Raw genomic sequence first — 61,029 nt, forward strand, 5'->3', positions numbered from 1 at the left:
TAAGGGGTTTTTGGGACAGTTTTGGGTTTTTTTGGATAATTTTTTGGGAGCTTTTGGTGTTTTCCTTGAGGACCTTTTTAAGATTTTTTGGACTCATTTCCATTTTTTTTTAATTTAATTTTTTTTCTGATGAACTTTTTAATGGGGATTTCAGGCAAGGCTTTCCCAGGGATTTCAGGAGGGGATTTTTGGGCAGTTTTGAGGTGTTTTTGAGGAGTTTTTGGTGTTTTCCTCGAGGACCTTTTTAAGATTTTTTGGACTCATTTCCATTTTTTTTTGTGCACATTTTGAATTTTTTTTGTTTTTTGTGAAGTTTTTCATGGGGATTTCAGGCAAGGCTTTCCCAGGGATTTCAGGAGGGGATTTTTGGGCAGTTTTGAGGTTTTTTTGGGGAGTTTTTGGTGTTTTCCTCAAGGACCTTTTTAAGATTTTTTGGACTCATTTCCATTTTTTTTTAATTTAATTTTTTTTTGATGAAGTTTTTCATGGGGATTTCAGGCAAGGCTTTCCCAGGGATTTCAGGAGGGGATTTTTGGGCAGTTTTCAGGTTTTTTTGAGGAGTTTTTGATGTTTTTCTCGAGGACCTTTTTAAGATTTTTTTGACTCATTTCCATTTTTTTTAATTTAATTTTTTTTCTGATGAACTTTTTAATGGGGATTTCAGGCAAGACTTTCCCAGGGATTTCAGGAGGGGATTTTTGGGCAGTTTTGAGGTTTTTTTACATAATTTTTTGGGGAGTTTTTGATGTTTTCCTCAAGGATCTTTTGAAGGTTTTTTGGACTCATTTCCATTTTATTTGGGGACATTTTATTTATTTTTGTGAACCTTTCTATGGGGATTTCAGGCAAGGCTTTCCCAGGGATTTCAGGAGGGGATTTTTGGGGAGTTTTGAGGTGTTTTTGGATAATTTTTGGGGAGTTTTTGATGTTTTCCTCAAGGACCTTTTTAAGATTTTTGGGACCCATTTCCATTTTTTTTTGTGCACATTTTAAATTTAATTTTTTTTTGGTGAAGTTTTTCATGGGGATTTCAGGCAAGACTTTCCCAGGGATTTCAGGATGGGATTTTTGGGCAGTTTTGAGGTTTTTTTGAGGAGCTTTTGATGTTTTCTTCAAGGACCTTTTTAAGATTTTTTGGACTCATTTCCATTTTTTTTTTAAATTTAATTTTTTTCTGATGAACTTTTTAATGGGGATTTCTGGCAAGACTTTCCCAGGGATTTCAGGAGGGGATTTTTGGGCAGTTTTGAGGTGTTTTTGGGGAGGTTTTGATGTTTTCCTCCAAGATCTTTTGAAGATTTTTTGGGACCCATTTCCATGTTTTTTGGTGCACATTTTGAATTTTTTTTGTTTTTTGTGAAGTTTTTCATGGGGATTTCAGGCAAGGCTTTCCCAGGGATTTCAGGAGGGGATTTTTGGGCAGTTTTGAGGTTTTTTTGCAGAATTTTTTTGGGAGCTTTTGATGTTTTCCTCAAGGATCTTTGGACCCATTTCCATTTTTTTGGGTGCACATTTTGAATTTTATATTTTTTTTGATGAACCTTTTAATGGGGATTTTTGGGCAGATTTTTCCAGGGATTTCAGGAGGGGATTTTTGGGGAGTTTTGAGGTTTTTTTGGGGAGTTTTTGATGTTTTTCTCAAGGACCTTTTGAAGATTTTTTGGACTCATTTCCATTTTTTTTTAATTTAATTTTTTTTCTGATGAACTTTTTCATGGGGATTTCGGGCAAGGCTTTCCCAGGGATTTCAGGATGGGATTTTTGGGCAGTTTTGAGGTGTTTTTGGATAATTTTTGGGGAGCTTTTGGTGTTTTCCTTAAGGACCTTTTGAAGATTTTTTGAACCCATTTCCATTTTTTTTGGTGCACATTTTGAATTTTTTTTGTTTTTTGGTGAAGTTTTTCATGGGGATTTCAGGCAAGGCTTTCCCAGGGATTTCAGGAGGGGATTTTTGGGGAGTTTTGAGGTGTTTTTGGATAATTTTTGGGGAGCTTTTTTAGTGTTTTCCTCAAGGATCTTTTAAAGATTTTTTTTTACTCATTTCCCTTTTTTTTGGTGCACATTTTGATTTTTTTTTGTTTTTTATGAAGTTTTTCATGGGGATTTTGGGCAGATTTTCCCAGGGATTTCTGGAGGGGATTTTTGGGCAGTTTTGAGGTTTTTTTGAGGAGTTTTTGATGTTTTCCTTGAGGACCTTTTGAAGATTTTTTGAACCCATTTCCATTTTTTTCATGCACATTTTGAGATTTTTTTTTTTTTTGGTGAAGTTTTTCATGGGGATTTCAGGCAAGACTTTCCCAGGGATTTCAGGATGGGATTTTTGGGCAGTTTTGAGGTTTTTTTACAGAATTTTTTGGGGAGCTTTTGATGTTTTCCTCGAAGATCTTTTGAAGATTTTTTGAACCCATTTCCATTTTTTTTGGTGCACATTTTGAATTTTTTTTGTTTTTTATGAAGTTTTTCATGGGGATTTCAGGCAAGACTTTCCCAGGGATTTCTGGACAGGATTTTTGGGCAGTTTTCAGGTTTTTTTGAGGAGTTTTTGATGTTTTTCTCAAGGACCTTTTGAAGATTTTTTGGACTCATTTCCATTTTTATTTTTGGTGCACATTTTGAATTTTTTTTTGTTTTTTGTGAAGTTTTTCATGGGGATTTTCAGGCAAGGCTTTCCCAGGGATTTCAGGATGGGATTTTTGGGCAGTTTTGAGGTTTTTTTTGAGGAGTTTTTGATGTTTTCCTTGAGGACCTTTTGAAGATTTTTTGAACCCATTTCCATTTTTTTTAATGCACATTTTGAGATTTTTTTTTTTTGGTGAAGTTTTTCATGGGGATTTCAGGCAAGGCTTTCCCAGGGATTTCAGGAGGGGATTTTTGGGCAGTTTTGAGGTGTTTTTGAGGAGGTTTTGATGTTTTCCTCCAAGATCTTTTGAAGATTTTTTGGACTCATTTCCATTTTTTTTAATTTATTTTTTTTTCTGATGAACCTTTTATGGGGATTTCAGGCAAGACTTTCCCAGGGATTTCTGGATGGGATTTTTGGGGAGTTTTGAGGTTTTTTTGAGGAGTTTTTGATGTTTTTCTCGAGGACCTTTTTAAGATTTTTTGAACCCATTTCCATTTTTTTTGGTGCACATTTTGAATTTTTTTTGTTTTTTGTGAAGTTTTTAATGGGGATTTCAGGCAAGACTTTCCCAGGGATTTCAGGATGGGATTTTTGGGCAGTTTTGAGGTTTTTTACAGAATTTTTTGGGGAGTTTTTGATGTTTTCCTCGAAGATCTTTTGAAGATTTTTTGAACCCATTTCCATTTTTTTTCATGCACATTTTGAGATTTTTTTTTTTTTGGTGAAGTTTTTCATGGGGATTTCAGGCAAGACTTTCCCAGGGATTTCAGGAGGGGATTTTTGGGCAGTTTTGAGGTTTTTTTTGGCATTTCTCCCTCCCCAGCCATGCGTTTCAAGCTGCTCAAGCACACGAGGCTCAACGTGGTGGCGTTTCTCAACGAGCTGCCCAAGACCCAGCACGACGTCAACTCCTTCGTGGTGGACATCTGTGCCCAGACGGTGAGAGGAGACCCCTGGGGCCTCTGGAAAAGCTGGAATTCCCTCTGGAATTCCCTCTGGAATTCCCTGGGAGCCCCTCCTCACCCCCCCTCTATTCCAGAACACGCTGCTCTGCTTCACGTCCACGGCATTTTTAAGGAAGGTGAGTTCCCACTTGGATTTTTGCTTTTTTTTCTCGTTTTTTTTCCTTTTTTTAATTCCTTTTTTCCTCTTTTTTTCTTTTTCTCCTCTTTTTTATTCCTTTCTTCCTCTTCTTTTTCTCGATTTTTTTCCCTTATTTTTCCCCCTTTTTTCTTCCTTTTTTCTCTTTTTTATTCTTTTTTCCTCTTTTTATTCCTTTCTTCCCTCCTTTTTTTCCTCCTTTTTTTCCTTATTTTTCCCCTTTTTCCTCTTTTTATTTTTTTTTCTTTTTTATTCCTTTCTTCCCTCCTTTTTTCCTCCTTTTTTTCCTTATTTTTCCCCCTTTTTTCTTCCTTTTTTCCTCTTTTTCTTCTTTTTTTCCTCTTTTTTATTCCATTCTTCCTCCTTTTTCTTCCTTTTTCCTCTTTTATCCCTTATTTTCCCCCTTTTTTCTTCCTTTTTCCTCTTTTTTTATTCTTTTTTCCTCTTTTTTATTCCTTTCTCCCTCCTTTTTCCTCCTTTTTTTCCCTTATTTTTACCCCTTTTTCTTCCTTTTTCCTCTTTTTTTATTCTTTTTTCCTCTTTTTATTCCTTTCTTCACTCCTTTTATTCCTCCTTTTTTTCCTATTTTTTCCCTTTTTTTCTTCATTTTTTCCTCTTTTTTATTCTTTTTTTTCCTCTTTTTATTCCTTTCTTCACTCCTTTTTTCCTCCTTTTTTCCTTATTTTTCCCCCTTTTTTCCTCTTTTTCTTCTTTGTTTTCCTCTTTTTTATTCCTTTCTTCCTCTTCTTTTCTCCTTTTTTTCCCTTATTTTACCCCTTTTTTCTTCCTTTTTTCCTCTTTTTTATTCTTTTTTCCTCTTTTTTATTCCTTTCTTCACTCCTTTTTTGCTCCTTTTTTCCTTATTTTCTCCCTTTTTCTTCCTTTTTCCTCTTTTTTTATTCTTTTTTCCTCATTTTTATTCCTTTCTTCTCTTCTTTTTCTCCTTTTTTTCCTTATTTTACCCCTTTTTTCTTCCTTTTTTCCTCTTTTCCTCTTCTTTTCTCCTTTTTTTTCCCTTATTTTTACCCCTTTTTTCTTCCTTTTTTCCTCTTTTTTATTCTTTTTTCCTCTTTTCTATTCCTTTCTTCACTCCTTTTTTCCTCCTTTTTTTCCTTATTTTTCCCCCTTTTTTCTCCTTTTTTCCTCTTTTTTTCTTCTTTTTTTTCCTCTTTTTTATTCTTTTCTTCGTCTTCTTTTCTCCTTTTTTCCCCTTATTTTTCCTCTTTTTTCTTCCTTTTTTCCTCTTTTTTTATTCTTTTTCCTCTTTTCTATTCCTTTCTTCCCTCCTTTTTTTCTCCTTTTTTTCCTTATTTTTCCCCCTTTTTTCCTCTTTTATTTTTTTTCTTTTTTATTCCTTTCTTCCCTCCTTTTTTCCTCCTTTTTTTTCCTTATTTTCCCCCTTTTTCTTCCTTTTTTCCTCTTTTTTATTCTTTTTTCCTCTTTTTTATTCCATTCTTCCTCCTTTTTTCTTCCTTTTTCCTCTTTTTATCCCTTATTTTTCCCCCTTTTTCTTCCTTTTTTCCTCTTTATTCTTTTTTTCATCTTTTATTCCTTCCCTCCTTTTTTTCCTCCTTTTTTTTTCCTTATTTTTCTCCCTTTTTTCTTCCTTTTTTCCTCTTTTTATTCTTTTTTTCCTCTTTTTTATTCCATTCTTCCTCCTTTTTTTTCCTCCTTTTTTCCTCTTTTTTTATCCCTTATTTTTCCCCCTTTTTTCTTCCTTTTTTCCTCTTTTTTCATTCTTTTTTTTCCTCTTTTTATTCCTTTCTTCCTCTTCTTTTTCTCCTTTTTTTTTCCCTTATTTTTCCCCTTTTTTCTTCCTTTTTTTCTTTTTTTTTTTTTTTTCTCTTTTTTTTCTTTTTCCCTCTTTTTTTCTCTTTTGTCCTTTTTTCTCCTTTTTTCTTCCTTTCCTTTTTCCTTTTTTCCTCTTTTTTCTTCTTTTTTTTCCTATTCTTTCTTCTCTTCTTTTTCTCCTTTTTTTCCTTATTTTTCCCCCTTTTTTCTTCCTTTTTTCCTCTTTTTTTATTTTTTTTTCCTCTTTTCTATTCCTTTTTTCCCTCCTTTTTTTTCTCCTTTTTTTCCTTATTTTTTCCCTTTTTTCTTTCTTTTTCCTCTTTTTTTATTCTTTTTTTTATCTTTTTTTATTCCATTCTTTCTTTCTTCCCACCTTTTTTCCCTTATTTTTTCCCTATTTTTTCTTCATTTTTTCCTCTTCTTTTCCACTTTTTTTCCTGTTTTTCCTCCTATTTTCCCTCTTTTTTATTCCTTTTTCTTTCTTTCTTTTCCCTTTTTCCTTTTTCCTTTCTTTTCCCCTCTTTTTCCCTCTTTCCTTCTCTTCTTTATTCCCTTTTTCCTCTTCTTTATTAATTTTTTGCTTTTTTTCCCTCTTCTCCTCTTTTTTCCTCACCCCCTTTTCCCTTCCTTGTTTTTGTCCTCCCATTTTCTCTCCTTTCCCTTTCTTTTCCCACTTTTCCCTCCTCCTTTTTCCCCCATTTTTCCCCAATTTTTCCCTTTTTTTCTCCCCCATTTTCCCACTTTTCCCTCCCCCTTTTCCCCCACATTTTCCTGATTCTCTCTCCCTTTTCTCCCTCCTTTTTCCCCCTTTTTTCCTCCCATTTTCTCCCCCCTTTTCCCCCGTTTTCTCCCCATTTTCCCCCCACATTTTCCTGATTCTCTCTCCCTTTTCTCCCTCCTTTTTCCCCCTTTTTTCCCTTTTTCTTCCCCATTTTCTCCCCCTTTTCCGCCACATTTTCCTGATTCTCCCCCCTTTTTCTCCAATTTTTCCTTTTTTTCTCCCCATTTTTCCCCTTTTTTCCCTTTTTTCTTCCCCTTTTCCCCCTATTTTCCCCCACATTTTCCTGATTCTCCCCATTTTCTCCCCCTTTTTTTCCTTTTTTCTTCCCCTTTTTCTCCCCCTTTTCCCCCACATTGTCCTGATTCTCCCCCCACTTTTCCCCCTTTTTTTCCCCCATTCCCCCCCTTTTTCTCCAATCCTCCCCTTTTTTTCTCCCCATTTTTCCCCTTTTTCTTCCCCTTTTCCCCCCCATTTTCCCCCCACATTTTCCTGATTCTCTCCCCTTTTCCCCCCCTTTTTCTCCAATTTTTCCCTTTTTTTTCTCCCCCCTTTTCCCCCTTTTTTCTCCCCATTTTTCCCCCACATTTTCCTGATTCTTCCCCCCCTTTTTCCCCCCTTTTTCCCCCCCCCTTTCTTTCCTTTTTTCTCCCCCTTTTCCCCCCACATTTTCCCCATTTTCCCCCCACTTTTCCTCTCTGTTTTCCCCCCCTTTCCCCCATTTTTCCCCCCTTTTTCCCTCCTTTTTCCCCCCCTTTTTCCCCTTTTTTTTCCACCCCTTTTTCCCTCATTTTTGCCCCCATTTTCCTCATTTTTCCCCCCTTTTTTCCCCCTTTTCTCCCCACTTTTCCCCCTTTTTCTCCCCATTTTCCCCCCACATTTTCCTGATTCTCCCCTCACTTCCCCGACCTTTTTTCTCCCTTTTCTCCCCCTTTTTCTCCCCCCTTTTTTTCCTTTTTTCTCCCACTTTTCCTCTCTATTTTCCCCCCTTTCACCCATTTTTCCCCCCTTTTTCCCTCCTTTTTGCCCCCATTTCTCCTCATTTTTTCCCCCCTTTTTCCTCCCCTTTTTCCCCTTTTTTCCCCCCTTTTTCCCTCCTTTTTGCCCCCATTTCTCCTCATTTTTTCCCCCTTTTTCCCCCTTTTTCCTCCCCTTTTTCCCCTTTTTTTCCCCCCTTTTTCCCTCCTTTTTGCCCCCATTTTTCCTCATTTTTTCCCCCCTTTTTCCCCCTTTTTTCCCCCTTTTTCCCCCTTTTTTTCCCCATTCCCACCCCTCACTCCTGCCCTGCTCTGCCCTCAGTGGACGGCAAATCCCGGGATTCCGTTCGCGCTTTCACGCGGATGTTCATCGCGGTGCCGGCCGGGAACAGCGGGTGAGCGTCTTCTTCCTCCTCTGCCTTCACCCAAAATCCCCATTCTTCACCCAAAATCCCCATTCTTCACCCAAAATCCCCATTCTCACCCAAAATCCCCATTCTTTCCCCAAAAATCCCAATTTGTTTCCTCCAAATCCTCTTTTTTTTCCCCCATAAATCTCAATTTTCTCCCCCCAAACCCCATTTATCCCCCCAAATCCCAATTTTTCCCCCATAAATCTCAATTTTCTGCCCCCAACCCCATTTCCCCTCTCCCAAACCCCATTTCTCTCCTCCCAAACCCCATTTCTCCCCCCCAAATCCCAATTTTTCCCCCATAAATCCCAATTTCCCCCCTCCCAAACCCCATTTCCCCCCATAAATCCCAATTTCCCCCGTTTTTCCCCATTTCCCCCCCATAAATCTCAATTTTCCCCCCATAAATCTCAATTTTCCCCCATAAATCTCAATTTTCCCCTCATAAATCCCAATTTCCCCATTTTTCCCCATTTCCCCTCTCCCAAACCCCATTTCCCCCATAAATCTCAATTTTCCCCCCATAAATCCCAATTTTCCCCCCGTTTTTCCAATTTTCCCCTCGTTTTTCCCCATTTTCCCCCCATAAATCCCATTTTCCCCCCATTTTTCCCCATTTTCCCCCCATTAATCCCATTTTCCCCCCAATAAATCCCATTTTCCCCCCGTTTTTCCCCATTTTCCCCCCATAAATCTCAATTTTCCATTTTTTCACCATTTTCCCCCCATAAATCCCAATTTCCCCCCCATAAATCCCAATTTCCCCCCGTTTTTCCCCATTTCCCCTCTCCCAAACCCCATTTCTCCCCCATAAATCCCAATTTCCCCCCCATAAATCCCATTTTTCCCCATTTTCCCCCCATAAATCCAAATTTCCCCCCATTTTTCCCAATTTTCCCCCCGTTTTTCCCCGTTTCCCCCCGTTTTTCCCCGTTTCCCCCCGTTTTTCCCCATTTTCCCCCCGTTTTTCCCCATTTCCCCCCGTTTTTCCCCATTTTCCCCCCCATAAATCCCATTTTCCCCCCATTTTTCCCCATTTCCCCCCCATAAATCCCATTTTCCCCCCGTTTTTCCCCATTTTCCCCCCGTTTTTCCCCCGTTTTTCCCCGTTTTCCCCTCCCAGGCTGTGCATCGTCAATGATGAGCTGTTTGTGCGCGGGGCCAGCCCCGAGGAGCTGCGCAAAGCCTTCGCTCTGCCGGCGCCCACGCCCTCCTCCAGCCCCGTGCCCACGCTGACGGCCGAGCAGCAGGAGATGCTGGCGGCCTTCGCCATGCAGTCGGGCATGAACCTCGAGTGGTCCCAGAAGTGAGTCACAAATCCCTGAAATTCACCCCAAAAAAGCAAAAAAATCGACCCAAAAATGTCCCCAAAAAAGCAAAAAAATTGTCCCAGAAAATCAAAATATTCACTCCAAAAACCTCCCCAAAAAAGGAAAATAATTGCCCCAAAAAGTCCCCAAAAAATGAAAATAATCACCCCAGAAAATCAAAATATTCACTCCAAAAACCTCCCTAGAAATTCAGAATAATCGCCCCAAAAAAGACCAAATTATCCCCAAAATGCCCCGGGAGCAGCAGGAGATGCTGGCGGCCTTCGCCTGCAGTCGGGCATGAACCTCGAGTGGTCCCAGAAGTGAGTCACAAATCCCTGGAATTTGCCCCAAAAAAGCAAAAAAATCACCCCCAAAACCCCCCCAGAAAACCAAAATTATTGCTGCAAAAAAGAAAAAAAATTGCCCCAAAAACCTCCCCAAAAAAGGAAAAAATTCGCCCCAAAAAGTCCCCAAAAAACCAAAATAATCACCCCAGAAAAGCAAAATATTCACTCCAAAAACCTCCCCAGAAAACCAAAATAATCGCTCCAGAAAAAGAAAAAAATTGCCCCAAAAAAGCAAAAAAATCGCTCCAAAAAGTCCCCAAAAAACCAAAATAATCACCCCAGAAAACCAAAATATTCACTCCAAAAACCTCCCCAGAAATCCAGAATAATCACCCCAAAAAAGAAAAAAAAATCACCCTGAAAACCTCCCCAAAAAAGGAAAATAATTGCTCCAAAATGTCCCCCAAAAAATCAAAATAATCACCCCAGAAAATCAAAATATTCACTCCAAAAACCTCCCCAAAAAAGGAAAATAATTGCCCCAAAAAGTCCCCAAAAAACCAAAATAATCACCCCAGAAAATCAAAATATTCACTCCAAAAACCTCCCAAGAAATCCAGAATAATCGCCCCAAAAAAGAGCAAATTATCCCCAAAATGCCCCGGGAGCAGCAGGAGATGCTGGCGGCCTTCGCCTGCAGTCGGGCATGAACCTCGAGTGGTCCCAGAAGTGAGTCACAAATCCCTGAAATTTGCCCCAAAAAAGGAAAAAATCACCCCAAAAAAGCAAAAAAATTGCCCCAAAAACGTCCGCAAAAAAGCAAAAAAATAGCTCCAAAAAAGAAAAAAATTGCCCCAAAAATGTCCCCAAAATAGTGAAATATTTGCTCCAAAAAAGCAAAATAATCGCCCCAAAAAGTCCCCAAAAAAATCAAAATAATCGCTCTAAAAAAGCAAAATAATCACCCCAAAAACCTCCCCAAAAAAGCAAAATAATCACCCCAAAATATCCCCAAAAAGCAAAAAAAATCACCCCAAAACTCCCACAAAAAAGCAAAAAAAAAATCACCCTAAAAAAGTAAAATATTTGCTCCAAAAACCTCCCCAAAAAAATCAAAATAATCGCTCTAAAAAAGCAAAAAAAATTGCCCCAAAAACCTCCCCAAAAAAGGAAAATAATTGCACCAAAAAGTCCCCAAAAAGCAAAAAAATCACCCCAAAATCCCCCTGAAAATCCCAAAAAATCCCCCTGAAAATCCCAAAAAATCCTCCTGAAAATCCCAAAAAATCCCCCAAAAATCCAAAAAAATCCTCCTGAAAATCCAAAAAAAATCCCAAAAAATCCCCCTGAAAATCCCAAAAAATCCTCCTGAAAATCCCAAAAAATCCTCCTGAAAATCCCAAAAAATCCTCTTGAAAATCCCAAAAAATCCCCCTGAAAATCCCAAAAAATCCTCTTGAAAATCCCAAAAAATCCCACAAAAATCCCAAAAAATCCCCCTGAAAATCCCAAAAAATCCTCCTGAAAATCCCAAAAAATCCCCCTGAAAATCCCAAAAAATCCTCCTGAAAATCCCAAAAAATCCCCCTGAAAATCCAAAAAAATCCTCTTGAAAATCCAAAAAAAATCCCCAAAAAATCCCACAAAAATTCCCAAAAATCCCCCTGAAAATCCCAAAAAATCCTCTTGAAAATCCAAAAAAATCCCCCTGAAAATCCCAAAAAATCCTCTTGAAAATCCCAAAAAATCCCCCTGAAAATCCCAAAAAATCCCCCTGAAAATCCCAAAAAATCCTCCTGAAAATCCCAAAAAATCCTCCTGAAAATCCCAAAAAATCCCCCTGAAAATCCCAAAAAATCCTCTTGAAAATCCCAAAAAATCCCCCTGAAAATCCCAAAAAATCCCCCTGAAAATCCAAAAAAAATCCCAAAAAAATCCCACAAAAATCCCCAAAAATCCCCCTGAAAATCCCAAAAAATCCCCCTGAAAATCCCAAAAAATCCTCCTGAAAATCCCAAAAAATCCTCTTGAAAATCCAAAAAAATCCCACAAAAATCCCCAAAAATCCCCCAAAAATCTCTCAAAAATCCCCATAAAAATTAATTTAAAAAATCCCAAAAATTCCCAAAAATTCCCCAAAATTCCCAAATTTCCTCTGACCCTTTCGTGTTCCTCAGGTGCCTCCAGGACAACGACTGGGATTACGGCCAGGCCGGCCAGGTTTTCACCCAGCTCAAGGTTTGCTTTTCCCACTTTTCCCATTTTTTCCCAGTTATTCCCCTTTTTTCCCATTTTTTTCCCATTTTTTCCCATTTCCCCCCATTTTTTTATCCGCTTTTTCCCAATTTTTCCCAGTTTTTTTCCATTTTTTTCCCCAATTTTTCTCCCCTTTTTCCCCATTTTCCCCCGTTATTGTCGTTTTATCCCATTTTCCCCATTTTTATCCCATTTATTTCCTATTTTTCCCATTTTCTCCCATTTTTCCCTCTTTTTTCCCATTTTTTCCTATTTTTTCCCATTTTCTCCCATTTTCCCCCATTTTTTCCTGTTTTTACCCATTTTTTTCCCGTTTTCCCCATTATTTCCATTTTTCCCGTTTCCCACCTCTTTTTTCCCAATTTTCCCAATTTTTTTCCAATTCTTTCCCAATTTTTCCCAATTCTTTCCCAAATTTTTCCCAATTCTTTCCCAATTTTTCCTCATTTTTATCCCAATTCTTCCCCAATTTTTCCCAAATTTTCCCAATTTTTCCCAATTCTTTCCCAATTTTTCCCAATTTTTTTCCCAATGTTTTCCCAATTCTTTCCCAATTTTTTCCCAAATATTTTCCAATTCTTCTCCAATTTTTTCCCAAATTTTTCCCAATTCATTCCCAATTTTTTCCCAAATTTTTCCCAATTTTTCCCAGTTTTTTCCCAATTCTTTCCCAATTCTTTCCCAATTTTCTCCCATTTTTTTTCCCAATTCTTTCCCAATTCCTTCCCAAATTTTTCCCAATTATTTCCCAATTCATTCCCAATTTTTTCCCAAATTTTTCCCAATTATTTCCCAATTCATTCCCAATTCTTTCCCAAATTTTTCCCAATTATTTCCCAATTCATTCCCAATTTTTTCCAAAATTTTTCCCAATTCTTTCCCATTTTCTCCCATTTTTTTTCCCAATTCTTTCCCAAATTTTTCCCAATTATTTCCCAATTCTTTCCCAATTTTTCCCAAATTTTCCCAATTCTTACCCAAATTTTTCCCAATATTTTTTCCCAAATTTTTCCCAATTCTTTCCCAATTTTCTCCCATTTTTTTTCCCAATTCTTTCCCAATTCTTTCCCAAATTTTTCCCAATTATTTCCCAATTCATTCCCAATTTTTTCCAAAATTTTTCCCAATTTTTTCCCAATTTTTCCCAATTTTTCCCAATTATTTCCCAATTCATTCCCAATTTTTTCCAAAATTTTTCCCAATTTTTTCCCAATTTTTCCCAATTTTTCCCAATTATTTCCCAATTCATTCCCAATTTTTCCCCAAATTTTTCCCAATTTTTTCCCAAATTTTTCCCAATTCTTCCCCAATTTTTCCCCAATTTTTTCCCAAATTTTTCCCAATTTTTCCCCAAATTTTCCCCAATTTTTTCCCAATTTTTTCCCAATTTTCCCCGATTTCCCCTCCCCCATTCCCTGACCCCCCCTCTCTCTCTTTCCAGCTGGAAGGGAAGATTCCAGAGGTCGCGTTTCTCAAGTGAACGTTGGAGATCCCCGCCCCCTCCCCGGGCCCCTCCCGTGTTCCGTTCCCGCCGCCCCCCGAGTTTTGTAAATAAATCGATCGATTATTGATTATTGATCGCTCCCGCGCCCATTCGGGACGCGGCGCCTTTAAGGGGGGGGGCGCTGAGGGCAGGGCGGGAACGCGCCAGCAACAAACATGGCGGCGGCGGCGACGCGGCAGCGGGAGCTGATTGGCTGAGGCCGATCTGGCGCCGCAGCTGATTGGCTGAGCCGCCACGCGAAAGCCGATTGGCTGCGGCTCCTCTTTGGATTGGCTGACGCGCTGCGTGACCCGGAAGTACCGGAGGCGCTGCCGGTGATGGCGGCGCGGGCGGCGCTGGAGGCCGCGGCCGTGTCGCGGGACGTGGTTCTGTTCCAGCACGACCGCAGCCGCTTCTTCCGCCTCGTGGGGCTCTTCTGCGCGGGGCAGGGGCTCTTCTGGGCCTACCTGGCTCACTTCGCCTTCACGGCGCTGCGCCCCACGCCCGCTCCCGGACCCGGTCCCGACGATCCGCTGCGACCCCGCGACAACAAATGGCGCTACGGGTTCACGGCGTCCTGCCTCACCGTCGGTAGCGGGGGAGCGGGGGCAGGGCTCGGGGGGAGGCTCCGGTGCTGAGCTCGGTGTCCCCGCTCGGGCTCCGGTGCTCGGGGCTCGGTTCCGGTGGTGAGCTCGGTGTCCCCGCAGGGGCTCGGGGCTCGGTTCCGGTGCTGAGCTCGGTGTCCCCGCAGGGGCTCCGGTGCTCGGGGCTCGGTTCCGGTGCTGAGCTCGGTGTCCCCTCAGGGGCTCGGTGCTCGGGGCTCGGTTCCGGTGCTGAGCTCGGTGTCCCCGCAGGCTCGCTGGTGCTGGCGGCGGGCTGGCTGCTGCCGCTGCGCTCCGTTCACCGGGTGACGCTGCTGCGGGGCGGCTCCGCCGTCACCATCGGGACCCCCGGGCCGCTGGGGCTGGGCCGCCGCTCCTTCACGGTGCCGCTCCGGGACGTGTCCGGCCGCGCTCACCGGGCAGAGGTGGCCGCCGCCATCCCCATCAAGGTGCGGGGCCGCCCCTTCTTCTTCCTGCTGGACAAGGCCGGGCAGCTCAGCGACCCCCGGCTCTTCGATCTCACCGTGGGCGCCTTCCGAAAGTTCTAGAACGCTGCGGGACCGGGGGACACCGGGGGGACACCGGGAGACCCCGGGCCGCTCCCTCCGGGGGGATTTGGGGGGGTCTCGGCTTTGTCTCCCCTCAATAAACGCTGAGGAACCCGCGGGGCTCCGGGATCGGCACCTCAGGGACCCCTCCCCAAAGGGGTGAGGGGCGGGAATTGGGGGATCCCCCCCCCCCCCGGGGGTCGCCCCCGCTCCGGGAGGGGGCAGAATTTGGGGTCCCGAGGTTCCCCCCCCGCCCCCCGGGGGAGTTTTGGGGGTCTCGGAGCCGTTTTGGGGGTCTCGGAGCCGTTTTGGGAGTGGGGGAGGGGCGGTTCGGGGGGTCCCCGTTTTCCTCCCCCACCCCGGCTCCGCGGGGGGCGGGGTTATGCAAATGAGTGTACCCAGAGGGGGCGTGGTCAATGCAAATAAAGGAGCGCAATCAGCCAATCACGTTGCGAGGCGGGAAAAAAAAGCGGCGCGCGGATTTATAAGCAAAGCCCGGTTGCTGATTAACATAAAGGGGCGGGGCTATGCAGATTTACCGTGCTGGGGTGCGCGAATTGCACGCCGGGAGAGTTTTCCGGGGGTTTTCGGGGTTCACGGGGGTCGCACCGGGCGGGGCGCGAGCGGGAAATGCGGGAGGGGGCGCGGGGAGAGCCCGGGAACGGCTCGGGGCGGCTGCGGGGGCAGCGCGGGGGTGACCGTGAGGTTCGGGCGGGCCGAGCGGGGCCGGCTGCGGGGCGCGGATTGAGCCCAGCATCGCTTCTCGGCCTTTTGGCTAAGATCAAGTGTAGTATCTGTTCTTATCAGTTTAATATCTGATACGTCCTCGATGAGAGGACTTCATATTAAACGGATTTTTGGGCTCGGGAGTTGGACCCGGAGCTTGCTCCCTCCGCTCCGCGCATCGTCCCGGTATTGCAGTGCCTCCGGGAACGGTGCACCCCGCTCGGGGTCATTTTACTGGTTAAAAACAGATTCAATTTCTTCACTTCGATCGCGATATTCCTGCGTTTCAGTCTTCAGGCCTTCTCTATTGCGATATCCCTGCCCATGGTCCCGGTATTGCAGTGCCTCTGGGAACGGTGCACCCCGCTCGGGGTCATCAAACGGTTAAAAACAGACTCAGGTTCTGCTGCTCTATCGCGATATTCCTGCTCTTCAGTCTTCAACCCTTCTCTATCGCGATATCCCTGTCCATGGTCCCGGTATTGCAGTGCCTCCGGGAACGGTGCACCCCGCTCGGGGTCACCAATGGGTTAAAAACAGACTCAACTTCTGCTGCTCTATCGCGATATCCCCGCTGTGCCTCAGATCCGGACCCCTCTCTATCGCGATATCCCCGCGCATCGTCCCGGTATTGCAGTGCCTCCGGGAACGGTGCACCCCGCTCGGGGTCATCCATCGGTTCAACAAGAGATTTAAAACGCTTTAAAGTTTCAAATCGTTTCGTTTTGTCGTTGTTTTGTGGGTGAAAAGCGCGCGGTTCGTTATCAAAATGGCCCCGCGGGTCTCCGTGAGGCGCCCGGGGCTGGCGGCGCTGGCGCTTCCCTCACGTCCCCTCACAGCGCCGCAAAATGGCGGCGCCTTCCCCGCGCTTCCTTTTGGTGCTTAAATTCCGTCGTTTCGGCGCTTTCTGGGTGAAATCGGAGTTTTATGTGGATAAGGATAAATGGGAATAATGTTTAAAAGAGAGCGTGAGGGATTTGAAAGGTTTTGTTAAGTGAATTTGGGAGGGGAGGTAGGAGCTGCGAAGGGGGCGGGGCTCGCGGGTTTCCTGAGGGAAACGCGGCGCAGTCTCCGCCTCCGAGCTTCTCCCGCGCCCGCGGAAGTTTCAAACTGAACAAATCTTATTTCTTTTTTTTTTTTATATTTTACACATTTTTAACCCTTTTCCCTCTCCCTTCCCACCAGCGAGCCGCGCGCTTCTCCCCCACTTCATCCACCGAAACAAAATGGCGGCGGCGCGGCGGGCGGGAAACCGCGCGCGAGGCGAGCGCCCCCTTCTCCCTCCTCCACCAATCGGAGCGCGGCTTTTCGCCGTCGCTGGGCAGAACAGCGCGCTCGGGACCAATCAGAAAATCGGAGCGGCCGGCGCGGGCCGCGCGCGGGGAGGGCAGGAGGGGAAGAGGCGAAGCCGCCGCCGCCGCCGCCGCCACACTCGCAGCGACCGTTGCGCACGTAGGTGGGGCTGAGGGGGAGAGGGGGGGGGGGGGAAGAGAGAGCGGGAACGGCGCCTGCGCGCGGCGCGCGGGCTCCCCGGCGCGCGTGCGCGGCGCGTGCGCGGTGGCGAGATGAGGGCGGGGTCGGTGTTGGCGCGCAGGCGCGGCGCATGCGCGGGAAGGGCGGCGCGCGGCGCGCGGGGGGGCGCGGCTGAGGGGCGGCGGCGGCGCAGGCGCGGCTGAGGCGGCGGCGGCGGCGGCGGCGGCGGCGGGAGCGGGACGGGCCCGGCGATCGCTCCGCGCTCCGGCCGCCCCCTCCCCGCGCCAGCGGCGGCGGCCCCGCCTCGCGCTCTCGCTCTCTGCGCCCCCTTCTCCCCCCCCAACAACCCCGTCCCCTCTCCGCCCCCTTCCTTCCGCCCCTTCCCTCCCTCAGTCCCCGCCCCGCGGCCTCAGGGCCCGGCCCGGCCTCGCGTTCCGGCCTCGGCGCCGCCGCCTCAGCGCGCCCGCGCTTCCGCTTCCCTTCCCCCCCCCGCCCCGCGGCCCCTTCCCCCCCTCCCCGCACACCGGCCCCGCCATGGACGTGAAGCGGCTGAAGGTGACCGAGCTGCGGGCCGAGCTGGGCCGGCGCGGCCTGGACGCCCGCGGGCTGAAGGTGGAGCTGGCGCAGCGGCTGCAGGAGGCCCTGGACGCCGAGATGTTGGCGGCGGGGCCCGAGGAAGGCGGCGGCGGCGGCGGCGGGGGAGGCCCGGCCGCGGCGGCCTCGAGCTGCGCAGGGGAAGCGGGGCCGGCGGGAGGCCCGGGCGGGCGGCCCCACGGAGGGGACGAGGAGGAGGAGGAGGAGGAGGAAGAGGAGGAGGAGGAAGAGGAGGAGGACGAGGACGAGGAAGCGCTGCTGGCGGATGAGGACGAAGCGGCCGCCGCGGCCCCCGAGGCGGCCCCGGCCCAGCCCGGCCCCCCCGGGGAGGAGGAGGAGGACGAGGAGGAGGAGGCGGCCCCGGCCGAGCCCGCGGCGGCTCCGGAGCCGCTGCAGCCGCCGCAGGAGGAGGGAGCGGCGGCCGCGGCCGAGCCCGAAGCGGCCCCGGCGGGAGGAGGCGGCGGCCCCGGCGGAGTGAACGGGGCCGAGCGGCCGCCGGAGGAGGCGCCCAGCGGGGACGAAGCGGCCGCGGCCGAGGCCAAGGAGGAGGAGGCGCAGGCGGGTGAGAGATGGGGACGGAACCACGGGAGCGAGACCGGAGACTCGGGAAGGGATCCCGGGAACCGGGAAGGGATCTCGGGAAGGGATCCCGGGAACCGGGAGGGGATCTCGGGAAAGGATCCCCGGGAGCGGGAGAGAACCCAAAGCCTCGGGAAGGGAATCCCGGGAACCGGGAGGCGATCTCGGGAAGGGATCCCGGGAGCGGGAGGGGATCTCGGGAAGGGATCCCCGGGAGCGGGAAGGGAATCCCGGGAACCGGGAAGGGATCCCGGGAAGGGATCCCGGGAACCGGGAAGGGATTTCGGGAAAGGATCCCCAAAACGGGGAGGGGATCCCGGGAACCGGGAAGGGATTTCGGGAAAGGATCCCCGAAACCGGGAGGGGATCCCGGGAACCGGGAAGGGATTTCGGGAAAGGATCCTCCGGGATCCGGGAGGGGAAAGGATCTGGGGATCTCGGGAAGGGATCCCCGGGAACCGGGAGGGGATCTCGGGAAAGGATCCCCAGAGCCCCGGGAAGGATTCCAGAGCCTCGGGAAGGGATTCCAGAACCGGGAAAGGATCCCGAAAACCGGGAAGGGCCCCCCAAAACCCCGGGAGAAATTCCAGAGGCTCGGGAAGAGATCCCGGGAGCGGGAATGGATCCCCAAAACCTCAGGAAAGAACCGGGAAAAAAATCCCTCAAATCACGAAAGATTCTCCAAAATCGAGAACCGGGAGGAAAAAAAAAACCTCCGGATTTTCGTGAGGGATCTCAAAAACCGGGAAAGAATTCCCAGATTTTCGCGTGGGATTCCAAAAACCGGGAGAAATAAACTCCAAAATCGGGAAAAGAAACCACTCCCCCCTCAGAAAATTCCCGGTTTTCTCCCCAAAATTCCAATTTTCGCCTCAGGAATTGGGATTAAATCCCATCCCCGGTAGGAAAAATGGGGATTTTGTGAGGGGAAAAAAAAAGCGGGAAAAAAAGCGGAGTTTGGGATATTTGGGAAGCGCGGGCTGAGGGGAAAATCAATGGAATTGTTGGAATTCCCCAATTCCGAGTTGGGTTTTGGGGAAAGAGCCTCGATCTTGAGGGGAAAATCGGGAAAAATTCCAGGTTTTTCAGGAAAAAAATCTGGGATGGGGGAAAAATTCAGGTTTTGGAGGGAAAATTCCTGATTTTTATGGATTTTTTTGAGGGGAAAATTCCCGGTTTTGAGGGGAAAAGTTTGGGATTTGGAGAAATGAGCCAAAGGAAAAGTGTTGGGAAAATCGGGATTTTTTTTTTTTTAAGGAGAAATTTTCGAGTTTGGGGAAAGTTTTGGGATTTGGAGGGGAAAAATTATAATTTTTGAGGGAAATATTGGGATTTTTTTAAGGAAAATGATGGGTTTTGAGGGAAAAATCATCATTTGGAGGGAAAATTCTGATTTTTGAGGGGAAATCCTGGGGTTTGAGGGGAAAACGTTGATATTTGAGGGGAAAATATTAATTATTGAGGGGAAAATATTGATTTTTTGAGGGGGAAATCTTGAATTTGGAGAGGAAAAAATTCTTGGTTTTGAGGGAAAAATCATCATTTGGAGGGAAAATTTGATTTTTGAGGGGAAAATGTTGAATTTGGTGGGAAAATCCTGAATTTTGACGGTGAAAGTTCTTGGTTCTGAGGGAAATATTGGGATTTTTTTAAGGAAAATGATGAGTTTTGAGGGAAAATCCTAAATTTTCAGTGGAAAAATTCTCATTTTTGAGGGAAATATTGGGATTTTTTAAGGAAATTGATGGGTTTTGAGGGAAAAATCATCATTTTGAGGGAAAACTCTGATTTTTGAGGGGAAAATGTTGATTTTGGAGGGAAAATCATGAATTTTGATTGTAAAAATTCTCATTTTTGAGGGAAAATTGGGATTTTTTTAAGGAAAATGATGGGTTTGAGGGAAAATCCTAAATTTTGAGTGGAAAAATTATAATTTTTGAGGGAAATATTGTGATTTTTTAAGGAAAATGATGGGTTTTGAGGGAAAAATCATCATTTTGAGGGAAAATTCTGATTTTTGAGGGAAAATGTTGATTTTGCAGGGAAAATTCTGAATTTTGAGGGGAAATCCTGGGGTTTGAGGGGAAAACGTTGATTCTTGAGGGGAAAATCCTGAATTTTGAGGGGAAAATCCTGAATTTTGAGGGTAAAAAATTCTTGGTTCTGAGGGAAATATTGGGATTTTTTAAGGAAAATTATGGGTTTGAGGGAAAATGCTGATTTTTGAGGGGAAAATCCTGAATTTTCAGAGTAAATTGTTGTTTTTGAGGGAAAAATTGGGATTTTTTTAAGGAAAATGGGTGGTTTTTTGAGGGAAAATCCTGATTTTGGTGGGAAAATCCTGAATTTTGAGTGGAAAAATTCTCATTTTTGAGGGAAATATTGGGATTTTTTTAAGGAAAATGATGGGTTTTGAGGGAAAAATCATCACTTGGAGGGAAAATTCTGAATTTTGAGTGGAAATCCTGGGGTTTGAGGGGAAAATGTTAATTCTTGAGGGGAAAATGCTGATTTTTTGAGGGGAAAATCCTGAATATTGAGTGGAAAAATTATCATTATTGAGGGAATTATTGGGATTTTTTTAAGGAAAATTATGGGTTTTTGAGGGAAAATCCTGAATTTTGAGGGGAAAATGTTAAATTTGGAGGGAAAATCCTGAATTTTGGCAGTAAAAATTATTGGCTCTGAGGGAAATACTGTGATTTTTTAATGAAAATTATTAATTTTGAGGGAAAAAATAATTTTGAGGGAAAATCCTGATTCTTGAGGGGAAAATGTTGATTTTGGAGGGAAAATCCTGAATTTTGATTGCAAAAATTCTCATTTTTGAGGGAAAAATTGGGATTTTTTTAAGGAAAATGATGGGTTTTGAGGGGAAAATGTTTATTTTTGAGGGGAAAACACTGATTTTTGAGGGAAAAAACGAAATTATTCCCATTTTTATCTCAAACTTTGATTTTTATGGGATAAGAGAAGGAAAATCTCCATTGTGGGACAGTGGAAAAAGATAAAAACTTGGATTTTATGGAAAAATTCCCAAATTTTGTTGGGTTTTAGGATTTTTTTGCTCAAAAAAGGGAAAAATTTGGGATTTTTGTGTTTCCTTTGATTTTTTTGGTTGGATTTAAGAATTTTTTCATTTGAATTTCCCAGTTTTTAGCGAATCCAACAAATCTGGAGCCGGAATTTTTCCTTTTCCATGGAAAATCCCTGGGGAATTTTAACTTTTTTTAAAAATTTTAAGTTTTTTGTGGTTTTTTAACCCATTCCCACATTCCAAATGGGAATTTTTCCTTCCCCAGGTTTAATTTTGCCTTTCTAAAACTTGGAAAATCCATTAAAACTCCAAGAATTCCACAGAATATTTCCATTTAACTCATTTTTAAGGAAAAACTTGGATTTTTAACCACTTTTTACCACTATAAATCCAAAAAAAACCATTAAAACTTTAAGATTTCCATGGAATTCTTGGATTTAGTTGATTTTTAAGAAAAAAAATTAAAATTTTGGTCCAAATTCCACCTTCAAAACCTGAAAAAATCCAAGATTTTCACCAAGTGTTTCCCTTTAATTCCATTTTTAAATTAAATAACTCAATTCCAATTTTTTTTTATCCCTCAAAAACCTGGAAAACCCCAAAATTCCCGAGGAATACTCGGATTTAATTTCCTTAAAAGCAAAAAATCCTCATTCTGACCTTTTTAACCCCAAAAAACCATTAAAAATTGACATTTTTATGGAATATCCCCATTTAATTCAACTTTTAACCCAAAAAATCCTCATTTTAACCCCAAAAAAACCATTAAAAATTGACATTTTTATTTAATATCCTCATTTAATTCCAGGTTCAACCCAAAAAATCCTCATTTTAACCCCAAAAAAAACATTAAAAATTGATATTTTTATTTAATGTCCTCATTTAATTCCACTTTTAACCCAAAATTCATTGTTTTAACCCCAAAAAAACCATTAAAAATTGACATTTTTATGGAATAACTCCATTTAATTCAACTTTCAACCCAAAAAAAATTGTTTTTACCTCAAAAAAAACTTTAAAAATTGACATTTTTACAGAATATTCACCTTTTAACCCAAAAAAATCCTCACTTTAACCCCAAAAACCAATTAAAAATTGATGCTTTTATGGAATATCCTCATTTAATTAAACCTTGAACCCAAAAAATCCTAATTTTAACCCCCAAAAAGCCGTTAAAAATTGACGTTTTAACGGAATATTCAATTTTTAGCCCAAAAAATCGTTGTTTTTACCCCAAAAAAACCATTAAAAATTGACATTTTTGTGGAATATCCCCTTTTAATTCAACTTTTAACCCAAAAAATCCTCATTTTATCCCAAAAAACCCATTAAAAATTGACATTTTAATGGAATATTCAACTTTTAACCCAAAAATTCCTCACTTTAACCCCAAAAAACCCATTAAAAATTGACATTTTTGTGGAATATTCAACTTTTAACCCAAAAAATCCTCATTTTAACCCCAAAAAACCCATTAAAAATTGACATTTTAATGGAATATTCAACTTTTAACCCCAAAAAAATCATTGTTTTTACCCCAAAAAAACATTAAAAATTAACATTTTTTTTAACATCCCCATTTAATTCAACTTTCAACCCAAAAAACCCTCATTTTAATCCCAAAAAATCCATTAAAAATTGACATTTTTGTGGAATATTCACCTTCCAACCCAAAAAATTCTCACTTTAACCCCAAAAAACCCCTTAAAAATTGACATTTTTATGGAATATTCAACTTTTAACCCAAAAAATCCTCACTTTAACCCCAAAAAAATTAATTAAAAATTAAAAGTTAATTAAAAATTAACATTTTTTTTAACATCCCCATTTAATTCAACTTTCAACCCATAAAACCCTCATTTTAACCCCAAAAAACCCCTTAAAAATCAACATTTTTCCAGAATCTTCACGTTTTATCCCAAAAAATCCTCGTTTTAACCCCAAAAAACCCCTTAAAAATTGACATTTTTCGGGAATCTTCACCTTTTAACCCCAAAAAAATGGGGATTTGCAGCATTTTCCCGTTTTTCCCTCCCTGCCGGGTTTTTTGGGATAAATTTGGGATTTTTTGGGAATGTTTTGCAGGTGAGGAAGAGGAGGAGAAGGCGAAGGCGGGCGGCGGCGCCGAGGCCGAGCGGCGCGGGGTGAAACGGCTCCGGGACGAGAAAGACGAGCACGGCCGCGCCTACCACGAGTTCCGTGAGGAGGCCTACAACAGCCGGTGGGAATTCCGGGAATTTCTGGGAATTTCTGGGAATTTTGGGAATTTTGGGAATTTTTGGGAATTTTTTTGGATTTTTTCCGGATTTTTTTTGAATTTTTCTGAGTTTTTTTCTGAATTTTTAAAGATTTTTTGGGGGGGGGGTTTAAGATGGTTTTGGAGTAATTCAAAAATGAGGGAATTTCTGAGGATTTGGGAATTTTTTTCTGGAATTTTTGGGGAATTTTTCGGGAATTTTTCGGGAATTTTTGGGAATTTTTTTGGATTTTTTCCGGATTTTTTTCGAATTTTTCTGAGTTTTTTTCTGAATTTTTAAAGATTTTTGGGGGGGGGGGGGGTTTAAGATGGTTTTGGAGTAATTCCAAAATGAGGGAATTTCTGAGGATTTGGGAATTTTTTTCTGGAATTTTTGGGAATTTTTGGGAATTTTTTGGGAATTTTTTTTTTATTTTTTCCGGATTTTTTTCGAATTTTTCTCATTTTTTTTCTGAATTTTTAAAGGTTTTTTTGGGGGGGGGTTTAAGATGTTTTGGGATGGTTTTGGAGTAATTCCAAAATGAGGGAATTTCTGAGGATTTGGGAATTTTTTTCTGGAATTTTTTGGAATTTTTTGGGAATTTTTGGGGAATTTTTCAGGAATTTTTCAGGAATTTTTCAGGAATTTTTTGGGATTTTTTTTGAATTTTTCTGGGTTTTTTTCTGAATTTTTAAAGGGTTTTTTTCTGGTGGTTTTTTTGGGTTTTGGGATGGTTTTGGAGTAATTCCAAAATGAGGGAATTTCTGAGGATTTGGGAATTTTTTCCTGGAATTTTTATGGAATTTTTGGGGAATTTTTGGGATTTTTTTTCGGATTTTTTTTTTAAATTTTTCTGAGTTTTTTTCTGAATTTTTAAAGATTTTTTTGGGGGGGGGGTTTAAGATGGTTTTGGAGTAATTCCAAAATGAGGGAATTTCTGAGGATTTGGGAATTTTTTTCTGGAATTTTTGGGAATTTTTGGGAATTTTTTGGGAATTTTTTTGGATTTTTTCCGGATTTTTTTCGAATTTTTCTGAGTTTTTTTCTGAATTTTTAAAGTTATTTTCTTGGGGTTTTAAGGAGTTTTGGGGTAGTTCTGGAGTAATCCCAAAATCTCTGAGGATTTGGGAATTTTTTACTGGAATTTTTATGGAATTTTTGGGAATTTTTTGGGATTTTTTTGGATTTTTTCCGGATTTTTTTGGAATTTTTCTGAGTTTTTTTTCTGAATTTTTAAAGATTTTTTGGGGGGGGTTTAAAGATGGTTTTGGAGTAATTCCAAAATGAGGGAATTTCTGAGGATTTGGGAATTTTTTTCTGGAATTTTTTAGAATTTTTTGGAATTTTTGGGGAATTTTTGGGGAATTTTTTGGGATTTTTTTGAATTTTTCTGAGTTTTTCTCTGAATTTTTAATGGGTTTTTTTTCTGGTGTTTTTAAGGGGTTTTGGGATCGTTCTGGAGGTTCTGGACAAATCCCAAAATTCTGGAGGACTTGGGAATTTTTTCCTGCAATTTTTATGGAATTTTTTCGGAATTTTTTGGGATTTTTTTCTGGATTTTTTTTGAATTTTTCTGGGTTTTTTTCGGAATTTTTAAAATTTTTTTCTGGTGGTTTTTTTGGGTTTTGGGATGGTTTTGGAATAATTCCCAAAACAAGGAATTCCTAAGGATTTGGGAATTTTTTCCTGGAATTTTTATGGAATTTTTTGGGGAATTTTTTGGGAATTTTTTGGGGAATTTTGGGGGATTTTTCTGAATTTTTCTGTGTTTTTTCTGAATTTTTAAAGATTTTTTTCTGGGGCTTTTAAGGAATTTTGGGATCATTTTGGAGTAATTCCAAAATCATGGAATTCCTAAGGATTTGGAATTTTTCCTGGAATTTTTATGTATTTTTTTTTTAAATTTTTGGGGATTTTTTCGAATTTTTCTGTGTTTTTTTCTGAATTTCTGATGATTTTTTTTCTGGGGGTTTTAAGGAGTTTTAGGATCATTCTGGAGGTTCTGGAGTAATCCCAAAATCCCTGAGGATTTGGGAATTTTTTCCTGGAATTTTTATGGAATTTTTTGGGAATTTTTGGGAATTTTTTGGGATTTTTTCTGGATTTTTTTTGAATTTTTCTGGGTTGTTTTCAGAATTTTTAAAATTTTTTTCTGGTGTTTTTTTTGGGTTTTGGGATGGTTTTGGAATAATTCCCAAAACAAGGAATTCCTAAGGATTTGGGAATTTTTTCCTGGAATTTTTATGGAATTTTTTGGGGATTTTTTCCGGAATTTTTTGGAAAATTTTGGGGATTTTTCAGAATTTTTCTGGATTTTTTTCTGAATTTTTAAAGATTTTTTCTGGGGATTTTAAGGAATTTTGGGATCATTTTGGACAAATTCCAAAATCAGGGAATTCCTGAGGATTTGGGAATTTCCCCTGGAATTTTCTTGGAATTTTTCTGGAATATTTCCTGGCTTTTTTTTTCTCCTGGAATTCTTCTGGAATTTTTCTGGATTTTTTTCCTGGATTTTTAAAGATTTTTCCCAGAGATTTTAAAGGGGTTGGGATCATCCAGAAGCTTCCAGAAAAATCCCAAAAACCAGAGAATTCCCAAGGAATTTGGGAATTTTCCCAGATTTCTTCTGGAATATTTTCTGGATTTTTTTCCAGGATTTTTTCGGGAATTTTTTCCAGGTTTTTTTTTTATTCTTATTTATTTTTCCTGTGGTTTTAAAGGGTTGGAATCATCCAGAAGCTTCCAGAAAAATCCCAAAACCTGAGAATTCCCGAGGAATTCGGGATCATTTTTTTTGGGGGGGAAATCTCTGGGGATTTGGGATTTTTCCTCCCGGAAATTCCGGATTTTTCCCAAATTTTTGGGATTTTTCCCCATCCCGCAGATCCAAATCGCCGCCGCCGCCGGAGGAGGAGCCGCCGGAGGGGGAAGAGGACGAGACCCTCGTCATCCTCGACACCTGTACGGGAATCCCGGGAATTTTGGGAATTCCAGAAGTTTCCAGAGGATTTCAGGAATTTGAGAACATCGCTGGGGGAGGGGGGAGGGGAAATTCCATGGAATTTTTGGGAGAATTTTTGCTGGGATTTTGGGATTTTTGGGATTTTTTTTTCAGGATCATTTTGGGATTTTCTGGGATCATTTTGGGATTTTTGGGGATTTTTCCAGATGATTTTGGGGGGGATTTTTTGGGATCATTTTGGGATTTCTCGGGACGATTTTGGGATTTTTTTGGACGATTTTGAAATTTTTCGGGACTTTTTTTGGATTTTGGGATTTTTTCGGGATAATTTTGGGTTTTTTTCAGACAATTTTGGGGTTTTTTGGGATTTTTCAGAATGATTTTGGGATTTTTGGGATTTTTTTGAGACAACTCTGGAATTTTCCAGGACAAATTTGGGATTTTTCAGGAAGATTTTGGGATTTTTGGGGCGATTTTGGGATGTTTCTGGGATTTTTTTGGGATCATTTCAGGATTTTTGGGGATTTTTGGGGATTTTTCAGGGCAATTTGGGGATTTTGGGATTTTTGGGATGAGCTGGGATTTTTTTCAGGATCATTTTGGGATTTTTGGGGATTTTTCCAGATGATTTTGGGGGGATTTTTTGGGATCATTTTGGGATTTCTCGGGACGATTTTGGGATTTTTTTGGACGATTTTGAAATTTTTCGGGACTTTTTTTGGATTTTGGGATTCCTTTCGGGATAATTTTGGGTTTTTTCGAGACAATTTTGGGATTTTTTGGGATTTTTCAGGGTGATTTTGGGATTTTTTGGAGACAATTCTGGAATTTTCCAGGACAAATTTGGGATTTTTTAGGAAGATTTTGGGATTTTTCAGGAAGATTTTGGGATTTTTGGGGCGATTTTGGGACGTTTCTGGGATTTTTTTGGGATCATTTCAGGATTTTTTGGGATTTTTGGGGATTTTTCAGGGCAATTTGGGGATTTTGGGATTTTTGGGATGAGCTGGGATTTTTTTCAGGATCATTTTGGGATTTTTGGGGCTTTTTCCAGATGATTTTGGGGGGATTTTTTGGGATCATTTTGGGATTTCTCGGGACAATTTTGGGATTTTTTTGGACGATTTTGAAATTTTTCGGGACTTTTTTTGGATTTTGGGATTCTTTTCGGGATAATTTTGGGTTTTTTCGAGACAATTTTGGGATTTTTTGGGATTTTTCAGGATGATTTTGGGATTTTTTTGAGACAATTCTGGAATTTTCCAGGACAAATTTGGGATTTTTCAGGAAGATTTTGGGATTTTTGGGGCGATTTTGGGACGTTTCTGGGATTTTTTTCAGGATCATTTCAGGATTTTCTGGGATTTTTGGGGATTTTTCAGGGCAATTTGGGGATTTTGGGATTTTTGGGATGAGCTGGGATTTTTTCAGGATCATTTTGGGATTTTTGGGGATTTTTCCAGATGATTTTGGGGGGATTTTTTGGGATCATTTTGAGATTTCTCGGGACAATTTTGGGATTTTTTTGGACGATTTTGAAATTTTTCGGGACTTTTTTTGGATTTTGGGATTCTTTTCGGGATAATTTTGGGTTTTTTCGAGACAATTTTGGGATTTTTTTGGATTTTTCAGGATGATTTTGGGATTTTGGGGATTTTTTTGAGACAATTCTGGAATTTTCCAGGACAAATTTGGGATTTTTCAGGAAGATTTTGGGATTTTTCAGGAAGATTTTGGGATTTTTGGGGCGATTTTGGGACGTTTCTGGGATTTTTTTGGGATCATTTCAGGATTTTTTGGGATTTTTGGAGATTTTTCAGGGCAATTTGGGGATTTTGGGATTTTTGGGATGAGCTGGGATTTTTTTCAGGATCATTTTGGGATTTTTGGGGATTTTTCCAGATGATTTTGGGGGAATTTTTTGGGATAATTTTGGGATTTCTCGGGACGATTTAGGGATTTTTTTTGACGATTTTGAAATTTTTCGGGACTTTTTTTGGATTTTGGGATTCTTTTTGGGATAATTTTGGGTTTTTTCGAGACAATTTTGGGATTTTTTGGGATTTTTCAGGATGATTTTGGGATTTTTGGGTTTTTTTTGAGACAATTCTGGAATTTTCCAGGACAAATTTGGGATTTTTCAGGAAGATTTTGGGATTTTTCAGGAAGATTTTGGGATTTTTGGGGCGATTTTGGGACGTTTCTGGGATTTTTTTGGGATCATTTCAGGATTTTTTGGGATTTTTGGGGATTTTTCAGGGCAATTTGGGGATTTTGGGATTTTTGGGATGAGCTGGGATTTTTTTCAGGATCATTTTGGGATTTTTGGGGATTTTTCCAGATGATTTAAGGGGGGATTTTTTGGGATCATTTTGGGATTTCTCGGGACAATTTTGGGATTTTTTTGGACTATTTTGAAATTTTTCAGGACTTTTTTTGGATTTTGGGATTCTTTTCGGGATAATTTTGGGTTTTTTCGAGACAATTTTGGGATTTTTTGGGATTTTTCAGGGTGATTTTGGGATTTTTTTGAGACAGTTCTGGAATTTTCCAGGACAAATTTGGGATTTTTCAGGAAGATTTTGGGATTTTTGGGGGCGATTTTGGGACGTTTCTGGGATTTTTTTGGGATCATTTCAGGATTTTATGGGATTTTTGGGGATTTTTCAGGACAATTTGGGGATTTTGGGATTTTTGGGATGAGCTGGGATTTTTTCAGAATCATTTTGGGATTTTTGGGGCTTTTTCCAGATGATTTTGGGGGGATTTTTTGGGATAAATTTGGGATTTCTCAGGACAATTTTGGGATTTTTTTGGACGATTTTGAAATTTTTCGGGACTTTTTTTGGATTTTGGGATTCCTTTCGGGATAATTTTGGGTTTTTTCAGACAATTTTGGGATTTTTTGGGATTTTTCAGGATGATTTTGGGATTTTTGGGTTTTTTTTGAGACAATTCTGGAATTTTCCAAGACAAATTTGGGATTTTTCAGGAAGATTTTGGGATTTTTCAGGAAGATTTTGGGATTTTGGGGGCGATTTTGGGACGTTTCTGGGATTTTTTTGGGATCATTTCAGGATTTTTTGGGATTTTTGGGGATTTTTCAGGACAATTTGGGGATTTTGGGATTTTTGGGACGATTTTTGGGATGTTTTTGGGACAAATTTGAGATTTTTGGGGATCGTTTTGGGATTTTTGGGATCATTTTGGGATCTGAGCTCTGGGGACCATCGGGGGCATTTGGGCCGCGATTCCCGGTGGAATTTTGGGATAATCCCGGTGGAATTTTGGGATAATCCCAGTGGAATTTTGGGATAATCCCAGTGGAATTTCGGGATAATCCCGGTGGAATTTCGGGATAATCCTGGCGGGATTTTGGGATCAACCCAGTGGGATTTTTGGATTGTTCCAGTGGGATTTCAGGACAATCCTGGCGGAATTTCAGGATTGTCTTGGAGGGATTTTTGGGATAATCCCAGAGGGATTTTGGGATCATCCCGGTGGGATTTCGGGATAATCCTGGCGGGATGTCAGGACAAACCCGGAGAGGTTTTGGGATAAATCTGATGAGATTTTGGGATAATCCCAGTGGAATTTTGGGATAATCCCAGTGGAATTTCGGGATAATCCCAGTGGAATTTTGGGATAATCCCGGTGGAATTTTGGGATAATCCTGGCAGGATTTTGGGATAATCCTGATGGGATTTCAGGTTCATTCCAGAGCTCGGGGCTGGGATCCAGGTTGGGAACTGGGCAGGATTTTGGGGACAATCCCGGCACTCTGGGATGGGATCCAGGATGGGATTTGGGATTTGGGATTTGGGATTTGGGATTTGGGATCTGGGATTTGGGATGTGATCCCAGGGTTTTGTTGTTCCAGACACGTCGGATCTGCAGATGGGATGGGATTTGGGGATTTGGGATTTGGGATTTGGGATTTTGGGAATTGGGATTTGGGATTTGGAATGTGATCCAGGATGGGATTTGGGATTTGGGATTTGGGATGTGATCCAGGATGGGATTTGGGAGTTGGGATTTGGGATTTGGGATTTGGGATTTGGGATGTGATCCCGGATTCCGTTCTTGCAGACACGTCGGATCTGCAGTTCCGGGATGGGAATTGGGATTTGGGATTTGGGATTTGGGATTTTGGGATTTTGGGATTTGGGATTTTGGGAATTGGGATTTTGGGATTTTGGGATTTGGGATTTGGGATTTTGGGAATTGGGATTTGGGATTTGGGATTTTTTAGAGATTTGGATTCCGTTGTTGCAGACACGTCGGATCTGCAGTTCCGGGATGGGATTTGGGATTTGGGATTTTGGGTTTTTGGGATTTGGGATCTGGGATTTGGGCTGTGATCCTGGATTTTGTTGTTCCAGACACGTCGGATCTGCAGTTCCGGGATGGGAATTGGGATTTGGGATTTTGGGAATTGGGATTTGGGATTTTGGGAATTGGGATTTTGGGATTTGGGATTTGGGATTTTTTAGGGATTTGGATTCCGTTGTTGCAGACACGTCGGATCTGCAGTTCCGGGATGGGATTTGGGAATTGGGAATTTGGGATTTGGGATTTGGGATTTTGGGATTTGGGATTTTTTAGGGATTTGGGATCTGGGATTTGGGATGTGATCCAGGATGGGATTTTGGGATTTTGGGATTTTGGGATTTGGGATTTTTTAGGGATTTGGATTCCGTTGTTGCAGACACGTCGGATCTGCAGTTCCGGGATGGGAATTGGGATTTGGGATTTGGGATTTTGGGATCTGGGATTTGGGATGTGATCCCGGATTCCGTTGTTGCAGACACGTCGGATCTGCAGTTCCGGGATGGGATTTGGGATTTGGGATTTTGGGAATTGGGATTTGGGGATTTGGGAATTGGGATTTGGGATTTTGAGATTTTGGGATTTTGGGAATTGGGATTTGGGATTTGGGATTTTTTAGGGATTTGGATTCCGTTGTTGCAGACACGTCGGATCTGCAGTTCCGGGATGGGAATTGGGATTTGGGAGTTTGGGATTTGGGATTTTGGGATTTGGGATTTTGGGATTTGGGATTTGGGATTTTTTAGGGACTTGGATTCCGTTGTTGCAGACACGTCGGATCTGCAGTTCCGGGATGGAATTGGGAATTGGGATTTGGGATTTTTTAGGGAATTGGGATTTGGGATTTGGGATTTTTTAGGGATTTGGATTCCGTTGTTGCAGACACGTCGGATCTGCAGTTCCGGGATGGGATTTGGGATTTGGGATTTGGGATTTGGGATTTTGGGATTTGGGATTTGGGATTTGGGATTTTTTAGGGATTTGGGATTTTGGGAATTGGGATTTGGGATCTGGGATTTGGGATGTGATCCAGGATGGGATTTTGGGATTTTGGGATTTTGGGATTTTGGGAATTGGGATTTGGGATTTTTTAGGGATTTGGATTCCGTTGTTGCAGACACGTCGGATCTGCAGTTTTGGGATGGGATTTGGGATTTTGGGATTTGGGATTTTGGGATTTGGGATGGGATTTGGGATTTGGGATTTTGGGATTTGGGATTTGGGATTTTGGGATTTGAATTTTGTTGTTCCAGACACGTAGGATCTGTAGTTCTGGGACGGGAATTGGGATTTTGGGATTTAGGATGTGATCCAGGATGGGATTTGGGAATTGGGATTTGGGATGTGATCCCGGATTCTGTTGTTCCAGACACGTCGGATCTGCAGTTCTGGGATGGGATTTGGGGATTTGGGGATTTGGGATTTTGGGAATTGGGATTTGGGATTTGGGATGGGATTTGGGATTTTGGGATTTGGGAATTGGGATTTGGGATGTGATCCCGGATTCCGTTGTTGCAGACACGTCGGATCTGCAGTTCCGGGATGGGATTTGGGATTTTTTAGGGATTTTGGGATTTTTTAGGGATTTGGGATTTTTTAGGGATCTGGGATTTGGGATTTGGGATTTTTTAGGGATTTGGGATTTTGGGATTTGGGATGTGATCCCGGATTCCGTTGTTGCAGACACGTCGGATCTGCAGTTCCGGGCCAGCCGCGATCGTTACGGGGGGCAGCCGCTCTTCTCCGAGAGATTCCCGGGACTCTGGGCCGGAGCCCGCAGCACCCACGGAGTCACCCGGGGCAGGGTGTGCTTCCAGGCCAGGGTGAGACTACAGCCGGAACAGCGGGAATGGGAACCTGGAATAACGGGAATGACAGCCGGAACACCGGGAATGGGAACAGCCGGAATAATGGGAATGGGAACCGGGAATAACGGGAATGACAGCCGGAACAGCGGGAATGGGAACCGGGAATAACGGGAATGGGAACCGGGAATAACGGGAACGGGAACCGGGAATAACGGGAATGGGAACAGCCGGAACAGCGGGAATGACAGCCGGAACACCGGGAATGGGAACAGGGAATAACGGGAATGGGAACAGCGGGAATAACGGGAATGGGAACAGCCGGAACACCGGGAATGGGAACAGGGAATAACGGGAATGGGAACCGGGAATAACGGGAATGGGAACAGCCGGAGTAACGGGAATGACAGCCGGAATAACGGGAATGGGAACCGGGAATAACGGGAATGGGAACAGCCAGAACACCGGGAATGGGAACAGCCGGAATAACGGGAATGGGAACAGCCGGAACACCGGGAATGGGAACAGGGAATAACGGGAATGGCAGCCGGAACACCGGGAATGGGAACCGGGAATAACGGGAATGGGAACGGGAACACCGGGAATGACAGCCGGAACACCGGGAATGGGAACCGGGAATAACGGGAATGATGGGAACAGCCGGAACAGCGGGAATGGGAACAGCCGGAATAATGGGAATGGGAACCAGGAATAACGGGAATGGGAACCGGGAACAGCCGGAATAACGGGAATGGGAACGGGAATAACGGGAATGGGAACAGCCGGAACACCGGGAATGGGAACAGCCGGAATAATGGGAATGGGAACAGCCGGAACACCGGGAATGACAGCCGGAACAGCGGGAATGGGAACCGGGAATAACGGGAATGATGGGAACAGCTGGAATGGGAACAGCTGGAATAACGGGAATGGGAAGAGCCGGAATAACGAGAATGACAGCGGGAATGACAGCGGGAACACCGGGAATGACAGTCGGAATAACGGGAATGACAGCAGGAATAACGGGAATGATGGGAACGGGAACAGTCGGAATAACGGGAATGACAACCGGAATAACGGGAATGATGGGAATGGGAACGGCGGGAACAGCGGGAATGACAGCGGGAACACCGGGAATGATGGGAATGGGAACAGCCGGAATAACGGGAATGACAGCCAGAACACTGGGAATGACAGCCGGAACACCGGGAATGGGAAGCGGGAATAACGGGAATGACAGCGGGAATAACGGGAATGGGAACCGGGAATAATGGGAATGACAGAGGGAATAACGGGAATGATGGGAACGGGAACAGCTGGAGTAACGGGAATGACAGCCGGAATAACGGGAACGGGAATGAGAACAGCTGGGAATGACGGGAATGGGAACAGCCGGAATAACGGGAATGATGGGAACAGCTGGAATGGGAACAGCCGGAATAACGGGAATGACAGCGGGAACACCGGGAATGACAGCGGGAATAATGGGAATGATAACGGGAATAACGGGAATGGGAACCGGGAATAACGGGAATGGGAACCGGGAATAACGGGAATGATGGGAATGGGAACAGCCGGAATAACGGGAATGACAGCCGGAATAACGGGAATGACAGCCGGGAACACCGGGAATGACAGAGGGAATGATGGGAATGGGAACTGGGAATAGGAATGGGGGAATGTGAACAGCCGGAATAACGGGAATGACAGCAGGAATAATGGGAATGACAGCAGGAATAATGGGAATGACAGCAGGAATAACGGGAATGGGAACCGGAATAACGGGAATGACAGCGGGAATAACGGGAAGGACGGGAATGGGAACAGCCGGAATGATGGGAATGACAGCGGGAACAACAGGAATAGTGGGAATGACGGGAACAGCCAGGAATGATGGGAACAGCCAGAATATTGGGAATGACAGCGGGAATGATGGGAGTGGGAACAGTGGGAATGACAGGAACAGGCAGGAGGACGGGAACAGCTGGAATGACGGGACAGGCGGAATGATGGGAACAGAGGGAATGGAATTTTTGGCATTTTGGGAACGTTTTGAGGGAGATTTGGGAATTTTGGGTGGAATTTTTGGGTTGTTTTGAGGGAAATTTGGGGATTTTTTTGGGATTTTTGGGGTGTTTTGAGGGAGATTCGGGAATTTTGGGGGGGATTGAGGGATTTTTGGATTATTTTGGAGAGGATTTGGGAGTTTTTGGGGCAGGTTTGGTATTTTTGGGAACATTTTGATTTTTCCAGGGATATTTTGGCAGAGTTTGAGGTGGATTTGGGAATTTTGGGGGGGATTTTTTGGAATTTTTGGGCTGTTTTGAGGGAGATTTGGGAATTTTTGTGATTTTTTTTGGATTTTTGGGCTGTTTTGAGGGAAATTTGGGAATTTTTGGGTTGGTTTGGGATTTTTGGGAACGTTTTGAGGGAGATTTGGGAATTTTGGGTGGAATTTTTGGGTTGTTTTGAGGGAAATTTGGGGATTTTTTGGGAATTTTTTGGGATTTTTGGGCTGTTTTGAGGGAAATTTGGGAAATTTTGGGGGATTGAGGGATTTTTGGATTATTTTGGAGAGGATTTGGGAATTTTTGGGGCAAGTTTGGTATTTTTGGGAATATTTTGATTTTTCCAGGGATATTTTGGCAGAGTTTGAGGTGGATTTGGGAATTTTGGGTGGAAAACAGGAATTTTTGGGCTGTTTTGAGGAAGATTTGGGAATTTTTGTGATTTTTTGGGGATTTTTGGGCTGCTTTGAGGGAATTTTGGGAATTTTGGGGGATTGAGGGATTTTTGGGAACGTTTTGAGGGAGATTCGGGAATTTTGGGTGGAAAACAGGAATTTTTGGGCTGTTTTGAGGAAGATTTGGGAGTTTTTGGATGGGTTTGGAATTTTTGGGAACATTTTGATTTTTCCAGGGATATTTTGGCAGAGTTTGAGGTGGATTTGGGAATTTTGGGTGGAAAACAGGAATTTTTGGGCTGTTTTGAGGGAAACTTGGGAATTTTTTGGGAATTTTTTGGGATTTTTGGGCTGTTTTGAGGGAAATTTGGGAATTTTTGGGGGATTGAGGGATTTTTGGGAACGTTTTGAGGAAGATTTGGGAATTTTGGGTGGAAAACAGGAATTTTTGGGCTGTTTTGAGGGAGATTCGGGAATTTTGGGGGGGATTGAGGCATTTTTGGATTATTTTGGAGAGGATTTGGGAACTTTTGGGGCAAGTTTGGTATTTTTGGGAATATTTTGATTTTTCCAGGGGTATTTTGGCAGAGTTTGAGGTGGATTTGGGAATTTTGGGGGGGATTTTTTGGAATTTTTGGGCTGTTTTGAGGAAGATTTGGGAATTTTTGTGATTTTTTGGGGATTTTTGGGCTGTTTTGAGGGAAATTTGGGAATTTTTGGGTGGGTTTGGGATTTTTGGGAACGTTTTGAGGGAGATTTGGGAATTTTGGGTGGAATTTTTGGGGTGTTTTGAGGGAAATTTGGGAATTTTTGGGAACTTTTTTGGATTTTTGGGAACGTTTTGAGGGAGATTCGGGAATTTTGGGGGGGATTGAGGGATTTTTGGATTATTTTGGAGAGGATTTGGGAGTTTTTGGGGCAGGTTTGGTATTTTTGGGAATGTTTTGAGTTTTCCAAGGATATTTTGGCAGAGTTTGGGGTGGATTTGGGAATTTTGGGTGGAAAACAGGAATTTTTGGGCTGTTTTGAGGGAGATTTGGGAATTTTTGTGATTTTTTTGGGATTTTTGGGCTGTTTTGAGGAAGATTTGGGAATTTTTGGGTGGGTTTGGAATTTTTGGGAACATTTTGATTTTTCCAGGGATATTTTGGCAGAGTTTGAGGTGGATTTGGGAATTTTGGGGGGGATTTTTGGAATTTTTGGGCTGTTTTGAGGAAGATTTGGGAATTTCTGTGATTTTTTTTGGGATTTTTGGGCTGTTTTGAGGGAAATTTGGGAATTTTTGGGTGGGTTTGGGATTTTTGGGAACGTTTTGAGGGAGATTTGGGAACTTTGGGTGGAATTTTTGGGTTGTTTTGAGGGAAATTTGGGGATTTTTTTGGATTTTTTTGGGATTTTTGGGGTGTTTTGAGGGAGATTCAGGAATTTTGGGGGGGATTGAGGGATTTTTGGATTATTTTGGAGAGGATTTGGGAATTTTTGGGGTAGGTTTGGTATTTTTGGGAACATTTTGAGTTTTCCAGGGATATTTTGGCAGAGTTTGAGGTGGATTTGGGAATTTTGGGGGGGATTTTTTGGAATTTTTGGGCTGTTTTGAGGGAGATTTGGGAATTTTTGTGATTTTTTGGGGATTTTTGGGCTGTTTTGAGGAAGGTTTGGGAGTTTTTGTGTGGGTTTGGAATTTTTGGGAACATTTTGATTTTTCCAGGGATATTTTGGCAGAGTTTGAGGTGGATTTGGGAATTTTGGGTGGAAAACAGGAATTTTTGGGCTGTTTTGAGGGAGACTTGGGAATTTTTGGGAATTTTTTTGGTTTTTTGGGGTGTTTTGAGGGAAACTTGGGAATTTTGGGGGGATTGAGGCATTTTTGGGAACGTTTTGAGGGAGATTTGGGAATTTTGGGTGGAATTTTTGGGTTGTTTTGAGGGAAATTTGGGGATTTTTTTGGAATTTTTTGGGATTTTTGGGCTGTTTTGAGGGAGATTTGGGAGTTTTTGGGTGGGTTTGGAATTTTTGGGAATATTTTGATTTTTCCAGGGATATTTTGGCCGAGTTTGAGATGGATTTGGGAATTTTGGGTGGAAAACAGGAATTTTTGGGCTGTTTTGAGGGAGATCTGGGAATTTCTCTGTGGGTTTGGAAGTTTTGGGAATATTTTGATTTTTCCAGGGGTATTTTGGCAGAGTTTGAGGTGGATTTGGGAATTTTGGGGGGGATTTTTGGAATTTTTGGGCTGTTTTGAGGGAGATTTGGGAATTTTGGGTGGAAAACAGGGATTTTTGGGCTGTTTTGAGGGAGATCTGGGAATTTCTGTGTGGGTTTGGAATTTCTGGGAACATTTTGATTTTCCCAGGGATATTTTGGCCGAGTTTGGGGTGGTTTTGAGGCTTTTAGTGCCCGTTTTTGTGGGATTTGGGTGTGTTTGGGGATTTTTAGGGATTTTTCCCGCCCCATTCCCGAATTGTGTCGATCCCAAATCCCGAATTTCCCCGCAGGTGTCGCAGATCCTGCCCGGGAAGGAGGGGAGCTCCGAGGTGCCGCTGCTGCGCGTGGGGTGGTCGGTGGATTTCTCCCACTCCCAGCTGGGTGAGCCCAAAATCCCAAAATCTCAGCCCAAAATCCCAAAATCCCAAAATTCTGCTCCAAAATCCCAAAATCTCAGCCCAAAATCCCAAAATCCCAAAATCTCAGCCCAAAATCCCAAAATCTCAGCCCAAAATCCCAAAATCTGGCACCAAAATCCCAAAATCTCAGCCCAGAATTCTGAAATTCAGCCCCAAAATCCATTCCTGATCCCAAAATCCCAAATTCTCATCCCAAAATCCCAAACTCTCATCCCAGAATCCCAAAATCTCAGCCCAGAATCCCAAAATCTGGCACCAAAATCCCAAAATCTCAGCCCAGAATCCCAGAATCCCAAAATTCAGCCCCAAAATCACAAAATTCAGCCCCAAAATCACAAACTCTCATCCCAGAATCCCAAAATCTCAGCTCAGAATCCCAAGATTCTGCTCCAAAATCCCAAAATCTCAAATCAGAATCCCAAAATCCGGCACCAAAATCCATTCCTGATCACACAATCCCAAAATCTCAGCCCAGAATCCCGAAATTCAGCCCCAAATCCTAAAATTCTGCTCTAAAATCCCCGAATTCTGTTCCAAAATCCCAAAATCTGGCCCCAAAATTCCAAAATTCTGCTCCAAAATCCCAAATTTTCAGCCCAGAATCCCAAAATTCAGCCCCAAATTCCATTCCTGATCCCACAATCCCAAAATCTCATCCCAGAATCCCAAAATTCAGCCCAGAATCCCAAAATTCTGCTCCAAAATCCCAAAATCTCAGCCCAAAATCCCAAAATCTGGCACCAAAATTCCAAAATCTCATCCCAGAATCCCAAAATCTCAGCCCAGAATCCTGAAATCCCAAAATTCAGCCCCAAAATCCCAAACTCTCATCCCAGAATCCCAAAATCTCAGCTCAGAATCCCAAAATCTCATCCCAGAATTCCAAAATTCAGCCCCAAAATCCCAAAATTCTGCCCCAAAATCCCAAACTCTCATCCCAGAATCCCAAAATCTCAGCTCAGAATCCCAAGATTCTGCTCCAAAATCCCAAAATCTCATCCCAGAATCCCAAAATCTCAGCCCAGAATTCTGAAATTCAGCCCCAAAATCCATTCCTGATCCCAGAATCCCAAAATCTCAGCCCGGAATCCCAAAATTTCAGCACCAAAATCCCAAAATCTCAGCCCAGGATCCCAAAATTCAGCCCAAAATCCCAAAATCTCATCCAAGAATCCCAAAATCCCAAAATCCAGCCCCAGATTCCATTCCTGATCCCAGAATCCCAAAATCTCATCCCAGAATTCCAAAATTCAGCCCCAAAATCCATTCCTGATTCCAAAATCCCAAAAACTCAGCCCAAAATCCCAAAATCTCAGCCCAAAATCCCAAAATCTCAGCCCAAAATCCCAAAATCTCATCCCAGAATTCCGAAATTCAGCCCCAAAATCCATTCCTGATCCCAGAATCCCAAAATCTCAGCCCAAAATCCCAAAATTCCGAAATTCTTCTCCAAAATCCCAAAATTCAGCCCCAAAATCCCAAACTCTCATCCCAGAATCCCAAAATCTCAGCTCAGAATCCCAAGATTCTGCTCCAAAATCCCAAAATCTCAAATCAGAATCCCAAAATCCGGCACCAAAATCCATTCCTGATCACACAATCCCAAAATCTCAGCCCAGAATCCCAAAATTCAGCCCCAAATCCTAAAATTCTGTTCCAAAATCCCAAAATCTGGCCCCAAAATTCCAAAATTCTGCTCCAAAATCCCAAATTTTCAGCCCAGAATCCCAAAATTCAGCCCCAAATTCCATTCCTGATCCCAAAATCCCAAAATCTCAGCTTAGAATCCCAAAATTCTGCTCCAAAATCCCAAATTCTCATCCCAGAATCCCAAAATCTCAGCCCAAAATCCCAAAATCTGGCACCAAAATCCCAAAATCTGGCACCAAAATCCCAAAATCTCAGCCCAAAATCCCAAAATTCAGCCCAGAATTCCGAAATTCAGCCCCAAAATCCATTCCTGATCCCAGAATCCCAAAATTCTGCTCCAAAATCCAAAAATCTCAGCCCAGAATCCCAAAATCCCAAAATCTCAGCTCAGAATCCCAAAATTCAGCCCCAAAATCCATTCCTGATCCCAGAATCCCAAAATTCTGCTCCAAAATTCCAAAATCTCAGCCCAGAATCCCAAAATCTCAGCCCAGAATCCCAAAATCCCAAAATTCAGCCCCAAAATCCCAAACTCTCAGCTCAGAATCCCAAAATTCTGCTCCAAAATCCCAAAATCTCAGCCCAAAATCCCAAAATCTCAGCCCAGAATCCTGAAATTTCATCCCAGAATCCCAAAATCTCAGCCCAGAATCCCAAAATCTGAAAATTCTGCACCAAAATTCCAAAATCTTAGCCCAAAATCCCAAACTCTCATCCCAGAATCCCAAAATCTGGCACCAAAATCCCAAAATCTCAGCCCAGGATCCCAAAATTCAGCCCAAAATCCCAAAATCTCATCCAAGAATCCCAAAATCCCAAAATCCAGCCCCAGATTCCATTCCTGATCCCAGAATCCCAAAATCTCATCCCAGAATTCCAAAATTCAGCCCCAAAATCCATTCCTGATTCCAAAATCCCAAAAACTCAGCCCAAAATCCCAAAATCTCAGCCCAAAATCCCAAAATCTCAGCCCAAAATCCCAAAATCTCATCCCAGAATTCCGAAATTCAGCCCCAAAATCCATTCCTGATCCCAGAATCCCAAAATCTCAGCCCAAAATCCCAAAATTCCGAAATTCTGCTCCAAAATCCCAAAATTCAGACCCAAAATCCCAAATTCTCATCCCAGGATCCCAAAATCTCAGCTCAGAATCCCAAAATTCTGCTCCAAAATCCCAAAATTCTGCTTCAAAATCCCGAAATTCAGCCCCAAAATTCCAAAATCTCAATCCCAGAATCCCAAAATTCTGCTCCAAAATCCCAAAATCTCATCCCAAAATCCAGCCCCAGATTCCATTCCTGATCCCAGAATCCCAAAATCTCATCCCAGAATCCCAAATTTCAGCCCCAAAATCCATTCCTGATTCCACAATCCCAAAATCTCATTCCCATTTTCCCCCCAAAATTCCCATTTTCCCCAAAAAAATTCCCATTTTCCCCCAAAAAATTCCCATTTTCCCCAAAATTCCCATTTTCCCCCAAAAAATTCCCATTTTCCCCCCTAAAATTCCGATTTTCCCCAAAAAAATTCCCATTTTCCCCAAAAAATTCCCATTTTCCCCAAAAAAATTCCCATTTTCCCAAAAAAATTCCCATTTTCCCCCAAAAAATTCCCATTTTCCCCCCAAAATTTCCCATTTTCCCAAAAAAATTCCCATTTTCCTCCCCAAAATTCCCATTTCCCCCCAAAAAATTCCCATTTTCCCAAAAAAATTCCCATTTTCCCAAAAAAATTCCTATTTTCCCCCAAAAAATTCCCGTTTTCCCCAAAAAAATTCCCGTTTTCCCAAAAAAATTCCCATTTTCCCCAAAAAAATTCCCATTTTCCCCCAAAAAATTCCCATTTTCCTCCCCAAAATTCCCATTTTCCTCCCCAAAATTCCCATTTTCCCCCAAAAAATTCCCATTTTCCCCCAAAATTCCCATTTCCCTCCCCAAAAAATTCCCATTTTCCCCCAAAAAATTCCCATTTTCCCCAAAAAAATTCCCATTTCCCCAAAAAAATTCCCATTTTCCCCCAAAATTCCCATTTTCCTCCCCAAAATTCCCATTTTCCCCAAAAAAATTCTCGTTTTCCCCCAAAAAATTCCCATTTTCCCCCCCCAAATTCCCATTTTCCCCCCAAAAATTCCCATTTCCCTCCCCAAAAAATTCCCATTTTCCCCCAAAAAATTCCCATTTTCCCCCAAAATTCCCATTTTCCCCAAAAAAATTCCCATTTTCCCCCCAAAATTCCCATTTTCCCCCAAAAAATTCCCATTTTCCCCAAAAAATTCCCATTTTCCCCCCAAAATTCCCATTTCCCTCCCCAAAAAATTCCCATTTTCCCCCAAAAAATTCCCATTTTCCCCCAAAAAAATTCCCATTTTCCCCCAAAAAATTCCCATTTTCCCAAAAAAAATTCCCATTTTCCCCAAAAAATTCCCATTTTCCCCAAAAAAATTCCCATTTTCCCCAAAAAATTCCCATTTTCCCAAAAAAATTCCCATTTTCCCCCCAAAATTCCCATTTTCCCCCCAAAATTCCCATTTTCCCCAAAAAAATTCCCATTTTCCCCCAAAAAATTCCCATTTTCCCCCCAAAATTCCCATTTTTCCCCCCAAAAAATTCCCATTTTCCCCCCAAAATTCCCATTTTCCCCCCAAAATTCTCATTTTCCCCCAAAAAATTCCCATTTTCCCCCCAAAATTCCCATTTTCCCCCCAAAATTCCCATTTTCCCCCCAAAATTCCTGTTTTCCCCCAAAAAATTCCCATTTTCCTCCCCAAATTCCCATTTTCCCCCAAAAAATTCTCATTTTCCCAAAAAATTCCCATTTTCCTCCCCAAAAAATTCCCATTTTCCCCCCAAAAATTCCCATTTTCCCCCAAAAAATTCCCATTTTCCCAAAAAAATTCCCATTTTCCCCCAAAAAATTCCCATTTTCCCCCAAAAAATTCCCGTTTTCCCCCCAAAATTCCCATTTTCCCCAAAAAAATTCCCATTTTCCCCCCAAAAATTCCCATTTTCCCCCAAAAAATTCCCATTTTCCCAAAAAAATTCCCATTTTCCCCCAAAAAAATTCCCGTTTTCCCAAAAAAATTCCCATTTCCCTCCCCAAAAAATTCCCATTTTCCCCCCAAAAATTCCCATTTTCCCCAAAAAAATTCCCATTTTCCCCAAAAAAATTCCCATTTTCCCCAAAAAAATTCCCATTTTCCCAAAAAATTCCCATTTTCCCCAAAAAATTCCCATTTTCCCCCAAAAAATTCCCATTTTCCCCCAAAAATTCCCATTTTCCCCCAAAAAATTCCCATTTTCCCAAAAAAATTCCCATTTTCCCCCCAAAAATTCCCATTTTCCCCCAAAAAATTCCCATTTTCCCCCCTAAAATTCCGATTTTTCCCAAAAAAATTCCCATTTTCCCAAAAAAATTCCCATTTTCCCAAAAAAATTCCCATTTTCCGCCAAAAAATTCCTATTTTTCCCAAAAAATTCCCATTTTTCCCCCCAAAAAATTCCCATTTTCCCCCAAAAAATTCCCATTTTCCCCAAAAAAATTCCCGTTTTCCCCAAAAAATTCCCATTTTCCCCAAAAAAATTCCCATTTTCCCCAAAAAAATTCCCATTTTCCCCCAAAAAATTCCCCTTTTCCTCCCCAAAATTCCCATTTTCCCCCCAAAATTCCCATTTTCCCCAAAAAAATTCCCATTTTCCCCCCCCAAATTCCCATTTTCCCCAAAAAAAATTCCCATTATCCCCCAAAAAATTCCCATTTTCCTCCCCAAATTCCCGTTTTCCCCCCAAAAAATTCCCATTTTCCCCAAAAAATTCCCATTTTCCCCCCAAAAAATTCCCATTTTCCCCCAAAAAATTCCCATTTTCCCCCCAAAAAATTCCCATTTTCCCCAAAAAATTCCCATTTTCCCCCCAAAAAATTCCCATTTTCCCCAAAAAATTCCCATTTTCCCCCCAAAAATTCCCATTTTCCCCAAAAAAATTCCCATTTTCCCCAAAAAAATTCCCATTTTCCCAAAAAAATTCTCATTTTTCCCCCCAAAATTCCCATTTTCCCAAAAAAAATTCCCATTTTCCCCCAAAAAATTCCCATTTTCCCCCCTAAAATTCCGATTTTTCCCAAAAAAATTCCCATTTTCTCAAAAAAATTCCCATTTTCCCTCCCGGAATTCCCGGAATTCCCGGAATTCCCGCTCCAGGGGAGGATGAGTTTTCCTACGGCTTCGACGGGCGGGGGCTGAAGGTGGAGAACGGAAAATTCCAGGAATTCGGGGAAAGCTTCGGAGAGAGCGACGTCATCGGCTGCTTCGCGGTGAGGAGCCGGAAAAACGGGAACAGGCACCGGGAAAATCCCGGAAAATCCCGGAAAAGTGGGGGGAATTTGGGGAAAATGGGAAAAAAAACGGGAAAAATGGGGGGAAAATGGGAAAAGTGGGAAAAAATCGGGGAAAAGTGGGGGGAAAATGGGAAAAGTGGGAAAAAATCCGGGAAAAATGGGGGGAAAATGGGAAAAGTGGGAAAAAATCGGGGAAAAATGGGAAAAAATCCAGGGAAAAAAGGGGGAAAAGGTGGAAAAACAGGGGAAATTTGGGAAAAGTGGGAAAAAATCCGGGAAAAATGAGAAAAAATCCAGGGAAAAATTGGGGGAAATTGGGAAAAATGGGAAAAAATCCAGGGAAAAATGGGGGAATTTGGGGAAAAATGGGGAAATTTGGGAAAAATGGGGGAAAATTTGGGAAAAATGGGGAAAATTTGGGAAAAGTGGGGAAAAATTTGGTAAAAATGGGGGAAAATTTGGGAAAAGTGAGAAAAAATCTGGGAAAAATGGGGGGAAATCTGGGAAAAGTGGGAAAGAATCCGGGAAAAATGGGAAAAAATCCAGGGAAAAATGGGGGAATTTGGGGAAAATGGGGGAAAATCCGGGAAAAATGGGGGGAAATTTGGGAAAAATAAGGGAAATTTGGGAAAAATGGGGGAAAACCTGGGAAAAATGGGGGAAAAGTTGGAAGAATGGAGGAAATTTGGGAAAAGTGGGAAAAAATCCGGGAAAAATGGGGAAAATTTGGGAAAAGTGAGAAAAAATCTGGGAAAAATGGGGGAAATTTGGGAAAAATGGGAAAAAATCTGGGAAAAATGGGGGAAATCTGGGAAAAGTGGGAAAGAATCTGGGAAAAATGGGGGGAAATCCAGGGAAAAATGGGGGAAATTTGGGCAAAATGGGGGAAAATCTGGGAAAATTGGGGGAAAAGTTGGAAAAATGGGGGAAATTTGGGAAAATGGGGGAAATATGGGAAAATGGGGGAAATTTGGGAAAAATGGGGGAAATCTGGGAAAAATGGGGGAAAATCTGGGAAAAATGGGGGGAAATTTGGGAAAAGTGGGGGAAATTTGGGAAAAATGGGGGGAAAGTTGGGAAAAATGGGGGAAAAGTTGGAAAAAATGGGGAAAAATCCAGGAAAAATGGGAAAAAATCCAGGGAAAAATGGGGGAAATTTGGGAAAAGTGGGGAAAATCTGGGAAAAATAGGGGAAATTTGGGAAAAATGGGGGGAAATTTGGGAAAAATGGGAAAAAATCCGGGAAAAATGGGGGGAAAGTGGGAGAAGTGGGAAAAAATCTGGGAAAAATGGGGGAAATCCGGGAAGAATGGGGGAAATTTGGGAAAAATGAGGGAAAAGTTGGAAAAATGGGGGAAATCTGGGAAAATGGGGGAAATATGGGAAGAATGGGGGGAAATTTGGGAAAAATGGGAAAAAATCCAGGAAAAGTGGGGGAAATCTTGGAAAAGTGGGGGAAATTTGGGGAAAGTGGGGGAAAAGTTGGAAAAGTAGGAGAAAACTTGGGAAAAATGGGGGAAAAGTTGGAAAAATGGGGGGAAAACTGGGAAAATGGGGGAAATATGGGAAGAATGGAGGAAATTTGGGGAAAGTGGGAAAAAATATGGGAAGAATGGGGGGAAATTTGGGAAAAGTGGGGAAATTTGGGAAAAATGGGGGGAAATCTGGGAAAAATGAGGGAAGTTTGGGAAAAATGGGGGAAATTGGGAAAAATGGGGGAAATTTGGGAAAATGGGGGGAAATTTGGGAAAAATGGGGGGAAATTTGGGAAAAATGGGGGAAATCTGGGAAAAAGGGGGGAAATATGGGAAGAATGGGGGGAAATTTGGGAAAATAGGGGAATTATGGAAAAGGAAGAGAAAATTTGGGAAAAGGGGAGAAACTCTGGGAAAAATGGGAGGAATTTGGGAAAGATGAGGGGAAATCCAGGGAAAATGGGGGAAAAGTTGGAAAAATGAGGAAAATATGGGAAAAATGGGGGAAAATTTGGGAAGAATGGGGGGAATTGGGGAAAAATGGGGGGATATTGGGAAAAATGGGGGAAAAATTGGGAAAATGGGGGAAAGGTTGGAAAAATGTGGGGAAATTTGGGAAAAATGGGGAAATTCGGGGGGAAATTGGGGGAAAATTTGGAAAAAGAGGAGGATCCCCAAATCCCAATTCCCCAATCCCAAACATTCCCAGTATTCCCAATCCCCAATCCCAAATCCCAACATTCCCAACATTCCCAATCCCATTTTTTCCCCTCTCTCAGGATTTCGAGGACCCGTCCGTGGTGTCTCTGTCGTTCTCCAAGAACGGTCGGGATCTGGGCTCGGCGTTCCAGATCCCCAAGGATTCCCTGCGGGATCGGGCTCTGCTGCCCCACGTGCTCTGCAAGGGCTGCGCCGTGGAGCTCAACTTCGGGCAGCGCCCGGAGCCGCTGGCTCCCGTTCCCGACGGCTTCCTCTTCATCCATCACATCCCCGCTCCCGACAGGGTCCGGACACCGCCCGGGCCCAAAACCACCGAGGAGTGCGAGGTGGGGTGGGGGTTACTGGGGATTTTGGGGAGTTTATGGGGGTTTTTTGGGGATTTTTGGGGATTTTTGGGGATTTTTGGGGATTTTTTGGGATATTTGGGGATTTTATGGGGATTTTATGGGGATTTTTTGGGATTTTTTGGGGATTTATGGGATTTTTTGGGGGATTTTTGGGGATTTTATGGGAATTTTTGGGGATTTTATGGGGATTTTTTGGGGATTTTTGGGAATTTTTGGGGATTTTATGGGAATTTTTGGGGATTTTTGGGGGTTTTTATGGGAATTTTTGGGGATTTTATGGGGATTTATGGGATTTTTCGGGGGATTTTTTGGGGATTTAGGGGATTTTATGGGGGTTTTATGGGGATTTTTGGGGATTTTTTGGGAATTTTTGGGGATTTTGGGGATTTTATGGGGGGTTTATGGGGATTTTTGGGGTTTTTTGGGGATTTTTTGGGAATTTTTGGGGATTTTTGGGGATTTTTTGGGATTTTTTGGGAATTTTTGGGGGTTTTTATGGGAATTTTGGGGGATTTTTTGGGAATTTTTGGGGATTTTATGGGGATTTTCTCGGAATTTTTGGGGATTTTATGGGAATTTTTGGGGATTTTATGGGGATTTTATGGGAATTTTTGGGGATTTTATGGGGATTTTATGGGGATTTTCTGGGAATTTTTGGGGATTTTTTGGAGATTTTTGGGGATTTTATGGGATTTTGGGAATTTTTTGAGATTTTTTGGGGATTTTTTGAGATTTTTTTTTTGAGATTTTCTGGGGAATTTCTGGGATTTTTTGAGATTTTTTTGGGATTTTCTGGGATTTTTTTGGGGATTTTTTTTTGAGATTTTTTTGGGATTTTTTTTTTATATTTTCTGGGGAATTTCTGGGATTTTTTTGGGATTTTCTGGGATTTTTTTGAGATATTTTGGGATTTTTGGGGGGGATTTTTTTGGGATTTTTTTGGGATTTTTTTTTGAGGTTTTTTTTTGAGATTTTCTGGGGAGTTCCTGGGAATTTCTGGGATTTTTTGGGGATTTTTTTTGGATTTTTTTTGAGATTTTTTTTGAGATTTTTTTTGAGATTTTTTTGAGATTTTCTAGGGAGTTCCTGGGAATTTCTGGGATTTTTTGGGGATTTTCTGGGATTTTTTTTTTATTATTCTGGGATTTTTTTGAGATATTTTGGGATTTTTTGGGGGGGATTTTTTGGGGGGATTTTTTTGGGATTTTTTGGGATTTTTTGGGGATTTTATGGGAATTTTTTGGGATTTTTTGGGATTTTTTTGAGATTTCTTGGGAAATTCTGGGATTTTTTTTGGGATTTTTTTTGAGATTTTTTGGGGATTTTTTGGGATTTTTTTTTTGAGATTTTCTGGGGAATTTCTGGGATTTTTTGAGATTTTTTTGGGATTTGCTGGGATTTTTTTTTTATCATTCTGGGATTTTTTTGAGATTTTTTGGGGGGATTTTTGGGGATTTTTTGGGGTTTTTTGGGATTTTTTTTTTTGAGATTTTTTTTGAGATTTTCTGGGGAGTTCCTGGGAATTTCTGGAATTTTTTGAGATTTTTTTGGGATTTTTTTTTGATATTTCTTGGGAATTTCTGGGATTTTTTGAGATTTTTTTTTTTATTTTCTGGGATTTTTTTGAGATTTTTTGGGGGGATTTTTTGGAGGGGATTTTTTGGGAATTTTCAGGGAATTTTTGGGGTTTTTTGGGATTTTTTTTGAGATTTTCTGGGGAGTTCCTGGGAATTTCTGGAATTTTTTGAGATTTTTTTGGGATTTTTTTTGGATTTTTTGAGATTTCTTGGGAATTTCTGGGATTTTTTGAGATTTTTTTTTTTATTTTCTGGGATTTTTTTTTTTATTATTCTGGGATTTTTTTGACATTTTTTGGGGGGATTTTTTGGGATTTTTTGGGAATTTTCAGGGAATTTTTGGGGTTTTTTGAGATTTTTTTTGAGATTTTTTTTGAGATTTTTTTTGAGTTTTTTTTGAGATCTTCTGGGGAGTTCCTGGGAATTTCTGGGATTTTTTTGGGATTTTTTTTTGAGATTTTTCTGGGGAGTTCCTGGGAATTTCTGGGATTTTTTGAGATTTTTTGGGGATTTTTGGGGATTTTTTGAGATTTCCTGGGAAATTCTGGGATTTTCTGGGGATTTTTTGGGAATTTCTGGGATTTTTTTGAGATTTTTTGGGGATTTTCTGGGATTTTTTTTTTATTATTCTGGGAATTTTTAGAGATATTTTGGGATTTTTGGGGGGGATTTTTTGGGAATTTTTAGGATTTTTCCGGGGATTTCTTTTGGATTTTTTTGGGATATTTTGGGGATTTTTTGGGATTTTTTTGGGATTTTTTTGGAATTTTCTGGCATTTTCTGGGATTTCTTTGAGATTTTTGGGGGATTTTTGGGGATTTTCTGGGAATTTTCGGGAAATTTCTGGGATTTTCTTGTGATTTTTCATGAATTTTCCTGGGATTTTCTGGGAATTCCCATTTCCCATCCACAATTCCCATTTCCCATCCACAATTCCCATTTTTCCCATCCAGAATTCCCATTTCCCATCCACAATTCCCATTTTTCCCATCCAGAATTCCCATTTTCCATCCAGAATTCCCGGTTTTCCAGCAGAATTCCCATTTTTCCCATCCAGAATTCCCAGTTTTCCAGCAGAATTCCCATTTCCCATCCAGAATTCCCATTTCCCATCCAGAATTCCCATTTCCCATCCAGAATTCCCATTTTTCCCATCCAGAATTCCCATTTCCCATCCAGAATTCCCAGTTTTCCCATCCAGAATTCCCATTTCCCATCCAGAATTCCCATTTCCCATCCAGAATTCCCATTTCCCATCCAGAATTCCCATTTCCCATCCACAATTCCCATTTTTCCCATCCAGAATTCCCATTTTCCATCCAGAATTCCCGGTTTTCCAGCAGAATTCCCATTTTTCCCATCCAGAATTCCCAGTTTTCCAGCAGAATTCCCATTTCCCATCCAGAATTCCCATTTCCCATCCAGAATTCCCATTTCCCATCCAGAATTCCCATTTTTCCCATCCAGAATTCCCATTTCCCATCCAGAATTCCCAGTTTTCCCATCCAGAATTCCCATTTCCCATCCAGAATTCCCATTTTTCCAGCAGAATTCCCATTTCCCATCCAGAATTCCCGTTTCCCATCCAGAATTCCCATTTCCCATCCAGAATTCCCATTTCCCATCCAGAATTCCCATTTTCCCATCCAGAATTCCCGGTTTTCCAGCAGAATTCCCATTTTCCCATCCAGAATTCCCATTTCCCATCCAGAATTCCCGTTTTCCCATCCAGAATTCCCATTTCCCATCCAGAATTCCCAGTTTTCCCATCCAGAATTCCCATTTCCCATCCAGAATTCCCGTTTTCCCATCCAGAATTCCCATTTTCCCAGCAGAATTCCCATTTCCCATCCAGAATTCCCATTTCCCATCCAGAATTCCCATTTTTCCCATCCAGAATTCCCATTTCCCATCCAGAATTCCCAGTTTTCCCATCCAGAATTCCCATTTCCCATCCAGAATTCCCATTTCCCATCCAGAATTCCCATTTCCCATCCAGAATTCCCATTTTTCCAGCAGAATTCCCATTTTTCCCATCCACAATTCCCATTTTTCCCATCCAGAATTCCCATATTCCCAGCAGAATTCCCAGTTTTCCCATCCAGAATTCCCATTTTTCCCAGCAGAATTCCCATTTCCCATCCAGAATTCCCATTTTTCCCATCCAGAATTCCCATTTTTCCCATCCAGAATTCCCAGTTTTCCCATCCAGAATTCCCATTTTTCCCATCCAGAATTCCCGGTTTTCCCATCCAGAATTCCCGGTTTTCCCATCCAGAATTCCCGTTTTCCCAGCAGAATTCCCATTTTTCCCATCCAGAATTCCCATTTTTCCCATCCAGAATTCCCATTTCCCATCCAGAATTCCCATTTCCCATCCAGAATTCCCATTTTTCCCATCCAGAATTCCCATTTTTCCCATCCAGAATTCCCATTTTTCCCATCCAGAATTCCCATTTCCCATCCAGAATTCCCATTTCCCATCCAGAATTCCCATTTCCCATCCAGAATTCCCAGTTTTCCAGCAGAATTCCCACTTTTCCATCCAGAATTCCCAGTTTTCCCAGCAGAATTCCCGTTTTCCATCCAGAATTCCCATTTTTCCCATCCAGAATTCCCATTTCCCATCCAGAATTCCCATTTTCCCATCCAGAATTCCCATTTCCCATCCAGAATTCCCATTTTTCCCATCCAGAATTCCCATTTTCCCATCCAGAATTCCCATTTTTCCAGCAGAATTCCCATTTCCCATCCAGAATTCCCAGTTTTCCCATCCAGAATTCCCATTTTTCCCATCCACAATTCCCATTTTTCCCATCCAGAATTCCCATTTCCCATCCAGAATTCCCAGTTTTCCCATCCAGAATTCCCATTTCCCATCCAGAATTCCCATTTCCCATCCAGAATTCCCATTTTCCCAGCAGAATTCCCATTCTCCATCCAGAATTCCCATTTTCCCAGCAGAATTCCCATTCTCCATCCAGAATTCCCATTTCCCATCCAGAATTCCCATTTTTCCCATCCAGAATTCCCATTTTCCCATCCAGAATTCCCATTTTCCCAGCAGAATTCCCATTTCCCATCCAGAATTCCCATTTCCCATCCAGAATTCCCATTTCCCATCCAGAATTCCCATTTTCCCAGCAGAATTCCCATTTCCCATCCAGAATTCCCATTTCCCATCCAGAATTCCCATTTTTCCCATCCACAATTCCCATTTCCCATCCAGAATTCCCATTTCCCATCCAGAATTCCCATTTTCCCAGCAGAATTCCCATTCTCCATCCAGAATTCCCATTTTCCCAGCAGAATTCCCATTCTCCATCCAGAATTCCCATTTCCCATCCAGAATTCCCATTTTTCCCATCCAGAATTCCCATTTTCCCATCCAGAATTCCCATTTTCCCAGCAGAATTCCCATTTCCCATCCAGAATTCCCATTTCCCATCCAGAATTCCCGTTTCCCATCCAGAATTCCCATTTTCCCATCCAGAATTCCCATTTTCCCAGCAGAATTCCCATTTCCCATCCAGAATTCCCAGTTTCCCAGCAGAATTCCCAGTTTTTCCAGCAGAATTCCCAGTTTTTCCAGCAGAATTCCCAGTTTTCCCAGCAGAATTCCCATTTTTCCCATCCAGAATTCCCGGTTTTCCAGCAGAATTCCCATTTTCCCATCCAGAATTCCCATTTCCCATCCAGAATTCCCATTTCCCATCCAGAATTCCCATTTTCCCATCCAGAATTCCCATTTTTCCCATCCAGAATTCCCATTTTTCCCATCCAGAATTCCCGCTTTTCCAGCAGAATTCCCGGTTTTTCCCGGCAGGTGCTGCTCATGGTGGGGCTCCCGGGCTCCGGGAAGACTCAGTGGGCACAGAAACATTCCCAGGAAAATCGGGATAAACGCTACAACATCCTGGGAACCGAGCGCGTCCTGCACCAGCTGACGGTCAGCGGGAACCCCGGAATTCCGGGAATTCGGGAATTTGGGAATTCCAAATCCGGGGAATTCGGGAATTTGGGAATTTGGGATCCCAGGAATTTAGGAATTCGGGAATCCGGGAATTCGGGAATTTGGGAATTCCAGATCCAGGGAATTCGGGAATTTGGGATCCCAGGAATTTGGGAATTCGGGATTGGGATCGGGGGATGGGATTTGGGTCCTGCACCAGCTGATGGTCAGCGGGAACGGGAATCCCAGGAATTCGGGAATTTGGGGATTGGGATTGGGAGCCCAGGAATTTGGGAATTCTGGGATCCGGGAATTCGGGATTGGGATTGGGAGCCCGGGAATTTGGGAATTCAGGAATTTGGGAATTCCAGATCCGGGGAATTTGGGAATTTGGGATCCCAGGAATTTGGGAATTCAGGAATTTGGGATTGGGATTGGGAGCCTGGGAATTCAGGAATTTGGGAATTCCGGGATCCGGGAATTCGGGAATTTGGGAATTCGGGAATTTGGGATTGGGATCGGGGGATGGGATTTGGGTCCTGCACCAGCTGATGGTCAGCGGGAACCCCGGGAATCCCGGGAATTCCGGGAATTTGGGAATTCGGGAATTTGGGATCCCGGGAATTTGGGATCCCAGGAATTTGGGATTGGGATTGGGAGCCCGGGAATCCGGGAATTTGGGAATTCTGGGATCCAGGAATTTGGGAATTCGGGAATTCGGGATTGGGATTGGGATCAGGGGAATTTGGGATTGGGAGTCCGGGAATTCGGGAATTTGGGAATTCCGGGAATTGGGGATTGGGAATTCGGGATTGGGATCGGGGGATGGGATTTGGGTCCTGCACCAGCTGATGGTCAGCGGGAACGGGAATCCCGAAATTCCGGGAATTCGGGAATTTGGGAATTCCAAGATCCAGGAATTCGGGAATTTGGGATTGGGATTCGGAGCCCGGGAATTTGGGATTGGGGGAATTTGGGATTTGGGTCCCGGGAATTCGGAATCCAGAGAATTTGGGATTGGGGGAATTGGGATCCCGGGAATTCGGGATTGGGATTGGGAGAATTTGGGATTCGGATCCCAGGAATTTGGGATTGGGATCCCAGGAATTCTGGATCCCGGGAATTCGGGATTGGGAATGGGATCGGGGCAATTTGGGGTTGGGATTCAGGAAATTTGGGATCCCAGGAATTCAGGATTGGGATTGGGGCAATTTGGGATTGGGATCCCGGGAATTCGAGATGTTGAGAGTTCGGGATTGGGAATGGGGGAATTTGGGATTGGGATGCTGGGAATTCAGGATGGGGAATGTCTAATTCTGGGACAATCCCGGGATAATTCCAGGACAATCCCGGGACAATTCCGGGATAATTCCGGGACAATCCCGGGATAATTCTGGGATAATTTGGGAGTAATTCTGGGATAATTCCGGGATAATTTGGGAATAATTCTGGAATGATTTGAGAGTAATTCCGGGATAATTTGGGAATAATTTTGGGACAATTCCAGGATAATTTGGGAGTAATTCTGGGATAATTCCAGGACAATTCCGGGATAATTTGGGATCAATTCTGGGATAATTTGGGAATAAATCTGGGATAATTCTGGGACAATTCCGTGATAATTCTGGGATAACCCTGGGATAATTTGGGAGTAATTGTGGGATAGTTTGGGGATAATTTGGGAGTAATTCTGGGACAATCCCGGGATGATTCCGGGATAATTTGGGAATGATTTGGGAATGACTCCGGGATAATTTGGGGGTAATTCTGGGGTAATTCCGGGATAATCCTGGGACAATTCCGGGATAATTTGGGAATAATTCTGGGATAATTCTGGGGTAATTCCGGGACAATCCCGGGATAATTCCGGGATAATTTGGGAATAATTCTGGAGTAATTCTGGGGTAATTCCGGGACAATCCCGGGATAATTCCGGGATAATTTGGGAATAATCTCGGGACAATTCCGGGATAATTTGGGAATAATTCTGGGATAATTTGGGGGTAATTCCGGGACAATCCCGGGATAATTCTGGGATAATTTGGGAATAGTTCTGGAGTAATTTGAGAGTAATTCCGGGATAATTTGGGAATAATTTTGGGACAGTTCCGGGATAATTTGGGAATAATTCTGGGATAATTCTGGGGAAATTCCGGGACAATCCCGGGATAATTCCGGGATAATTTGGGAATAATCTGGGAACGGTTCCGGGTCAGACGCGGGGGCCGGAGCCGGAGGAGTTGGATGCCAAGAGCCGGGAGCTGCTGACTCAGCAGGCGGCGCAGTGCCTTAGCAAGCTGGTGCAGATCGCCCCCCGCGCCCGCCGCAACTTCATCCTCGACCAGGTATCCCGGGAAAAAAAATAATAAACGGGAATGAAGGGCGGGGAAAAATAACCGGGAATGGCGGGGAAATAACCTGGGAATCACGGGAAAAAATAACCCGGAATGGTGGGGAAATTACCCGGGAATTACGGGAAAAAATACCCGGAATGGCGGGGAAAAATAACCAGGAATGGCGGGGAAATTACCTGGGAATCATGGGAAAAAATACCCGGAATGGCAGGGAAAAATAACCGGGAATGGCGGGGAAATTACCCGGGAATCACGGGAAAAAATAACCGGGAATGGCGGGGAAAAATAACCCAGAATGGCGGGGAAATAACTGGGAATGGTGGGGAAATTACCTGGGAATCACGGGAAAATAACCTGGGATCACGGGAAAATAACCTGGGATCACAAGAAAAAATAACCTGGAATGGCGGGGAAAAATAACCGGGAATGGTGGGGAAATTACCCGGGAATTACGGGAAAATAACCTGGGATCACGGGAAAGAAATAAGCGGAATGGCGGGGAAATAACCCCAGAATCACGGGAAAAAAATAACGGGAATGGTGGGGAAAAATAACCGGGAATGGCGGGAAAATTACCTGGGAATCATGGGAAAAAACACCCGGAATGGTGGGGAAAAATAACCGGGAATGGCGGGGAAATTACCCGGGAATCACGGGAAAAAATAACGGGAATGGTGGGGAAAAATAACCTGGGAATCACGGGAAAATAACCTGGGATCACGGGAAAATAACACAGGAAACCCAGGAAAAAATACCCGGAATGGCGGGAAAATAACCGGGAATGGCGGGGAAATAACAGGGAATCACAGGAAAATAACCTGGGAATTACGGGAAAATAACCTGGGATCCCAGGAAAAAAATAACCCGGAATGGCGGGAAAATAACCGGGAATGGCGGGGAAATTACACGGGAATCACGGGAAAATAACCTGGGAATCCTGGGAAAAAATAACTGGGAATGCCAAGAAAATAACCTGGGAATCCTGGGAAAAAATAACTGGGAATGCCAGGAAAATAACCTGGGAATCCTGGGAAAAAATAACTGGGAATGCCAGGAAAATAACCTGGGAATCCTGGGAAAAAATAACTGGGAATGCCAGGAAAATAACCTGGGAATCCTGGGAAAAAATAACCTGGAATGGTGGGAAAAAATCCGAGAATCCTGGGAAAAAATTCTGGGGATCCTGGGAAAAAATCCTGGGAATCACGGGAAAATAAGCTGGTATCCCGGGAAAAAAATAACCGGGAATGAACGGTGGGGAAAAATAACCTGGGAATGGCGGGGAAATTACCCGGGAATCATGGGAAAATTACCCGGAATGGCGGGGAAAAATAACCGGGAATGGTGGGGAAATTACACGGGAATCACGGGAAAAAATACCCGGAATGGTGGGGAAAAATAACCGGGAATGGTGGGGAAATTACACGGGAATCACGGGAAAAAAATCTGGGATCACGGGAAAATAACCTGGGAATCACGGGAAAAAAAATAAACGGGAATGAATGGCGGGAAAATAACTGGGAATGGCGGGGAAATAACTGGGAATCACGGGAAATAATAACCCGGAATGGCAGGGAAATAACCCCGGAATCACGGGAAAAAATTAAGGGGAATGGTGGGGAAAAATAACCGGGAATGGCGGGGAAATTACCTGGGAATCACGGGAAAAAAATTGGAAATGGTGGGGAAAAAAATAACTGGGAATGGGAAAAAACCCTGGGAATCCTGGGAAAATAACCTGGGATCCTGGGAAAAAAAATAACAGGGAAGGGTGGGAAAATTACTGGGAATGGCGGGAAAAAAAGTACCCGGAATGGCGGGGAAATAACTGGGAATGGTGGGGGAAAATAACCCGGGAATCACGGGAAAAAATAACCCGGAAGGGCGGGGAAAAATAACCGGGAATGGCGGGGAAATTACCCGGGAATCACGGGAAAAAATACCCGGAATGGCGGGGAAAAATAACCGGGAATGGCGGGGAAATTACACGGGAATCACGGGAAAATAACCGGGAATGGCGGGGAAAAATAACCGGGAATGGCACGGAAATAACTGGGAATGGTGGGGAAAGATAACCTGGGAATCCTGGGAAAATAATCTGGGATCACGGGAAAATAACCTGGGAATCACGGGAAAATAACCTGGGATTCCAGGAAAATAACAGAGGAAACCCGGGAAAAAATACCCGGAATGGCGGGAAAATAACCGAGAATGGCGGGGAAATAACCCGGGAATCACAGGAAAATAATCTGGGATCACGGGAAAAAAAATAAACGGGAATGAAGAGCGGGGAAAAATAACCGGGAATGGCGGGGAAAAATAACCTGGGAATGGCGGGGAAATTACCCGGGAATCATGGGAAAAAAATCCTGGGAATCACGGGAAAATAACCTGGGATCACGGGAAAAAAAATAACGGGAATGGTGGGGAAAAATAACCGGGAATGGCGGGGAAATTACTCGGGAATTACGGGAAAAAATACCTGGAATGGCGGGGAAAAATAACCCAGAATGGTGGGGAAATAACTGGGAATGGTGGGGGAAAATAACCTGGGAATTGTGGGAAAATAACCTGGGATTCCGGGAAAATAACACAGGAAACCCGGGAAAAAATACCCGGAATGGCGGGAAAATAAGCGGGAATGGCGGGGAAAAAACCTGGGATCATGGGAAAAAATAACGGGAATGGCGGGGAAAAATAACCGGGAATCACAGGAAAATAACCTGGGAATTGTGGGAAAAAAACCTGGGAATCACGGGAAAAAATACCCGGAATGGCGGGAAAATAACCCGGGAATCACGGGAAAAAAAATAACTGGGAATGGTGGGAAAAAATAATCTGGGATCATGGGAAAATAACCTGGGATCACGGGAAAAAATAACCCGGAATGGCGGGAAAATAACCCGGGAATCACGGGAAAATAACCTGGGAATCCTGGGAAAAAATAACTGGGAATGCCAGGAAAATAACCTGGGAATGCTGGGAGAAAAATAACGGAATGGCGGGAAAATAACCCGGGAATGGTGGGGAAATTACCCGGGAATCACGGGAAAAAATACCCAGAATGGTGGGGAAAAATAACCCAGAATGGCGAGGAAATAACTGGGAATGGTGGGGAAAAATAACCTGGGAATCACGGGAAAATAATCTGGGATCACGGGAAAATAACCTGGGAATCACGGGAAAAATAACCTGGAATGGCGGGGAAAAATAACCCAGAATGGCGGGGAAATAACCTGGGAACGGTGGGGAAAAATAATCTGGGAATCCTGGGAAAAAATAACTGGGAATAGCGGGAAAAAATCCTGGGAATCCTGGGAAAAAATCCTGGGGATCCTGGGAAAAAATCCTGGGAATCACGGGAAAATAAGCTGGTATCCCAAGAAAAAAATATCCGGGAATGAACGGTGGGGAAAAATAATCGGGAATGGCGGGGAAATTACCCGGGAATCAAGGGAAAAAATGCCCGGAATGGCGGGGGAAAATAACCCAGAATGGCGGGGAAATAACTGGGAATGGTGGGGAAAAATAACCGGGAATGGCGGGAAAATAACCCGGGAATCATCCGAAAAAATCCAGGATAAACATCCCAAAAAACCCAGGAGATCATCTCAAAAAATTCTGGATAAACTTCCCAAAAAATCCTGGAAATCATCCCAAAAAAATCCAGGAAATCATCCCAAAAAATCCAGGAAATCCATCCCAAAAAAATCCAGGATAAACATCCCAAAAAATCCAGGAAATCATCCCAAAAAACCCCAGGATAACCATCCCAAAAATCCCGGAATAACCATCCTAAAAAATCCAAAAAATCATCCTCAAAAATTCTGGATAAACTTCCCAAAAAATGTGGGATAACCATCCTAAAATATCCAGGAAATCATCCCAAAAAATCCAGGAAATCATCCCAAAAAATCCAGGAGATCATCTCAAAAAATTCTGGATAAGCTTCCCAAAAAATCCAGGAAATCCATGCCAAAAAATCCAGGATAAACATCCCAAAAAATCTGGGAAATCGTCCCAAAAAATCCAGGAAAATCATCCCAAAAAAGTCCAGGAAATCATCCCAAAAAGTGCAGGAAATCATCCCAAAAAATTCAGGAAATCCATCCCAAAAAATCCAGGAATACCATCCCAAAAATTCCAGGAAAATCATCCCAAAAAATGCAGGAAATAATTCCAAAAATTCCAGGAAAACCATTCCAAAAATCCCTAAAAAACCCCAAAACACCCCAAAAAAATTCCCTTTAAACCCCCTCCCCGTTAAAAATCCCGGCTCCTGACCCGGAATTCCCGATTTTTTTTCCCCGTATTCCCGGTTTTTTTTTTTCCCGGGAATTCCCAGTGCAACGTCTACAACTCGGGGCAGCGGCGGAAGCTCTCGGCCTTCAAGGGATTCTCCAGGAAAGTCGTGGTGATCGTTCCCACGGAGCCGGAGTGGGAGCAGCGCCTGGAGCGGCGGCGCCAGAACGAGGGAGACGACGTCCCCGAGTCCGTCATGCTGGAGATGAAAGGTGGGGGAAATCCGGGAGAGAATTCCAGGGAAAAGGGGGAAAAATCCGGGAGAGAATTCCAGGGAAAACTGGGAAAAATCCATGGGAAAGGGGGGAAAAATCTGGGAGAGAATTCCAGGGAAAAGGGGGAAAAAATGGGAGAGAATTCCAGGGAAAACTGGGAAAAATATCCAGGGGAAAATCCGGGAGAGAATTCCAGGGAAAAGGGGGAAAAATCCAGGGGAAATGGGGGAATATCCGGGAGAGAATTCCAGGGAAAACTGGGAAAAATCCGGGGGAAATGGGGGAAAAATCTGGGAGAGAATTCCAGGGAAAACTGGGAAAAATATCCAGGGGAAAATCCGGGAGAGAATTCCAGGGAAAACTGGGAAATCCGCGAGAGAATTCCAGGGAAATGGGGGGAAAATGGGAGAGAATTCCATGGGAAAAGGGGGAAAAATCTGTGAAAGGTGGGGGAAAAATCTGGGAGAGAATTCCAGGGAAAACTGGGAAAAAATGGGAGAGAATTCCAGGGAAAAGGGGGAAAAATCAGTGAAAGGTGGGGGAAAATCCGGGAGAGAATTCCAGGGAAAACAGGGAAAAAATGGGAGAGAATTCCAGGGAAAACAGGGAAAAAATGGGGGGAAAATCCGGGAGAAAATTCTGTGGGGAAAAAGGGAAAATCTGGGAGAGAATTCCAGGGAAAACGGAAAAAAATGGGGGGAAAATCTGGGAGAGAATTCCAGGGAAAAGGGGGAAAATCTGGGAGAGAATTCCAGGGAAAACGGGGAAAAAATGGGGGGAAAATCAGTGGGAAATGGGGAAAAATGCAGGGGAAATGGGGAAAATCTGGGAGAGAATTCCATGGAAAAGGGGGGGAAATGGGGGAAAAAATCCGGGAGAGAATTCCGTGGAAAGGGGGAAAATCCGGGAGAGAATTCCAGGGAAAAGGGGGAAAATCTGGGAGAGAATTCCATGGAAAATGGGGGGAAAAATGGGAGAGAATTCCAGGGAAAAGAGGGAAAAATCCAGGGGAAAATCCGGGAGAGAATTCCAGGGAAAAGAGGGAAAAATCCAGGGGAAAATCCGGGAGAGAATTCCAGGGAAAAGAGGGAAAAAATGGGAGAGGATTCCAGGGAAAAGGGGGAAAAATCCAGGGGAAAATCCGGGAGAAAATTCTGTGGGAAAAGGGGAAAATCTGGGAGAGAATTCCAGGGAAAAGAGGGAAAAATCCAGGGGAAATGGGGGAAAAATCCGGGAGAGAATTCTAGGGAAAACTGGGAAAAAATGGGGGGAAAATCCGGGAGAGAATTCCAGGGAAAAGGGGGAAAAAATGGGAGAGAATTCCAGGGAAAACAGGGAAAAATCCAGGGGAAATGGGGGAAAAATCCGGGAGAAAGTTCCATGGAAAAGGGGGAAAAAATGGGAGAGAATTCCAGGGAAAAGGGGAAAAAATGGGAGAGAATTCCAGGGAAAACTGGGAAAAATCCAGGGGAAAATCCGGGAGAGAATTCCAGGGAAAAGGGGGAAAATCTGGGGGAAATGGGGGGAAAATCTGGGAGAGAATTCCAGGGAAAACGGGGAAAAAATGGGAGAGAATTCCATGGGAAAGGGGGGAAAAATCTGGGAGAGAATTACGTGGAAAAACAGGGAAAAATCTGGGAGAGAATTCCAGGGAAAATGAGGGAAAAATCTGGGGGAAATGGGGGAAAAATCCGGGAGAGAATTCCATGGAAAACTGGGAAAAAATGGGAGAGAATTCCAGGGAAAACTGGGAAAAATCCAGGGGAAAATCCGGGAGAGAATTCCAGGGAAAACTGGGAAAAAATGGGAGAGAATTCCAGGGAAAACGGGGGAAAATGGGGGGAAAATTCTGTGGGAAAAGGGGAAAATCTGGGAGAGAATTCCAGGGAAAAGAGGGAAAAATGGGAGAGAATTCCAGGGAAAAGGGGGAAAAATGGGAGAGAATTCTATGGAAAAGGGGGAAAATCTGGGAGAGAATTCCAGGGAAAAGGGGGAAAAATCTGGGAGACAATTCCAGGTAAAAACGGGGAAAAAATGGGGGGGAAATCCGGGAGAGAATTCCAGGGAAAACTGGGAAAAATCTGGGAGAGAATTCCATGGGAAAGGGGGAAAAATCTGGGAGAAAATTCCAGGGAAAACAGGGAAAAAATGGGGGGAAAATCTGGGAGAGAATTCTGTGGGAAAAGGGGAAAATCCGGGAGAGAATTCCAGGGAAAACGGGGAAAAACCCAGGGGAAATGGGGGAAAAATCCAGGAGAGAATTCCATGGAAAAGGGGGAAAAAATGGGGGGAAAATCAGTGGGAAATGGGGAAAAAATCTGGGAGAGAATTCCATGGAAAACAGGGAAAAATCCAGGGGAAATGGGGAAAAAATCTGGGAGAAAATTCCATGGGAAAAGGGGAAACAATGGGAGAGAATTCCAGGGAAAACTGGGAAAAAATGGGGGGAAAATCCGGGAGAGAATTCCAGGGAAAAGGGGGGAAAAATGGGAGAGAATTCCAGGGAAAACTGGGAAAAATCCAGGGGAAAATCCGGGAGAGAATTCCAGGGAAAAGGGGGAAAATCTGGGGGAAATGGGGGGAAAATCTGGGAGAGAATTCCAGGGAAAACTGGGAAAAAATGGGAGAGAATTCCAGGGAAATGGGGGAAAAATCTGTGAAAGGTGGGGGAAAATCCGGGAGAGAATTCCAGGGAAAAGGGGGAAAAATCCAGGGGAAAATCCGGGAGAGAATTCCAGGGAAAAGGGGGAAAAAATGGGAGAGAATTCCAGGGAAAAGGGGGAAAAAATGGGAGAGAATTCCATGGGAAAAGGGGGAAAAATCCAGGGGAAAATCCGGGAGAGAATTCCAGGGAAAAGGGGGAAAAATTTGGGAGAGAATTCCA

The 61,029-nt window shown here is 43.1% G+C and overlaps 3 protein-coding genes, 1 long non-coding RNA gene and 1 other non-coding gene across 5 annotated transcripts; 4 read left to right on the forward strand and 1 right to left on the reverse strand.

Annotated features, from left to right (window-relative positions):
* Window positions 1–3,369: 3,369 nt before the first annotated feature.
* On the forward strand, window positions 3,370–13,113 carry LOC131574301 (nuclear RNA export factor 1-like). Its single transcript, XM_058828740.1, has 6 exons — window positions 3,370–3,562; window positions 3,663–3,704; window positions 7,593–7,665; window positions 8,807–8,989; window positions 11,461–11,521; window positions 12,981–13,113. Exons 3-6 carry the CDS (start codon window positions 7,634–7,636, stop codon window positions 13,017–13,019), a joined length of 315 nt encoding a protein of 104 aa, XP_058684723.1. The 5' UTR covers window positions 3,370–3,562; window positions 3,663–3,704; window positions 7,593–7,633; the 3' UTR covers window positions 13,020–13,113.
* LOC131574302 (uncharacterized) lies at window positions 8,997–10,011 on the reverse strand. Its single transcript, XR_009276456.1, has 3 exons — window positions 9,799–10,011; window positions 9,365–9,651; window positions 8,997–9,181 (listed from the first exon to the last, which is right to left on the reverse strand). It is a non-coding gene; the product is annotated as an uncharacterized LOC131574302 (long non-coding RNA).
* Window positions 13,114–13,175: 62 nt separating the features above from the next.
* On the forward strand, window positions 13,176–14,292 carry TMEM223 (transmembrane protein 223). The gene is made up of 2 exons (XM_058828739.1): window positions 13,176–13,613; window positions 13,877–14,292. The coding sequence occupies exons 1-2, from the start codon at window positions 13,361–13,363 to the stop codon at window positions 14,170–14,172; spliced, it is 549 nt and encodes a 182-aa protein (XP_058684722.1). The 5' UTR covers window positions 13,176–13,360; the 3' UTR covers window positions 14,173–14,292.
* A 635-nt stretch (window positions 14,293–14,927) lies between these two features.
* Window positions 14,928–15,118, forward strand: LOC131574304 (U2 spliceosomal RNA). The gene has a single exon (XR_009276457.1). It is a non-coding gene; the product is annotated as a U2 spliceosomal RNA (small nuclear RNA).
* Window positions 15,119–16,860: 1,742 nt separating this feature from the next.
* On the forward strand, window positions 16,861–58,144 carry HNRNPUL2 (heterogeneous nuclear ribonucleoprotein U like 2; the record flags this gene model as incomplete). Its single annotated transcript, XM_058828741.1, has 10 exons — window positions 16,861–17,527; window positions 22,667–22,802; window positions 25,703–25,779; window positions 31,793–31,932; window positions 37,093–37,183; window positions 43,067–43,179; window positions 45,458–45,724; window positions 51,149–51,271; window positions 53,491–53,619; window positions 57,974–58,144. Coding segments are annotated over exons 1-10 (1,869 nt in total), but the record flags the coding sequence as incomplete, so codon positions are not given.
* Window positions 58,145–61,029: the final 2,885 nt, after the last annotated feature.

This window comes from Poecile atricapillus, unplaced genomic scaffold, assembly GCF_030490865.1.
Source record: "Poecile atricapillus isolate bPoeAtr1 unplaced genomic scaffold, bPoeAtr1.hap1 scaffold_221, whole genome shotgun sequence".
Lineage (NCBI taxonomy): Eukaryota > Metazoa > Chordata > Aves > Passeriformes > Paridae > Poecile > Poecile atricapillus.

What these genes read in the sequence shown, in the direction of transcription:
- LOC131574301 (XM_058828740.1), top strand. Translation starts at nt 7,634, where the DNA reads ATGTTCATCGCGGTGCCGGCCGGGAACAGCGG. An exon ending in AACCTCGAGTGGTCCCAGAA is followed by an intron (nt 8,990 to 11,460) that starts GTGAGTCACAAA and finishes CGTGTTCCTCAG; the next exon opens with GTGCCTCCAGGACAACGACT. An exon ending in AGGTTTTCACCCAGCTCAAG is followed by an intron (nt 11,522 to 12,980) that starts GTTTGCTTTTCC and finishes CTCTCTTTCCAG; the next exon opens with CTGGAAGGGAAGATTCCAGA.
- TMEM223 (XM_058828739.1), top strand. Translation starts at nt 13,361, where the DNA reads ATGGCGGCGCGGGCGGCGCTGGAGGCCGCGGCCGTGTCGCGGGACGTG. An exon ending in GGCGTCCTGCCTCACCGTCG is followed by an intron (nt 13,614 to 13,876) that starts GTAGCGGGGGAG and finishes GTGTCCCCGCAG; the next exon opens with GCTCGCTGGTGCTGGCGGCG.